Source organism: Orcinus orca, chromosome 13 (genome assembly GCF_937001465.1).
Source record: "Orcinus orca chromosome 13, mOrcOrc1.1, whole genome shotgun sequence".
NCBI classification, from domain to species: Eukaryota; Metazoa; Chordata; class Mammalia; order Artiodactyla; family Delphinidae; genus Orcinus; species Orcinus orca.
In genome coordinates this window covers 41526500-41598588 of record NC_064571.1, presented here as the reverse complement: position 1 = coordinate 41598588, position 72089 = coordinate 41526500, and positions in this window count along the sequence as shown.

Below are 72089 nucleotides of genomic sequence, written 5' to 3'. Positions count from 1 at the left end.
TTGTCAGCACACCGAGAACAGCCCACATCTTACTAGTAGAGTCAAGCAAGTCAAGCTCAAGAGAATTATAAAACCTGAGTGTTTATTTATTCACTTCTAATGAGAAATACTTCTCTCATTTAGACCAAAATCCTTGGGTCTGGCTGCCCAGGTAGTTTTCCTCCCAAGGCTAGAGCCTCATGGTGAGGGGAACTCTCATCAGAAGTTTGTATAAATCAGAACAAGAAGAATCAATTGTATGGCTGGCATGCAGATGGTGTTGCCTGACATACCTATCCTGCCCACAGCATCACATTAGCAAACTGAGGCTCCTTCTCCCCTGGATGGTGCTTGGATGAGCCATAGTTTACAGCTGGGATCCTCCTCTTTGTCTACTTTTATACCTGATTAGTCCCTCCTCTGGTAAACATACGAGTTGTGTAATTTTGCCACTTTAGTGACTTGGCTGGCAGCCAGGTATTTCTGAACTTGAAAGTCATTCCATCACTGTAAGGAGGTTTCTCTTATCTATGCTCTGACCCAGTGGATGTTGACTTCAGAGCTTAACCCTCAGGAAGAATTCTTTTGGTCCTTATTTATATGTTTCTGGATAGGCATCTGTAACTCCTAAGTAATGGCAATGGTATGTATCTCATAAAATTATGTTCCATAAATTAATTATTCCAAAAATTAAGTACTGAATTCTAAAGCATTGGAAATAAGTAACCATGTATACAGTACCTGTCATAACCCTCCAACAACCAAAATATTGTTTACCTGAGTCATTCAGGTATCTGACCCTGTTGGCAAAAGTCTTGTTCCCTACTGTGGGAAAAATGAGACCTTTACACTAGGTGGAGATTAATCTGCCTGGCCAGCAACAGGGCAGAGCTTCCTTCTTCACTGCAAATGCAAATCAGAATGAAGAGACTTCTACATCCTTGGTGAACATTCATAGAACACAATTGAGAACCTTGGGCCTGCTGGGATCAGTACTCAAAAACATTGCTTCAGAAACCTATGAAAATTAGGGACGCTTGTCTTCTCTGGCCTCGGTAGTTCTCTGATTCTTTAGATCACAATGAGTTAGATATTACAGGACTCAAGAGAATGAGTCCAGTCAAGGGGTTTCAGGCTCCCCTAATCCCCTATGCTAAGCAGTCAAGTTATGACCCACTCTTGGTGAGGGAGTCTTCAATGGATATAGCAACCTTGTACCCAGAGCTGCAGGCGTGGGGCTCAGCTGGAAGTGGGGTAGCAACAGAATGAAGACCAACCTCAGAACTTTCCAGCAAAGGGATGTAAAGAGAGAAATAATCTGATTCCTTTTAATACCTTCCCTGGGGCAGAGGCTAGGCCCTATGGTAACATCCAATCACAGTTTCTCTACTCCTTATCTGGAATATGAATTTCTCCCCAATTGATTTATCAAGATATACACAGCAAAAGCACTATCAGTCGGGATTTTATACAAAGAGACTTAAATAAGGCATTTGTAGCAGTCACTCATTCTTCTCTTTAATGCCTATATTTTGGAGAGGGGCGCACAGGCCTTCAAAACACCTTGGTTAAAAATGATAGGCAATCACCAATCTGCCAATCCCCTTGATTTTCTTGAGAAGTGTGAGGGGCCTCAGGTCCCATTTAAAGGATAGACCTGCGGTCTGGCATAGAAAATATTGTCATATGGACCTTGAGCCTGCCATTGTCCACAAAGGGAAGGGCCAGACCACATGCTGAAAGCTGGCACTTACACATATGCAAGACACTTAATTGCTTGGACAATTTGTTCTCCTTGGCTCTGGCCATCGAGTTGGGAATTAAGCAACCACAGCATCTGAGAGTCAGGGTACAGGGATCGTAATTATTAACAGAATGACCAGTTGAAAAATCCTGTAGCCAAAAGAGACATTGAGGAACCTCTAACCCAGTGGATTTGTAAGCCCTTTTTAATACTAACTTATTTTTCATCTTTAAACAAAATTTTACATAGAAACATTACGTAAAATTACATAATAATGGAACTGACTGGATGGAAGCAGATACCTAGGCCCTGAAGAAAAGCAGCTTGCAAACGGCTGGTTAGTAACATCCACCTCATTTCGCACAAGTAAGAACTGGGATGCCTCCTCCAGAGTCTCACGCGGGGTGAGTGGCAAAGAGAAAACTAGGAAATGGTCTTCGAAACCTTAATCGAGCCCTATCTCCTTCTCTGAAGCAAAGCTGTTCTTCCAGAAAAGACCATATGGAATTGAGGAGAACCAGTGCCTACTCTTTCCCTAGTCTCAGTAGCACCCTAGTAGTAATAACTGGGTGCACAGTATTCATTGTAGCAGTAGTAATGGTAGTGGTAGTAGCAGTAGTAGTAGCAGCAGCTGAAGTAACTCATATTCATAGACGATGTATAAGGTTTCGCATTATATCATCTGCTAGTCAGAGCAATTATGCAAGGTAGATAGGGAAGAAAATCATTACCTTCCGTTTACAGATGAGGAAACAGGCCCAGAAACGTTAAGTGACGTACCTCCTCGAGGTTATTTGTACTGAGTAGCAGAGCTGGGTCATCAGGTTCCGCATCTTGTGCTCTTGCTCTACTCTGTAACATTGTCCTTCTACTTCTAATACCAAACTTTTCCAGTTTCCTTCACTTCCTGAAAAACAGGAATAAAAATACACCTCATTGAAGAAAGTAAGCATTATGCTTGAATCGATTCGGAGCCTCTACAATGAGGACCTAGAGTGGGATAATGAATGGAAAAAGTCTGTTAAAGCATGAACTGCAAAAAATCATCTATATAGACTTTAAACATTTATTTTATCTTAAAGCTTATAAAAGTAGTTTATGGCCTTTGAATCAGCTGTTTGGAGCTGATTTCTTTCTTTCTTGCATAGACCACATCCATAGCTTCCATCCGCTACAATTTCAAGTTCCAGTTCCTTTAAAGCGGGGTGAGAACTAAAACACTTGCAAAGCAATGCGAATGTAAAGTGCTCTTAATTTTTATGCTCTTCCCCCAATCCTTTGCAGATGTCTCACACACGCCTAATCCAACAGCACACTTCTTTTCAGTGTCTTGCTTTCATCAAGTGGTCCCAAAGCATGCATTTCAATAACAGAGGAGCAACCCCCTTATTCTTGCAGTCGTATTTCATCAATTACTAAATATTTAACTAAATCACACAATAACAATAACAAGAAAAATATGTATAGACCCATTGGAAAACAAATGAACCAGACTACGTATTAGCATACGGTTCCACTGATGGTGACAGAAAGGCAATTGCATATGAAAGAGTATCCTTCCTAGCCACACACATACAGCAGGCTGTGGGCATCGTCCAGACCGTTTTCAGTTGACAGAGGGCACTGCTTAATCGCACAGGCTGTTAAGCAGAGGTCTGACCAGAGAGCTAGTTCTGAATTCTGAAATAATTGACCTTGGTTATGATGTTACTTTGCAGATGTGCTGGGAAGTTGTTTCATTGATCCAGCTTCTATTTCTCCAAGCTCTCAAAAAAAATGAAAACATTTCTTCATTTAAAAAAAAAAAATTAGGGAACTCCCTGGTGGCCCAGTAGTTGAGACTCCATGCTTCCACTGCTGAGGGCGCAGGTTCGATCCCTGGTCGGGGAACTAACAACCCGCAAGCTGCGCGGCGCAGCCGAACAAACAAACAGATTAAAAACTCTACCTCTTTTCACCCATTGCATCCATAATTAACACTTAATATGAGACCCTTCCCCTAACAGATCCTTCAACAAATGGCGCTGCCCAGAACACCGGGATGAGGAAAACAGACGCTGCCTCAGAAATGTAATGCGTGGTGGCTTTCCTAAGCACACGAGTCTGGTCAATTATGTGGTTCTGAAATTCTGGAATGCCTTATGGAGTATGTGAGTTGTAAATGTGAATGCACTTGGCAAAGAACTGTAAAATGGGCTAGGTTTTAAGTTGGGTACTCTTATTATCACTTCATCGTTTTCAGCAATGACCTTTCTCTCTCTGCACTGCACACCTCCCTCCTGAGAATCACTTCCAGCCCTGGGCCATCACCGTTCACAAGCTTAGATTTTCTAGGACTTCAGGGGCAGCGAGATCCACACTGATGCTGTGGTTAAGGTTCACAAGCCTTGTTGACCTTAGAATGTTCTGAAAGGGACCCCAAAATTGGAAGCTTTGGTAGGTCCCCAGCATCGGGAGCTGTAAAGGAAGGAGAAAATGTGTTCCAGTAGCTGCGTTCTACACAAATCTTCTATTACCCTCGAAATGGTCCACTTGAAGAATGGCAATATTTTTGTATGCTGGCCTCAAAGTCCCTGCTCAAAGAATGCTTGTAGCAAAGCTGTATTTCCACTTTGAGGGCTTTCTGAAGAATGCATTTAGGTAGGGAGCTAGCCTTTTCTTCCAGAAACAGCAAGGGCTATCCGTCAGTCTACCGGCAAGCCACTCATCAAGTTCACTCGACAAAGGGTTAGGGCAGAAAGTCCCCACAATAATGTGGAAACAGAAATACTGCGAAGTAAAGGCTTATAAAATAATAAAACTTCTACTTACTCCAGATACCTCCCGGTGCCTTTGGCAAAATACCTTAAGCATCCCACATGCGGCGGGCACTGTCTGTATAAGGTGGCCCCTCATAAAGTGGCATTAAATACCACCAATGGGGCTTCAGACTTCATCCAGCAGGGTTTAGGCCAGGCATGTTCTATATCACACATTATTAGAATGACATCTGCTTTGCAAGTTGTGTACCCAGGAGCCTACCCGGATCCCTCATTTCAGCATTCATTCTCGAGGCTTCTGTGCCTTCATAATGCCTAATATGTTTAACTCATTTTGAACAGAAGTCTAAAGCCTGCCACGGCCCTCTGGCCAAAACTGTAGCTGTCAGACAACGGAGCCAGCTATCAAACATTCCTCATTTATCATTAGTGGTGATGCAGTTGTACAGAAAAATGTGCGCACTGTACTGAGAGGCTGTCAATTGTTCCCCCCTATAAAACTCCTCTTCTCAGATAGGGACATTTCTCTGTGGAGGCCTTGCCATTACATTTCGCTCCTTTTCCCACAACACTGAAATGCAAAGAAAATGGGGAACATATATTCATCCAAATGGCCTCTCTGCTACGAGATGAATAAGGAGATCATCAATGGCAGCGTCAGTGCAGGGCTGTACGTGCCATTGAGGGAAATTAATAGAATCAGTCCAGAAAGAGTAAAAAGAAAAAAGAAAAGAAAGAGGGAAAAATCACCCACAGGTTTTGTGCTGAGGTTGAATCTTGAATAACAAAGGCATGCAGCTGAAAGTTGGAATTCTCTTTGGAATTACCGTTTTGCCACCAAAGTGGGATGTGTGGGCTACAAACCTGCCTTATGAGGCAAATTTCTCCAACTTTCTGTTCCTCATTTGACTCCTGACAATGGCTCCTTTTCCTCACCTGTAAATGGTGCCTCTGAAATCAGCTTCCAGCCCCAGAGGCCACCCAAATTTTTCATTGATGTTTACAGAATGCTCATGAAGGGTCTTTATATTTTAAGAAACAGTCAGGTGGTGCTCCTGAGTAACGTAATTATTATTGGGCTTCTGACTATAATAGGATTGTGAAAATCTTCCCTTACCATTTTATTCCTCCTCCACCCACATGGCTGTCTCTTCCCACTCAAATGTTTTCGTCCTCCTTCTTATAATTCTACTGGGTGAAAAATGGACTCAATTAAATGTGTCTGAGATGCCTCCAGGTTTACGCCTGTGTCTTCAAAGAGACAGAGTTAGGGTGGTTATAGTAATGATAACGCATCCTTGTTGACTTCAAAGGCAGAGGCATGGCACATAGATTTATTCCCATGATATCTCTGTCAGAGCAGTTATTATCCCATCTTAGAGATGGGGAAACAGAGGGTCTTGACCAAGGACATGGAGAGATATCAGTCCCAGAAAGAGAATGAAAGCATTGCTATAGGTTTCTGAGTCTTTCCCCAAGTTCAGACCATTTTCCCTCCAGCAGCAACAACAAATCTCATCCTCAGAAATGAGCAAACTTCAGGGCAGGTAGACACAGCCAAAAAGAAGTAATCTATTTGACACACTCTGTAGGGACACCAAGCTCTTGAATGCCTATGGAATGAGATGGGAATGGAGGGGTAAAGATTTGCTCTCCACGTGCCTTTTCTTTTCCAGAGCCCAATCTTGTCTTTATCCAAGGGATAATCTGCCCCACTGGGATGGATGCAGCCTTAACATGGGTTAGGGCAGCTGAAAATCAGCTCTTGGCTGAAATAAACTCCCAACAGTCTCCTTTCCTTCACATCCCACCCCTCGAGGTTTTCCACCTGTCAGTGGTTTTCCACCCCTCCTTCCTGAATGGGGAAAGTAGTCAAGACCCCCAATGGCCCGTGCATTCTCTGTGGGTAACTGTGCATAACGCTACTAGATAGTCTTCAAGATACACCTTGGCTGGCTCTGTACAATCTTTTACCCAAAGTATGCCCTATATTTTCTAGTCTCTAGGCCAGGAGTTTCCAATCCACTTTTTCTCATTTCCACAATGGTGTTTTTCCAGTTCAGAACTGTTCTTCTCTCCCAGTTATTTCCAGGAGCTCATACATCAACAGCTGAACAACCTGTTCTCTGTCCCAGTGTTTTTCCTCTAAAACCATCCTTTACTGCCAAACACTTGCCCTGGAAACACATGATGATTGACTGTCCTCTTGGTTATAGTCTCAAAATATAGTCTTCAGCTTCCCTGATCTTCTTTAATTTTCTCTTCCTTTCCTCTAAATCACCCCTCACCTTTTTTCACCCACTGGCTCACAGTGATCCAGGGTTACGTAGTCAAAGCATGTTCTCCATCTGACCTTCACGGGGAATTTATGGTTTCTAGTGGAGCTGTTCTACTGAAGACTTGATCAACTTTAATATTTTTTCTTTTGGCACTGTTCATTCCAACTCAAGGCTGGCAACTTAGCACTGCAGCTGAACTGGCGATAAATGGGTCAATTCAATTAAATTCAGAAAGTGCTACAGTGCTGTGTAATTCATTAAGCACTGGAGATATATAAGATACCATCCCTCTCCTTAAGGGGTTTATAGTTTAGTTAGAGAGATAACAAAGAATGCCTGTGAACTTGATACATAATACTGCAGAGTAATAAAATGATAAGAGTCTAAGGAGATGATAAGAGCAATAAAAGGTCAGAAGAATGAACTATGTAGACAAAAATGTAAAGGAAGTGCTTTATGGAGAACATGAGTCTTGTTCTACACCTGGAAGGCACCAGGGGATTTAAATGATTAGAAAAGATGAAGGAGGACATTTCAACTAGGAGTGACGGCAGGATGAAAGCCCATGAATTAGGTCATTGCCTTTAAGTCATTTGAAGAAATAGAAGCAAAGAACCCTGGGGTCACACAAGCTTTTTTGTTCATTACCTTAGTCATGGCTTGGAAGAACTTTTTATCTTTTTTTTTTTTTTTTTTTTCCTGCAGTCATCATCTTTCTCATTGGTTCAACCACAGAAAATTGCAGACCCAAGTAGTAAATGGATTTCCACTGGGCTGGTGGCTCTGGGGAAACAAGAACATACTTTTATGAAGGTAATCAGTTGGTCACAGCAATTGTTACTCTGTAGTTAACTCCACAGATATTCAGGGAGCAGTGGAGAATGAGACGGAGTGATCTGGGACCCTCCTGACTGCAGAAACAAACTGGCTTCTTCTTCATAGAGATCAATCACTCTCTAGCCTGTCAGGTTTTCTGAGTGAAGTTGTGCCCCTACAATACTGCCATGGTGTCTAAAGAAGATGCTCAATCCCAATACCGTGTGAAGGTCCAACCTCAACAAAACTGTGGACCATTTCATTTTTACTATCATTGCCTCCCCCACTGCATCACCCCCACTTCCTAGACGTCTGTACTGGGAAGAACAAGAAAGAAATACATGATGAAGAATGTGTGCATTTTACTAGGGGATTATTTCTAAATTCAAAATTCAGAACAGTAGTGCATCTCTAATAGTGGTATTTCAGACACTGTAACAAGTTGACAGAACAGTTTTTTTGGGGGGTGGGGGGGCAGACTTTGAGGTGTCCTTAAATTATCCTATGTGAGCAGCATTTTCTCTGCCTATTTCTAAGTCCAACCTTTACCTCAGAATCCATCTTGACATAGACAGGTAAAGGCCTAGAAAAGTATAAGTTTCATGAGGACAAGGATTTTATCAGATCATTACACGCTGAAATCCTAATGCTATCAGACAGTCTACATTTAGCAACTCAGTGACCGATCTCCCTAAGCATTTCAGGCTGGCTCTTTGGAGAGTGCTTCAAACTAGCCCCAAGAAATACAAAGTACAGATTTCCCTGGCCTCAGAAATCCCTCCATCTGTCGCAGAAGCTTTCTCCATGCCTTCCTGGCAGTCATTTCAATTTCCATGACAGAAATAAAGAAAAAAAAGAAGTTGTGGTCTGTGCCACAGCTTGAAGGTTCGTTTAATGTAGATTTTGACGTGTGAACTGTACAATAACCCCAAGTTGGAGGTGCATTTTTTATACTGAAGGTGAGAGACCAATTAGTAGCTCTAACTCCTTAAGCAGATGGCTATCATATGATAACGGAGGCGCCTGTCATGTCCTTTGCCATTACAGAGTCATCTTTTTCCTAATATCTTTCTCTACAAAGGAAAGATATTATGCAGACAGATTGCATGGCCTAGACACCTCTATGAAGTTGAGTTTTTAGCAGGACATGTGGAGCCTGGGAATCTTGTTCTTGAATTACGGGTCATATTCAACTCCTAAAAACTGTCTCCAAGATAAAACACAAGGGAAGAATTTGAGGGCAGGCAGAGAAATAAAGCTGATAAGATTCTTAGGTTCTGGGCTCCATCTCAAGCTGGAAATTGTAGACATGCTATAGTTGGCCCTCAAATACCTGCAAAGGATCTTTCCTTTCCATGGCTTGGAGACTCACACTATAAAGGAGGAAACATGGATTTGGAGTCAAAGGATCTGGTTTGAATATCAGCTCTGTCCTTTACAAGCTGGGTGACTTGAATCCACTTGCTTGAGCTCCCCAGCCTCAGTTTCCTGTTCTACAAAACAGGGCTTATAATAACATCTTCAGAGAGGGATGAAGATTAAGTGAAGTTTCAAATGAAAAATCATGACATCTGGCACTTTCACCTTCCCTCAAAATACCAGGCAGGGAGGACAGCACCACAGGGGTCAAAGTATAAGGTCATCTGGATACTCTCCTCTTGCAGTCAATGCAGCTGTTAGAGCACAAACTCAGGAACCTGATAAATATGGGGTTGATTCTTAGCCTCACCACTGGTTGGGTTGTGAGCTTGGGCAAGACATATAAGTATTCTGAACCTCAGTGCCTTGCTGTGCAAAGGTGGGCAATATCTACCGTGTACATAGGGCTGATACGATGACTGAAGGAGAAAATTCACTTCAAGAGCTTAGCAGAGGCTCTGGCCCATGATGCACATATCTATTCCTCCTTTCCTTCTTCTTTCCCTTCCTTCCCTTTCCTCTTGTTCTTTTCCCTCTTCATCCTCACTTACTCTTTGATGTACTCCAAGCTGCTGGCATTTTCAATGTCCAGAATGGACTGTACCAAGGCTTCTGTCCCTGGGGAGCCTCAAGCTTTCCTCTGTGCTCAGAGAGTGCAGTGCTCCATTCTTGAGAAAAAGAAGTAAAGGCAGAAGGAATCCTGATGACCTGGATAGTTTTCCAGGCTGCCTGTCCTGAATTCAAGTCCTTTCCCTCTTGCTGGCCCTAGTTTCCTCATTTATAACATGGGAGGACAAGCAAGAATCCTCTGGAGCTCCTAGTTGAGATCTCACCTGTCTACTCATGTAGCCCTCTTCTGAAGTTTCCCTTCCTCTCTTGCCATCAAACTCCTATCCAGGGGTCAAACTCTAGCTGAAACACCTGTACTACGTCCCAAAAGTTACCAGATGAATGCACAAATGCACATTGAGATTGGACCACTCAAAGAGGATTTACCAGGAGTGTGCTCTGGTCTCCATGACTTCGAAAAATCTGTGCTGATCCCTCAGTCTTCTGAATTTTGATGGTCTCACAGTGCATGCCACACAATTTAATATTTACTCTCTCCAACAGCTTCTTCAAGGCAAAAACTGTTTTATTTATTATTAAACCTTACCGCTTAGCCCAGTACCTGGCAATTTATGTGTTTCACAAATGGCTCCCCAAAACTTTCATGATTAAATGACTTAAGTATTTATCTTATAGGAAAATCTTGGCTAATGACGAGGTAGTAAATCAGTTGAGGCCAAAGATTCTGAACTTTTTTTGTATTCTGTACAGCATCTAGCACTGGGTACAGAAATGTAGTAGGCACTCAAAAACACATGGTGGTCCTTATATTATAAACTTTGCCTCTATATTTATGAGGAAATTCTTCTGGACAACTCAAGGACCAAGGAACGGTCTTCAACAAAAGCCCAGAGCTAGAACTGCTCTTAAGGCTCACGCAACTAGGACCATCAGTTTGAATGGCTCCTAGAGGGGCTGTGGAAAGAAAGAAAGTGGCTCTCCATAAGGTTATAAAAAATGACCTAAGACCTATATGCATATAAACAAGCAATCCAGAAACCCCTTTCCTCACCGCCACCAAGAAAGTCTCCTCCATCCTTAACACACATGCATATTCCACCCTTTGATGGTCTGTCTCCTATAAGGACTTCTCTGACATTCAGCATCCTTTTCCTTGTATAAAATGGTAGAGATTTGGGGGCTGTGGGGAGAAAGGGTGGCAATGTACTTTTTGCCATGAGCCCTGTACCTGATCAAAGGATAGTTCAATATCTCTAGGGATGACTCTGATTAAAGTGGTCATCATATAGTTGTCTCCTTCCCCTTCCCCTCCCCCACTTTCTCCTCTACTTCCTCCTCTTCCTCTTGCTGCACCTCCACATCCTCTTTCTCCTTCTTTACCTCTTCCATTGGTGCTCTTCCTCCACAAATAACTTGCACCAAAACAGATGCTACAAACAGGTTTCCTGCTCCTGGGTTTGAGCAATTAGCCCACTCAAAATATCCTGGCCCTTGCTGAAGTGGAAGGAGGAGTGGGCGGGGGCGTTGGGAGAGTAACATCTACCCTGCTTATTCTTGACCTGCAAGCACAGCCTGCTTTCTTGTCTTTGAAGGAGACCACAAAGACTCAGTAACTCTCTGGTGAAGACTGAGATGCTGTGACACTGAAACTCCTGCTGACTGATTAAATATTGAGGAAGAGAGTCCATGGATTGACTTGCCCTCCGTAAAATAAGGTTTGAAATAAACCCCCTGGAGGGTCACACCCCCTAGTCTGCCGAGGGCCATGTTCTTTAGGGCAGGACAATTATAATTAATTGAGTGATCCACAGAAAGCATACATGCAAGGAAAATCCCTGCAAGTACCATCCCTCTGCACATCTCCTGAAAACCAGCTGGGCCTTCAAAGGGTTAAGCCAGGATCAGCAGACCACGGAGGCCAATTCTGCCTGTGGCTACCACCAGTCAAGTCTGTTGCTGAGGGCTGTAGACACAGCCTGTACTTTCAACTCAGCACAGTTATTTTTAAGAAATAATTACTCCAAGTTTACAGTGGCGTCAAACTGATAATTCAGAAGTATGATTGCTTCCCCAGTTAACTAATCAATCCCTTATCTTTGAGGGTAGAGACAGAGAGAGAATACAGGAGCAGATCAATAATCAAGTGAGTTCCATTTCTTTTTTTTTTCTTTCTTATAGATTATAGCTGTTTTCTTGAATAAATTTTCAAATCGTACAAAATAATAAATGATGCCTGTGAGTTTTTTATTCTCCTTCCCAGGATTACTGTAAGAATTGATGGAAGCTATATTCCTTTGATACGTATGCACACAGGTACCTTTTCTGAATACCTACCAAGTGCCAGGTACTGAACTGAAAGCTTACAACACATTCTTCTATTTTATCAGGGATTATCTCATCTTCAGAGCAGGCTGCAGTAAAAGAGTCGACCTTGTAAGGCTGCTCCTGAGTTTCTTTCTTTTCTGCTATGAATAGGCCATTTCTCATAATCTCCACCCCAGGCTGACAAATTTTCAAACAATTGATTTGCCACATTTCTTCTTCTTCTTCTTAAGCCCGAAGTTCTGCCGAGAAAATTACATGAACTATAGCAGCACTTGTCATTTTTGGCCCTGCTTCATCCCGGCATCAAGCTAGGCACTCCTGGTGAGTCAGAGAGGTGCCAGCAGTGCCACCTGTTAGAACGTTGAGTTCGTAACACAGCAAGGAAGCTGACGCTCCAGGTGAAAATTCCTCAGTGGCACCCATGCCTTTTTCATTCTATCCATCCACCCGTGCAACCATCCATTCGACAACGGCAACTGAATGCCTACTACATGCCATCCCTGCCTTCAATGAGCTTCCTGTCTAGGGCAGGAAAAAGACATAATCAAAACAAATACAATACAAGTCACGATGAGGGGAGGTTCCAAAGGGAGCTCAGACAAGAACACCGTTGATTCTTACTGAAAAGACTGGGAAAGGCTTCCTGGAGACTGAACAGAGTCTTAACACTTCAAAACAGCACTTAGAGATTATGCTCCCCATGACAAAAGCATCACACGTTCAATATTCAATTGACAATATTTGAATATATAGAAAGGAGACAATATTTGAAAGTATAGAAAAGCACAAAATAGAAAAATCACCCTGAATCTGACCTTCATTCCTTCTTAGTCTACTGCAGTGTATAAAACAAAAAAGTGTTAAGTCTCTTCCTCCCTGCTCTCAGTCCCAGCTTACAAAGTGTTATCAGTGCAGTGCATAGGCTTTAACACTTGTAATTTGCTCTCCTGTAAATGTGCCACTCCACCTTCTCTCCCAACACAAGCACAGAGGTTAAGAAAACTAGCTCTGAAATCTAGCTGGCTGGCTTCAAGTCAGAGCTCAACCACCAGCTAGCTTTGTGACCTCAGGCTAGTTACTTAACTTCTCTCTGTGTTATTTTTCTAATATGTAAAGTGGTGTTTATAAAAGTATGTATTCTAAGTCTGTTTTCAGAAATAAATGAGAAAGTGAATATAAACCGTTCCTGGCATACAGTAAATACTCAATAAATATGGCACTAGTACCTCTACATATACACACATAATACTTTGTTTTAAAAAGTAAAATCAAGTTATATATCTTACACTATGTATGTTTTCCAATTAACAATGCATATACTTCTTTTCACATACTAGTCAATTTGATTCCATTTCGATGACTATATTACAGGATTATTCCAGAATTTATTTAACCAATCCAGATCATTACTGAGAAAGCCCTGTGCCTATACTTTTATGCAAACCTCCTAATATTTATGTAGGACAGATTCTTAGAAGTGTGATTTCTAGGTCACAGGGTGTGTGCATTTAAAATTTTGATTAGATAGTACCAAAATAGCTTTCAAAAAGTTTGCACAATTTTAGTCCACTGATTATATATGAGTGCCCATTTCTCCTACATCACCAATAGTAGCATTTGTTACTATTTTTATTTGTGTTTATTTAAGTGACTAGTCTATGGAAAGGGTTTTAAACGATATCTAGCACATCAGAACACCAAAATTTAAATAAAATGTTCTTACTGATAGAGCAGTGTTTCATGTTTGCTGATCATAACTTGCTATTCCTTGAATTTCTTGTTTTTATCTTTTGCCTACATTCCCATTGTATTTATTTCTTTTGATTACTAATTTATGGAAGTCCTTGTATGTTTGATGTATTAGTCCTAGAAGAAATAAGCAAATATGTTCTCCCCATCCTGTCTTATAACCTAGTTTAATGTTACGTAGAATTTAGATGGATGAAGGTTTGGTGGGATTTCAAGAAGAGGGAAAAGCATCTGCAAAGCCATGGCTTTTAAAGGGAGCTCAGATTCTGAGACCATGGAGCTTTTGCTGGTGGAACATACATGGATATGTACTAGAAAACAATTCACATATAATCGGCCTTAAATGCCATCCTGGAAAATGTGAACTTTATTCTAAAGGCAACAGTTAAGTCATCCAGGACTAAAGAAGAAAAGAGAGGTGGAACCACACTTAGACTCCTCGCCGTGGATGAGAGTTCTTAAACTGTTTGAGATCAAGGCACACCACCATGTTGCCCAGCTTCACTTCTATATGGTTCAGCCAGCATTCAATTCTATAGCAATAGTGGTCCCCTATAAATACACAATGCAGGTGTTGGTCAGGGATCCTCAGGAGATTCTGAAGAAACTTTCCAGTGGAGTTCACACACACTCAGAACTTTGCATTTAATTTTATAGTTTTCGGAGATACAGTGGCATCTACTCGCTGACTTGATTACATAAGAGAAACCCCTATTCTAGGGCTTTAATGTGACACTGGAATTTACTGCTTATAGAACTTGAAACTACGGTATTGTTCGGGTTAAGCCAAACTATGGAAAATTTAAAACTTTAGGCCAAATTCACTTTTAGGCCATGGAAATGTGCTCTGGAAGGCAAGGCTGTTCCTAGACAGCATTCTAAAGCAGCATCATACAATAGAAAAATAATGCAGATTCCAAATGTGAACCAAATATGTAAGTTTAAGTTTTCTAACAGCTACATCACAAAAGGAAAAAGAAATAAGTAAAATTAATTTTAGTACTATATTTTATCTAACCTAATATATTCAAAATATAATTATTTCAATATGCAATCAACATAAAATGTTATTCGATATTTTACGTTTTTTCATACCAAGTCTTAGGAATCTAGTATTTATTTTATGCTTACACTGTGTCTCAATTTAGATTAGTCACATTTCAAGGGTACAATAGCCACATGTGGCTAGCGGCCACCATACTGGACAGCACAGTTCTAAAATATCTCTTCGTATTTCCTTTTCTTTAAACCTGTTTTCCTGCCAGAACATCCATTTAAACAATCAAACTCTCCTCTTAGACTTTCTAACTATAGTCTAAGCATAAAGTTTTCTCTCCATGGGTCATCATATTTAAGCTTGGCATACCACTGCAGAACAGGAAATGTTAATAACTCAGTACGGAAAAGAAATCAAGTATCAGAGAAGAAGAGAGAAGCGCCTCTTTCAAAGCAGGTAGCGCTTCATCAATCACAGCATTTTGGGGGACATATGGGCCTAGAGCTGGATCTTCATGTGGTTGTTCTTTGTCACACTACCAGGGATTTCCACAGTTGGGTATTGCATAGATAGGCATTTTCTCCACTTCCGTTAGAAGTCTGAGACAACAGTGAAAGTTCCCAACATCCAGGACATCCTAAAATAACAGAATACCAGGCTAGCTCTGTCTATATGTCATCTTATAGCTGGGAAAAAAAGAGCCTCAGAAATTTTGTCTATGGACAAATATTATATTCCCAGAATAAAGTGTATTTGGGAGATAGTGAGCGATATAACATTACTTACCCATGTACCTAAAAAAACAATTTAAATATAAATATGACTCTACAAGTTTTATTAAATTGAGGGATAGATATTAACAGTTAAATATGAAGAAAAAGGAAAAATAAAACATCTCTTCAACTTTGTGGAAATAACAGCGCTACTTGCTACATCTAAAAACATTATTAAGCAGTGCAGAGGATCATCCCATGGTCACATGCCACTGAATGACATTGGATTTGCAGGGACTCAGAGACCAAGAGACTCAGGGAACCTGGCGCAAGTTCAAAACCCTAGGAACTCTCCATTCTTCCCTTCCAAATGAGAGAAAGACATACTTGGTAGTGTCACGATTTCAGCTATAAGCAGCAGCCTTCTAATTAAAAATAAACCGAGTCCGTTATTTGCATTTACAGTTTTTCCACAGCTTATCAGCAATGTGAAGATAGGGAGAGATGCTGGAAGCATATGTTTAAACATCCCAAATGCTTTTGAGAGCACCATTAGGAGTAAACATCCTGTGAATGTGTTTCTTTACCTTCGATGCCCATCTCCGAAGGGCTTCCTAAGCTGTGCGAGGGCGGTACTGGCAGCATAAACATATTTATCTTCTGAAGGAATGGGCCAGAGAAAACATGGCTACAATCAAATTAGTAACTAGAAGGAACCATGCTTTTGACGCCAGACATCCCCTCCTGCGGTATACTTTCATTATTCCCCCTACGGTTATCGGAAAACTGTGGAGAAAGGGAAGGGCAGGCAGCACAGGCAAAGGGGAGGTGGGGTAAAAGGAAAGAGAAAATGTCAGAGAGCTTTCTGGGTGGATGCCATGGTTGAATTTCAACATGAAAATGTTCAATAAATATTTGCTGAATGAATCTTCCAAAGTCCAAAGGCCATCTTCCAGACAAATGCGTGTGATACTGGGGGATGTATATGGTAGTTTCTCAGTCTCAGCACTATTGACATTTTGGGCCAAATAACTCTGCTATGGTGACTGTTCTGGGCATTGTAGGAGTTAGCAGCATCCTCTACCCATTAGATGCCAGTAGCATCCCCGCATTCCCTCCCCACCGTTCTAACACCCAAAAATGTCTCCAGACATTGCCATACGTCCCCTGGGTGCAAATCACCCCTGGTTGAGATTCACTAGTGAGTGACAAGCCTTCATCCATTCATGTATTCAACAAGTCTGACTCATGTATTTAGCCAATCTTCTATTTGGAACACTGATCGATGTACTTGTCTCTACCCTCAAGTAGGTCCCAGTTTGGTGTCAGAGAGAAAGTTTAAAGTGAGAAGACATGAGAGATTGTGGCTTGACTCCTTAAAAATGGGTGTGCACTCCTTTTTAAGGACATTTAGAAAACGTACCTTTAATTGCAACAAAGGTTATACACTTAGAAAAGTTCTCAGAGAAAAGCCCATTCAACTTAGTGAGGGTTTCTGCTCTGCTAGTAGGTTACATATTAAAGATGAATTTGAAGGCTCTCGGAGAAGCAGCAAGGCTGGCCCCTATACATCTTTGCTGACTTCATAAAAAACAAGGGTGCCGCTTTGTGACCTGGGCGGGTCTACAAGAAGATTGTGTAACATGCAGGATGCCTTTGATCCAAACAAACCCCCAGATTATTAAAAGGATGTTTTTTTCCCTCTCGAGGCCAAGGTAAGTCACCAGAGCTTTTTCCCTGTTATTAACCAAGCACTAGATGTACAAGGCTTAGATATTAAAAGGCATTCGCCAAGGCATCATGGTCGTCTAGTTTAGAGCAAGTGCAAAAATTGAGGGAGGAGCTGCATTACTTACAAAACAAGTAAATGGCCTGAAATATTAGGAGCTGCGCATACAAACCCATTCAATTTTCTGTGGCCAAGTGACAAGGAGGTAGAGCCAGTTTCCTAAGCACCTGAGGGCAGCCTCTCCCCAGTGTAATTCTAAATAGAAACAAAAATTGTAACTACTGACTTACCTTGACCCAGAACTGCCAACAAATCTCTCCATTCTTTCAATAATCTGGGTGTTTATTTCCACCAAGAAGCGTGGTGGTGTAGCGCAATGAAACAGGCCCTCTCCTGAGCTCTACGGCCGCCCCCGCCCCTCAGAAGCAAGGTAGCTCACGCTGCGCACTCGTAAAAAGGTTACCAGCCTTGGTGGAAACCAATCAGAATGTTAACAGCAAATCCAAGTTCAAGAAGTATGTAAACCTCATGAACCCATGAAAATGCCCCAAAGCTGGAATCAGACTCTCTCCATAGGTTTTGAATGACAATTCTAACACAGATCACACTGGCAAAAAGAGTATGAGGAAGGACAGAGATGACTGTTTCAGGCCGAAAGGAGCCCCAGTCTGACACCCTTGTTGATGGCCTTTTACTTCTGCCACCTGTAGAAGTTTTTCAGACCAAAGCCCACTTACTGCACTTTTCACATCGGATTTTTACACTTTTCCTACTAAGACAGCCCCTAAACACCCAGAGGAGGAGGAAGATGGTACTGGACAAACGATGCTGGAAAACTGGAAAACACTGCTGCCTCTAGAGGTTAAGAGACTCTGGGAAGTGCTTTAGAGGATTCTCTGACTGGAGCTACGCCAAGACAAACGTGCCGGCAGGGGTTTCCCTTGGAGTCTTCTACTGTTTTATTAGGAAGCATCCACCTGACAGGACTGGGAGGAATGTCATCTCTTGAATGGCTCCATCAGCTTACTGAGGACTCTTTTTGACTTACTTTCCACCTGGGGCCTAGACACTGAGAATGACCCTAGACAGATTGCTAAGGTCAGCCTCTTACTATTTATTTTCTTTGATGATGCAGCCAAGGGTCAGCATTCTTTGACTGTCTTCCTTAATGTGAACTACTTAAATGTGTTATTGCTGCCTCACATTTTTGAATTTTGAGTGGGGAGCTGTAAGAAGAATAAACTAAAAGGACAACTAATGGTGAAATTTGATCTGCGGCAGTGGGTAGGGAAGATCTGACGAGCTGAACCATATTATACTTGAAGCTGCCATTGCTTGACCACCTACCTATGTGTGCAAGATGGCTGTCTACCAAAAATCCCTGGTCCACTTCCACAGAGCACAATTTTCACTAGGAAGTTGGTGCCCCATCGGATAGCATATTTCCCAGCCCATCTTGCATCAGGAGGGGTCTGAAAAGGTTGTTACCAATGGAATGTGAGCAGTTCAGTTTTGGGCCTCTGAAACACTTTCTTCCCCTGTCTGCTGGCTGTTTATGGAGGACTCCAAAGCCATAAGGAATGACAAATCCATAAGATGGCAGAAACCTAATCCCATATGGAGGAAAGCTTTCTGACAACCAGGAATACCCACATAGGACTGTTACTTAGTGAGAAATAAACTTCTAGTGTGTTCAGCCACTGAAATTTGGCGAGCTATTTGTTATAGTACCTTACTCTTGTGTTAGCTTAATTCACACGTTGTGCCAATAGGAATGAAAGGAAGTGGGACAAGAAACCAAAATTTATGAGTATCTACTAATATTTACTGAGAATCTGGGTCTATAGTACTTAGTTACTCTGTCCCTGCACTTTCACGCAAGCACTCTAGTATCATATCAAATTCAATTCCATTTATCAAATTTCCTGAGGATGTCTAGAAGACTAGACCCGACAACCCTTGAAGACACTCCCGTTTCCTTTGAGTTCTGAACAACCTGATTCAATCATTATCTATTGAGCACCGATTATATGCCAGACACTATGCTAGACCCAGCAATACAAACATAGTCCCCTTCCTCAAGGAGCCCATTTGGCTTCCATTTCCAGTCTCATTCTACCACTCTTTCTACAAGAAAAGCCATGTTTTGACTCACACAGAAAGTAGAACAGCATATGCAAAATCTTCTGATGGTTGGGCAAATTTAGCGTCACGGATACTTACAGATATAGAGTTTGTGTCCTATTTGTATTTATGTATGCATCTCAGTTCTATTTCTTAGTGGTTGCTACTCTCCTAGTCATTTCTGTCCTTTTCTAGCCAAGTAATTTATTGCAAATCTCATTTTTAAATGTAGAATAAAGCTTTCATGCAGTACTAATCCATAGTCTAGTCAGGAGCCCCAGTGTTAGTTTATATTTACTTCTGTGGGTTCCTCCCACTGCACTGTTGCCCTGTAAAGAAAGATGCCACCATCTAATTCTATCTTCCACCCAGATGGCCCTGCTCTTTGGTAGGCCAGTTCCCAGTTACGTATTAGACAGCTTAGCCACGTGGTCCTTCTTCATGGTGAAACCTTAGCGAGTTTCACTCATGTAGCTACATGGCCCAGAAGAGTTCCAGGCAATTAACAGGCACTCACTGTATTTATGCGGAGTGAAGGAATGAATGAATGAGAGATGGGTATCTCATGTTGTTATCTTGACCGCTCAGAGGCTTGGTTTCCCCTTTAGGAGATTCATTGGCCAACTGCTATTCCCAGGGAGAACAGTTTGCTAGGGATACTGACACTGAATGACCTGGTAAGCCCAAGGATGACAAATAGGTCTATTCTGCCACGCCAACTTCGATCAATCAATAGGAGTTCCCTGAAAGGATTCTGAGGCTTGGTGGAGAATGACTAGTCTGTTGGTAACAGATACCATGGATATGGTAGGGAGGTGTGACGATGTAAGTGCCAGGTAATATTATTCCTGCCTCAGGTCCTTAGCGACAACCTGGTCCACAGGCCTGGATTGTTGGACCTGGATGTTCTCAGCTATGAGATCATTAGGTAAGCAAATGTGTTAATAAATGTAAGAGGTTTTTAAAAAGATGAAATAAAAGCTTTATAAGTTCAGAGCTGTTGGAATATAAGTATTTTCTTGCCTGAAGGAAGGACAATGGCCATAGTTGTTTCTCAATCTCACAAACATCTGGCAGGCATGGCCACCCAGCAGGCACCTATAACCAGTCCATTCCCCAGAGCTCATGGTACCCATCCCATGCTGGGAGTGTGAGTTGCAGTTAATAAGTTGGGATTTTTGGATCCTACAATGCATTCTGACATCTAAACAATGATTTTTTGATGACTTGGGTCCCCACACTTGCAGACTGGCCAATGAAAGCTGATTCGCAACAATGTTTCAATTAACCTAAATTCTGGGTCCTGGAAAAGGGCTAAGGAACATCTACTATAAGAGAAAGGAGAAAGAGGAAGAGAAAGTGTGCCTTCTTCCCATTTTCTGGTCAAAGGGCTACCTCATACGACATTTTGAAATGGGCTAAGTTATTTTAGCCCCAGTTCCACCTTCTCTCCTAGAAAAATCTTCTGCCATCTATTGCTCTTCTCCCCTAAAATCAATTCCTGCAGGGTGTTCTGAGCCCCACATTGTCCATACCCACCTAGACTTAGTCTCGACCCTTTCCCCACTTCAGTTTGCATGATGCAAAATATTCCACGTCCTATGACAAATCAAACGTTTTGCTAGATTTTAGAAGGAAAGTAAGTCTGATGCAGCTATTTCATACTAATGTGTCAATGATTTATAGTCTATCCTTCCCAGAGAAATCTGCGTTGCTAACGGGGTCCTATGGAGTCAAACTGAATCTCCAATCAGTAGGCCTTCCAGCAGCGTCAGAGAGCAAAAATGAACCTTTTCGCAGGAGCTGGGCAAGGGTATCTGGAGGCAGCAGGACCACCTCAAACTCAAATAACTACACCACAGTATCTGTTCTTCTTCTGTTTCTCCTCTCTCCCAGGCAGGTTTCGGAAGCTGCCACTTTCTTTTCTTTATAATTTCTTCCCTGCTTCTCTTTCTGACTTCATATATTCTGTATAAAATCCCCCAAATTTTAATAGCCTCCTATCTTAGCAGAAGCAGAGGATGATTCTGCTGTCTTTCTAGGGCAGACATACAGGAGTCAAGAAATGCATGTATTCATACACTACCTCCACACAGCCCCCATAAATTAAAAAACAAAACAAAACAAGATTCTAGAGATCAACGGTATAAGCCCATGCAGCAGAAGATGCATGTCAGAAAGCTGTCAAAACATTAAGGACAAGGGCCTGCATCCTTTCAACACATTAAAGTCTAAAGTTAGTCACTCTCTCTCTCTCTCATTTAGACTTTTTCAGCACCTCCTTCAGGATAAGAAGATAGGCCACTTTCTTACCTTGAAAACACACCAATATATGTTTTTATCAAAAACATTTTTGATAATTCATTTGCCAATGTCCGAATTGGAGTTGGAGTTCTAGCATATAATAAAAGATTAAAAGTGCTCTTCCTAAGTCAGACTGAAAAGATCTCACCAGAGGGAAACAGTTCTAGCAAGAAAATAGGTGGGTGGGGTTTTCTTAGTCCGCTTTTCAGATGGAAGAGGCCACACAATAAAGGCATTGACCTTCTGACCACTGGCTTTGAGAACTTTTCATTTATACCTTCTTTTTCCAGGTGCAATAGGAGGGGCACTTTTGTCACATTCCCTCTGACCCTTCCATTCTTTTCCTCTTGCCTCCTTTTCCCTTCTTCCAGAGGCCAGTTGGAGCTTTCACCCACCCTCCATTGTCTCCCATCATGCTGTGCAAAACAGCACCTGGGGCAGCCGGCAGAGCTCGAGAGTGGTCCAAAAAAAAAAAGAGGAGGGAAGGTGGCGATTGGCTGGAGAGGAGGTAATGATTTGTAATTGCAATACTTTCATTACTGTCTTTTAGCTCTTTGCAGAGTAATGTCAAGAGCTTCGTCTTTGTAGTGTTATTGGCATTTTTCATCATATTCATGAAGTGTGGGTCAATTTTCTTCAAAAGGCGCACTTCGCCAACTTGCTACAGAGACAGACAGTAATAAATTCTACTAGTGCACTGTGAAGGCTTCGTAGCTGCAAGCAACAATAAAAAGCAATGAGCTGGGTGTCACTAAGTAACTCCAGTTTACACTGCATTTTCTTCTTTTATTGAAAACACAATATGAATTTATTAATGAATACACTGGCATCCTTTGGAGGGGGGGTGGCAGTATGGGAGGAGGAGAGGTATGTGGGGGGGGGAGGTGTGTCAATTTATTTGGTATTCACACTGTGTGTGCCTATATTGTATTGTTCCATCATTTCATGGCCAGGCTTACCTTGTTAGGCTGTGGCCCTCCAGAAAAAACCCGAGCTCATATAGCAACACCTTGACGTGGATCTACAGCTGCTCTCGCTGTGCCTGTCTCACCTTTAGCCCCGGCTGTCTACTGCCGCCTTTCATTTTCCACATTCATACATCAATAAGCTTTGCATGCTGACACCTAATTTTGCAGGCTACTTTGGTTATGGAGGCCGTGTTTTGCATATCACTACCCACCCCCTTCTGACACCTACTGCCTTTAAAGGGAAATGAGGAGAAGAGAGGAAGAGGCAGAGGGAAGAGAGAGGAAGAGAGCGCAAGAAAGAGAAAGCTGCTTTTCTTCTCTGCCTAATCAGAGAGTTCTTTATATTTGTCAAAAGCAGATATGCCAAATCAACTTTAATTGATTCCTCGGCGGCGCTCACGGATGATTTTTGAAGGACCGGGCTTGTGTTCCCAGACACACTGTTGTGTTTCCAACAAAAAGGAGGTTTCTCCCACAAATCAAATTTTGATGCCAATTAGTTAGCATTTTCCATTCCAATTAAATTGGAGACTTGGAGACCTTTCTCATTTGGGAAGACTTTATATATATTTTATATTAAAAATGCCCTTCAGGGGCTAATAAGCAAAAAGGGGGTGTCCATGGGTGGCGACAGACTCTCGGGTGCGGTGGAGAGATGTGTGTTGTGGGCATTTGTCAGCTCCTTTCCCTTGCTTGTCTCACAAAGGTTTGTCAAGCCCATGGCAACCTGTTATATGACATCACAAAGCGTTTTACCTTGCAGTTAGGTGGCTAATGTCATTAGAGCCTTGACAACCCATAAAATGTTATAATCTAATAGTTTCTTTTCCTGCCATACCCCACCCTCCATACCCCCTGAGACCTCACTGTACAAAAAAGAGAACTGGGGATTGGGGAGGGAGGGGAAACAAGACTGATGTTAAACGGAAGAGGCTGTGGTTGCATTTTGAGATTAAACAATAAACAAAAGCACAAAATTTAAAAAACGCCAAATGCAACAGAGATGCTCTTATCGTACCTGTGAGCACTCAGTTGTAAGGACATGCCTGCTAATGATGTTTCATCAAGAATTTCTAAATCTACTAAATGAAGTATTTATCATGTGCACCAGAACACGTTAAGGGGTAGAAAGTGTCAGTTCACATCCAGTTGTAATTTTAATTTAATAGTAACTAAAATCAGTTGGAAATACCACTAGCAATGACAATGTTTCTTTTCTCCTTTCTTCTCCCTCACATTCCCAACCCTCCCTTATGTGTCTCCTTATTTTCCCCTTTTGTATGGCATCAGTCTTTTTTTAAAAAGTGCTGTTTGCTTCGTAAGGTCATTGTTTGGGAGGTAACCTTGGGGCAGATCTGGAGAACCTAAGTAGAGAGTTTGGACTCCAATCACCAACCTTTACCTTTGCTACTTCTCTTTCTTACTGTCAGTACAGGCAGGAGCTCAAATTCAAAGCCCTGTGCACACCTGGGTTCACACACATAATCTCAGTGCCCACATTTTGCACCCTGAAGACTTTTAAGGATATGAGATGCAATACACAATGCCTAGATTAAAATATGAATGACATGGATACAACACTTAAAACTTTCAAACACATTCTTCTGCTTTCACTCATTTATCCTCAAATCAACAGCGTGATGCTGGCAGAGTGGGTGCTCTTGGATGGAAGGGGCTCAGCTGGGGCCATCCTGGCAATGAGGAGTGGGGGCCTCTGTGTCATGGTCCATCCTCATAGGGTTGATGTGAATGAGGGTCAAATGAGATAACATACCTGCTATTTATTTTAAACTAGGATTTCAGTATTGTCTGGCTGACCCCAGTCCTCCTCTCACTTTCCAGATTCCTGCCAAGACAACTTAATGTTTCTTTCCTTTTTTTTTTTTGGTGCACCAAGCAGCACATGGGATCTTAGTTCCTTGACCAACGCGCTGTGCAGTGGAAGCTTGGAGTCTTAACCACTGGGCCACCAGAGAAGTCCCTTAATGTTTCTTATAAGAGTGTTCAACATATGCTAGGCACCTTGTAAAGTGCTCTGCCTGGATTATCTCACTGAATCATCACGACAACTCAAATTGTGTCCCATTTTACAGATGAGAAAAGTGATATTCGAAGTGAGTGAGTACATTCCTGAAGGTCACCCATGTAGCCATTAGGGCAGAGCCAGGGTTTAGACCCAAGTGGTCAGCCTGCAGTAACCAGCCTTCAGCCTTATCTCTCTTTGGACTCCCCAGAGACAGCATACAGTTCTTTAGGAGGGATTAGCATCCTGGTGAGTATAAACAGGATTCATTTAGGCTTTTTAAAAAAATTTGTCCTCGTGGATACCCCTCCAGCTCCCGGTAAGTGATTTTTGTACGGAAACTTAGTCCATTTCCACCATTGCTAGGGAACCAAATAACTTAAGGCCATTGACTCCTCTCTTGAGTATAATAATATTCCTTAACTACCCCAGGTGGGAATAACTAAATGGGGGAAGTAAAATAAAATAAAAACCATCACACAAACCAAGGGATAAGGCATCATGCATCTGGAGACTGAAACTCAAGTTGCAGGTACAATGAGCCAGATACTGGTCCAAACAGTATGAGTACACATATGGGGAATATAGGACAATATTCAGCTAGGAGAAAGCTTCCTGCATAAAAGGGCTGGGTACGACATCCTCTGGACAGGCTCACCACCGGCCATAAAAAGAGGAATTATGAGGACGAGTGAACACTGCTCACATTCACACAGTGCCGCACTGCATTGTCAATTAGCATGCATGTTTCCATAATTGTTATACAAGGGGGAAATTTACAGTGTTAAATGGCCCTCAAATTCACACTTCCGTGTGAGTTTTTGTTTGGTGGTGTGTCTAGTATTAGCATGGATGACTGCCTCTGACATCTCTTTGCCTCTGAAGACAGAAACGACTAACATAAACAATGGGACAGGCACATCAGAGGAGAATGCTACCTATTTGTTCCTCAGGCTAAGATAGATGCACAGATAGACAGATGACAGATAGATAGATAGATACATAGATAGAAAAGTACATAGGTACAGAGACTGACTTATTTTTATTTTTTCAAAGGGGAAGTTTTTGCTGTTCTTATGGTTACCTGATGTTCATGTTGGCCTCTGCTTAAAGAGGTATATTTTGGGTGCAAACTCACATTTTCAAGTTTGGTATTTCACATTGTGTGTGTCTATCTATGTCCAAGGAGAACAAGGGTGACTGTGACTAGAGGACTACAAGAGAGATTTATTTTAATCTCGAGAAGAATTTCTTAAAAACAAAATTGAAAACAAAAAACTCCAAGAGTTGTTGTGAGTTTCAAAATAGTTTAGTCCTCTATCAGTTTAGGTAATTTTGGATATGCTTTGGTTTGAAGACAGGGACTGGAGGAGACGGTATCTCAAAGCCATAGTCTTTGATTGGCACGTGTATAACCCTCAGCTGTCATACACACATATATACTAATGGGCACCACACACAGACCCACACTTATGTTCATCTACCAAAGAGAGAAATACACAAATAACAATACGGGATCAATAAAAATCTTTAAGCTATCAGATAACCAAACGGTCCTCTATACTATAGAATATAAGAGAAAACCCTTGATGATTGGAAAATACTACCCTTTTATTTTACAAATCAGTAAAAATGGTTCAGGGAGGTTAAGTAACCTGTCCAAGGTCACACAGAAAGTTAAACTGGTAATTAAGTGTCACTATTTCATTATTTCCAAATTTACATTCACCCTCAAAGAAACAATATTTACTATTTCTAATGTTATTCAAAAGAATAGGTCATAAGTATAAAGAGGTACTTATTTATTATTTATATCCCCACCTTGTTCCATAAATCACTTAAGATAGTCAGGCATTTGCAAAATAACTGCAAAATGAAGATGATGGTAAAATTTTGAGCAATATCATATGATTTAGACCAAATCCTTGTGTATTAAAGTCAGTTACAAGATTTTATCATCACACCTTAATTTAAAAAAATAAATAAAATAAAATATAAAATAAATAAAGAATAAATATATCAAGATAGGTAATGTCCCTGGACAGAATTGGAGCAAATATAATGGCTCTAGTCCTGGCCTCTAGACAAGAGGAAGCTGCTCTTTTTGCCTCAGTATTTTGTGTTTTAAGGAAATGCTGCAAAGTCACCCCAAGCATGCGAGAGTCTCAGACATCAATACAGAACATAGTCTCATACCAAGGAGGCTTGAGAGTGAGAGTGACTTCAAGGACCAGAAATGGGGTTAGGTGATAGGACGATGGACACGGAGTAAATAGTGCAGTACACTTCCCTTTCATCAGAGGGAAGAAAAATACAAATCTGACGACATATGCTTTGCCAATGATGTGAAACAAAGGGGACTCTCATATCTACTGGTGAGAATAAATTGAATCTATGATGCTACGTATAAGGGGAGAGGCTGGGGGTTAAGATGTAAATTCAGAAGTTCAGTGTCCAGATGGTATTTAAATTCAAAAGATCATCTTAAAAGAATGAGGAGGCAGACAGAAACAAGAAATTCAAAGGACTAAAACATGGGGGCTTCCAATATGTAGAGAGGTTAAAGATTTGAGGAAGATCTATTAAAAGAGACTGAGAAAAGAAGAAACCAGAGAGAGTGATGTCTCAGGAGTCAAGTAGAGAAAGTGTTTCATGACACTTTATCAACTATGTAAAAGCTACAGGCAATTCAAGGAAGGTGAGGATTGAAACTGACCTGGCTTGTGAGCTGATGTTGGCTTACAGGATCACCCTTCTCAGGAGCTGCTGCCTATTAATAAAGGATCTTGGGAACTAGATGTTAATTATAGTAATAATAATTATTGTGTTATTATCACATATAACATAAGGCTGCGGCAGCCTCTACGTGCCAAATGTCTTATATACACTAACCTAATTTTGTCCATACAACAACTGTGCAGGTAGATATAATTACCCAAAATCACAGATGAGAAAAGTTAGGTGCTGAAAGGTTAAGTGACTTATCTGAAGTCACCCAGCTAGCAAGTCTGAAACCAGGATTCTATATCTAAAATATAATGCAGGCTTGCCAACAGACCCCAAAGGCTGAACGTCTAACATCTGGGGTGTCGTGGAGGCTATTGAGAGCAGCAGGCTTTACCCCATTGCCTCAGCTTCTACTTGGTCCCATTCACCCAGTTTAGATAACCAACCATCCCTGGTTAGCCAGGGACAGAGGAGTTGCTGGGATGTAGGACTCTTGGTGCTAAAACTGGGAAGATCTTGGTCACCCTCCATCCAGTGAAACCTCCCCAGTGCCTTTCAAGGAGAAAGCAGCCGTAGTTGCTTGCTGCAGGCTTTGCATTCCGTGTGAGCTTCCCTGGGGGGGGGTCCCAAGCCTCTGCAGAACTGTGACCTGGCTCTCCCATCTCCCTCCACCACTCCCGCTAAGTGGGACTCTGGAGCTAGGAACGAGGAGCAAGGTCACTTTCCCAGGCCTCTTTCATTGATGAACCTGTTCACTAGGCTCCCCTCGGCTTCCTGCTGCAGCCCTTTGGGAAACCCAAATGTGCACCCCCAGTGGTGCCAAGCCCCCAGCTCCCCTGGAAACTAAGCGAGGCTTCCTGGGCATACTGGGGCCTGTTTGTCAAATTCCCTCTGATCTCCCCAGCTAATGAGGTCAAAATAGCTATGTCCATAAGGGATACATTTTCTCAATGGGAACATATGCCTCAGAAAACACATTGAAAATATATATCTTTTCTCGGAGTACAGGCAGAGCAATATAGAATACTAGCTTGTAAAAATGCTCTTTGAAAAGCAGAATAAAAAAATCATAAAACATAGGAAATGAAAAGGGAATCCTCCCAAACCATGCTGCCAGTTGCCATCCGGGAGATTTTCTCATTCCATTTGCAAAGCTTTGTTACAAGCTCAGTTGATAATATACTGAAGGAAACACACATGCCTCAGAGATCCTGGGCCTCTCTTGGGCTTGAGAGAGACCTCACTGCCCCTGCCGTGGGATGCTGGGAGGGAAGCCTTGCTTGGTCCTCACTGTGGCTCTCCTGAATCCCTCTGTCCACTCATACGTCCCCCAGGTCTTCGCCCCTTTCATCCTCTCCGAAGCCCAGAATACAGATCACAGGAGGGTTCATCAAAATGTGGGCTGAGATCCCGGAGACAGCTTCCATGGGGACTGTACTGAGTTGCTAACTTCTGGAAGTCTGAGCCTTGCAGGAGAACTGAAGTGCCCTGATTACACAGGGTTCTTCACAGAATTTAGGCCATTCAGACTCATGAACACCTCCAATTCCCTCTAGACCAGTGGTTCTCAACCAGGGATGGTTTTGCTCTGCCTCCCTCAACAGTTGGCAATGTCTGCAGACATGAGGACACGATGACCTTATGGGCTGTCATAACCGGCAGAGGCTGGAGGGGCACATCCAGCGGGTGGAGGCCTTCTACTAAACATCCTGCAGTGCACAGGACTGCTGCCCACGCAACAAAGAAGTATTGGGCCCAAAATATCAACAGTACCAAGGTTGAGAAATCCTTGTCTAGATACTTCCTTTTGTACCATTACCTCAAATCCACCACAAATAGAATACATTTCATCATCATTTTTCCCAGACCTATCTCATCTCCTGATATCTTAATTTATGTCAATGGCACTACCGTACTTAGTCACTCGACTAGAAATCACAGGCATCAATCACACGCGCGCACACACACACACACACACACACACATACACACAGAGTCCCCATCTAAATAGTCACTAAGCCATGTGAATCTGCCCAAGGGAATACTTTTCACTTATTCTCACTTCAATCTCTACCAAATCCTATCTCTATCATTTCATATCTGAATCCTTGCACCAGCCTCCAGATTCTCTGCTGGTCTCTCTCTATCCCAACCTGTATTAGTCGGTATAAGTTAACTGCTGTCGCAAACAATCCCAAACTCTCAGTAACTTAACACAGTAGATGTTTATTTCTTACCCACATAAAGTCTAATAGGCCCCAAAGAGAGAGGGGCTCTGAGCCACACATTCAGTGACCCAGGCCCCTTGCAACTTGTGGCAGTGTCATTCCCAGAATTTTGAAGTTTTCTGTCAGATCTTCAGCTTCTGGCTAGAAGATGAGAAAGTGAATGTGTAGGATCATACACTATGGGCCAGGCCTGACAGCGGTGCATATCTCTTCCGTTAATTCTTAACTGGCCAGGACTCTGTCACCCAGCCTCTCTTTGCCACAAGGCGGACTGGGAAATGTAGTCCAATTTTATGCTCAGAAGGAAAAGCAGGGCTTCCCTGGTGGCGCACTGGTTGAGAGTCCGCCTGCCGATGCAGGGTACATGGGTTCATGCCCTGGTCTGGGAAGATCCCACATGCCGCGGAGCGGCTGGGCCCGTGAGCCATGGCCGCTGAGCCTGCACATCCGGAGCCTTTGCTCCGCAACGGGAGAGGCCACAACAGTGAGAGGCCCGTGTACCGCAAAAAAAAAAGAAGGAAAAGCAAAATGGCCTTGGTGAATTCATGACAGTCTCTGCCATATATCTTTTCTGTACACTCCTGTCCAATCTTTCTCAAATACCATTTAATAACAGTTTACCACATTTCCATTCAGTTCAGAAACTTTATGAATCAATTCTCAATTATTTACTTAATAAAGACCATCATTCATGTAATAAAGACCTCAACTGCATCACCAATTAAAACACCTCCATCTGTTATTCCCGTCACACCTGGCCCTGCTGCCCAATGAACCCATCACTGCAGGAACCTCTATCCCCGGCATACCATCTCCCACACCACCTATGTGCCTTTGCCTCTGGTTTTTCCCTATTCTGGAATCCTGTCCTTCACCTCTGAATATCCAGACCTACAAATCCCATCCTGAACTCTCCGGCCTGCACTGACCTCTCGTTCTCTGCACCTCAATAATGAATAGCAATGTTGGACTCAGTGCTGACAACATCTCAGGAATGGTGCTAAGCATGGATACGCCACCATCTTTTCATCTGCATGATCTCGTTCACTCTTTCCAACAACCTATAGAGTAACTATTATTCGTCTTACTTTTTCTTTTAAAGAAATGGAAATTGAGGCTCAGAGAAGTAAAGCAACTTGCCATCACACCTCTGGCAAGTGGTGGGACCCCATCCTCCTAACACACCCACAATGCCCCCGAAACGAACAGCCCCGCTGTCTTCTCCTGAACTTCCTCTTACTGACATCTCCTTATGGTTCCCGAAAGAGGAAGAAAAATCTAATACAAATTAGGCAGTATCAGAAAGATGTCCTCTTACGCTAAGGTCTTATGAAGGGAAGAAACCACCACCCTCCCTCTGGCCGAGCCTGAGCAGAAGGGTGAGCCAGGCTGCAAACCTGCTTCTGCATGACATTCCAAACTGGGAGTCAGCAGGTCCAAGCAGGGACTCTGGCAGGCAGCAAAGAGTGTGCTCTTGCTAGATTATTTGGGCCCGGGACCTGGCAGGCCAAGCCACCAGGGATGCAGCCATGGGTAGGAAGGTCAGAGAGAGGAAAGGGGAGCTGTGTGCTCTTGAAAGGCACATTCATATGTGAGAATGGGCTGCTGTGTGGGTGGGAATGTGTGCCCAGCCTGGCACCACAGAGGCAGAGGAGGGACCTGGCTTCCCTGGGAGAAGAGCTGGCTTTGCCCAGGACCCGTGCAAGAAGCCCTTTCCATGCCAACCGCCGGTCCAGCCATATGAAAGGAGGCTTTTTTCCTTAGTGGAGTAAACTTGAACAAGTTACCTTCCTCCCTGTGCCTCTGTTCCTTACACTGTAAAGGGGAATTAACTCATGACTTACTTCATAAAGTGGCTATGAGAATTACATGAGTTAATACAAGGTGCTTGGAACCAAAGCTATTACTATTGTTTCTACATCTTGCAGGAAGGTGAAGATATTCCATACCCAGCTGGAACACATATTTAGTTTTAGCTTTGCCATCACAGACCACAGACCCAGAGAGTTAGATGAGCTCCTTGTTTACTACGAAGCGTCATGCCCTTTGGTGACTTGGGCATCCTATCGCCCATTCCTGCCTTACCTGCAGGGCAGTGCGAGTGAGATTCTCCACGAAGGGCAGTGAGGAGCACCTAGCTCACAGTACCTTCTACACCCACCCACCATGGCACCCGAAATCTAACCACTAGGGCAAGGTTCTTTGGGCTTCAGAAATCTTAATCTTGTGGACATCACAGATTTCCTGAGAATTTGATCAAGTTATGGACCCACCCACACCCACTCACACAAACTCAGATAGGCACATAGAAACATTCTCTTCTATGTGGCATATAATTTCAGGACATTCAGAGGCTTTCTAAAGTCTAGCCCAGTTTAGCAAATGCTGGCTTACGGGCATTAACTGCATAGCAATGGAACTAAACTTGGGAGTTTTCTTCAATAGCGCTTTTATGTTGAGGGAAGAAATGGGCGTTAAAGGTTGCAGATTACCTCATAAGGATGAGAACCTCGAGTGGAGACTTGCTTTCAGCTGAGCCCCATCCCTCACCCAGAAGGGACCACTGGTAAATCCCATACCTCTCCCCTCTGTGCTCACAAAACTCTGCCACCACACCTTCAGCAGGACCTTACTGGTTTATTACCCTCCCCTGCCAGCATCCCCAAGAGTCACCCGGGAATCACCTGTGACTCTGCTGATGTGTCCACCTGTGCCAAGAAGGCTCTTCTTCCTCTCCCACCCAGTAAAGGGACACAGCGAGTGCTGCTAGGACACTGCTATGCCCCTGCCCCAGCCCACCACTTCAATCCCAGGACACTCCATCCTTCAAGACCGTCACCATGCCCTACTACTTTCTTGCAGCCTTTTAGATTCTTCATTCCTGGGGTGGCCAGGAGATCGGGGACAAAACCCTTGAATGAATTCCAGAATAAAAACCACTCAGCTCTGTCCACTGTGCTTCCTCTTCACCTGCAGAACCCACGGGAGACATCAAGCAGGCTCTCATGGCAACTTGTATTTCCTACCCTAAGTAAACTGTAAAATGGGTTTGGAAACAGAATGAGCACCTTGGACCCTGAAGCTTGCCCCAGTCCTTCCCTTTGAAAAGGGACACAATGTAGATAGTCCACAGAAGTAGAAAACCTTGTGCTGGAGTCTAAAAGTCCATCTCCTCTGCAGCTCTGAGCCCACAGAAGGAAGGTTCTCCACGCTGGGACCTCAGCCTTGTGCACAGAGGGTGAAGTGAAAAAGCTGCTGCTTCTTGGCCATTACTCAGGGCAGCCTGCCGGCAAGGGGGGAGAGGGAGAAGAGCAGGGTGAAAATGGAAAGGAATTTGTACCTTTTTATACAGAACCGTGCTACTGCTGGTGTCACTATTCAGGTATCTTAGCAGCAAGAATAGGTGACAAAGGAAACCAGGTAAAGAGTGTGGGTATCTGAGGCCTTTCTAAGCATAGTTGTGATTGTAAAGAGGTCGTTGAAATACCCAATATGGGAATCGTGTCAGAGGGATTCTGAGAGTTTTTGGTGCAGATGCTCATGTCCACCCAGATGTGTTTGGGAACACACATCTGGCATTGTACAAGCCTTTGTATATCTGTGTGTGCATCTGTGTTTGCACTCATGGGTTTGGAATTGATGTCAGGGTCTACTTATGTAGGTACATGTTCAATTAATATAGCGAGAGAAGAAAATAATTTTGTACAAAGCAGTAGGAGCGTTTTACAAAACAACAGTGCTATTCTTTAACAATCCTACCTTCTCTTTTCCGCGCCTTTAAATTCACCTGGAAAAAATACTGGTGTCCCCGTTCAATGACGGAGAGGGTACTGCTTTTGAATGGAAATCAGGGCATTACCTCAACCTGACAGTATAAACCAAGAGTCAGAAAACTATGGCCCTGCGTCAAATCCAGCTCACCAGTTTCCCCTACAACAGCAGAGCTGAGTAGCGGCAACAGCGACCACGTGGATCATTCTGTCCAGCCCGTTAACTGTAAAGTTTGTACCCTCCTACTATCAGTCTTGCCTTTTCAGGATACTCCACCCCCAGGGTCACTAGTCATTTCACTAAGGCTGAAACTGAAAACAGAGCAGACTCCTGTGTGCTCAACTTTAACCTAGAATTCAAGTTCAATAGCACAAGTTCTCTGGGAAGCCACCGGGATGTTCTTTCTTCTGTGGCTCATATTTCGGGTGGAGGAACTCTGAGTTCCTCCCTCAACCAGTGGAAATGCTGAAGGCAGGGCACCGAGTCCCAGAGCAGGTGCAGAAACCAGGTGACCATGAAACACTGGACCGGCTCCTTAACATCTCTGGGCCTTTGTATGTCAGCACAATCACCCAGCTTGTAGTCACTGCATTTAGATCTTGGATAAGGGTAGTACTGTCTTTAAGGGTGTGCTTCCTCTGAATCAGTTAAACAATCCTCCTTCCTCCAACCTTATTGGGGACACAACTGAGGCCCCCTTAGAATCCTGGACACTCATGGAGTAACCCTGAAAGAAATGCTGAGTTCTATGAAGAAATGTAGTTTAAATACATAGATCACTATGACTATGATATGTTAGACCATTTTTGTCTATGATGTTGACAGACCTCTCCAATCATCAAATTCTTCTCAGGGAAGCAAATCCAGAGAGATGGATACAGGCATATTGGGCCCTTAGTGCTACTGATTACGCAGAGTCAGAAGATAGAATCTTTGGGAATGGTGAGCAAATATATATTGATATAGAGTACAGCCTCCTCTCACGGGAAACCCAGTCTTTTCTTCTGAGCAGACCAAGATTCAGAAATCAGAGTTTGCTAGTCACTTAGCTGAGAACCTGAACTATGTCACAGAATCCCTGTGTTCGGCTTCCTCGAAGCTAAAACATGGCATGTGATCAGCTTTCCTGCTGGCCATCAGGGGACTGCAGTCCATAACCTGTGTAAGCCTTGACCTTCTCACCCTAGAGATGCTGAAAAACAGATCAAGGCCTGGCAATATCTTCCCCATCCGGCCCTGTTCCAAAGTTGCAATCAATATGCAACTCAATCTCCCTTAACTCTGACATTAAGAAATAATGAGCCCAGTGTCATGCTGTGTGCCATGCTTCCTAGAGGATGGAGGGAAGAGATTTGAGGGCTTGAGCTGGAGGTGACCTCATCCTCTGGCCATGCTCTGCTTTTGCAATGGTGATTCCTCACATTCCTTTGCAGAGCTGCAGCCTGTGCATCTGACTCTGCACACGTTGTTTTTCCTAAAGAGCCATTTATTATGACACACAGTGTACATAAAGGTTGGAACCATCCACTGTACTTTGATTTGCTATAACTGTCACTTGTAATGCTTGCTTCTCATTTATACCCAAAATGGAATTCTCCAGCATGGCACCAATACCACCAAGTACCCTTCCAGAAGGGAAGGATTTGTTTTCAGCTGCTTCCCTGCTCAGCTCTGATAGGAGGCTGCCTGGAAGCAGGGGCGCCAGACCCTGTCCTGGGGCTGTGTTGGAAAGCAGACAATGAGCGTGGTGGTCATCCTCAAGGGGCACTGTGTCCTTGTAATGAAGGGCGGAGCTCTTGCTAGGAGCCTGGCGATGACTGGGGAGGGGCAGACACCCGCCATCACTGATGTCCTCAAAACAACTGACAGGCTGAGATAAATCAGTCTGTGTACCTCCCCCCCACCCCGACCTTTCCACCACCCCTGTGGGAAGGAGGGAGACCTTGTTGTCTCTGAGAAGGTGAGCAAAGGAAGAGGCGGAGGGAGATGGATGTTTCCCAGGCACACTGATCCTTCAGTGTAAAATCAAGAAAACAGAGGCCGGAGGGAAATGGGATGAGGCAAGCACTTCGTCAGAAAAAAGGTTTCCTGCAGCATGAAACTGTATTTAGGGGAATACACCTTAAGAAGAGGCACACTCTCTAATCCAACTGCATTAGCCCCTCCACAGGCTGATTTCCCAGAAGGTACCACATCTGCTAAGGCTCAGTTTACTGAGCCAGAATTTGATTTCTGCATCTATCTAGGTACCCTGATACGAGGAAGAGGGGCATCCTTGGTCACAGAATGATATGGGGCCCAGGAGCCATCAAAAGAGGGAACACGTGAGGGTCTCTGGCCAGAGCAGGGTTAGTTGTCTGGAACTGGCCAAGAGCAAAGGCAGCGCCATCCAGGCCGGAAGTTGGGACAGTGGCACAGTAACACACGCGGGCTAAGCTGTGTTTGGTCAGGCCTGGTTTTGAGACAAGAGTCCTGGACCTGAGCCCTTATTCTGCCATTCTATGTGAGTCTGAGAAATCACCGGCTGTCTCTGCTCTTCCATTTCTCACTCTGTCCAATGATGGACAGAAATTCTACCCTTCAAGTTCCTTCTCTGGGGATGCTGATGAGAATATTCTTCAGACTGCCCTGTGAAGATGGTCTCATGCTTAGAAAGACTGTTTCTTCCTGAGTTACAACAAAAGTTTCCCAGTTAGTATTTCCTCTCAAGCTTAAGAATAGGCCATGTAATTTCACAAATGTGGCCCCAAAGAAAGCACCACCCAAGGCCATTTGTGGGCAATTTCTCTCTCGCACATTTGGAGGATAATAGCTTTGGGTTCTAATCCAAAACATGTATACGTCCCTGTGTGCAAGAGGGGATGAAGAGGGAGGATATAGTGGAGTGGAGGGGAAAGGCACAAAAAAAGTAAGAAGAAGGGGCTGCGGAAAATGGAGATAGAGAAAAGAGCCAGCTGGAGATTAAGCAACTACAACGCAAGTGGGACTAAACTCACGAAACCGGTGGAGGAACTCACTTGGAAAAGCACTGTGATTTCTCCTGGAGAAGCCACCAGTGAGTCTGGTGTGATAATTTTTAAGAACCTGGAGACAAGTGCTGCCACGAAAGGTGATAACTGTTAAAACACAATCATACTTATAGCCTTCTGGTCATCTGCTAAATGTTCTCCTGATTATATTTCAATCCTGGTTTCTTTGCGATGCCCTGTCTCCCATAAGCCAGGTTGAGCCTTCCATGATTATGTCATCTCATTTGGACTTGGACTATTTGGACACTCTTCCTCTCACGCATGCTTTCCATGGGATGGCCATTGGAGGAGCTGTCAGGAATAAAGGCTGATGCTATCCAGGCTCACTGCCTGCTGATGACCTCCACATGATGTCTGTAACACGTGTCCTTAACGTGCTGGATTGAGGGCCTCACTATAGTTCCCATGCATGTTTCTATTTAATGAAGAGAGCCAAGTGATTCTGGAGATGAAAGGAATTCAGGAGATGAAAAATACACACTTAGCACTTAAAAAAAAAAAAAATTCCATTCCAAAGAGGGAGATGTCAAAGGAAGGACATAGGGCAATATGATGGGTGGGGTTCACTGTAGCAGGCTTCAGACCAGAAGTGAGAGTGGCAGTGGGTGCCTCTAGCAAAGGCAAACACCAGATCTGAGGGTCAGACTATCTTATCAAACTGGGGCTGCAACACATATATGGGAAGTGAGGAAACGTATTCAGTAGAATTGAAATCTGTAACACCTAGAGCTCCAGGCAGGAAAGCTTCTGGGCTCACAGTGGTCCACAGGCTGGAACAGAGGGAATTAAAGTGGAGGTGAGAGCAGCCCAGGGCCTGATGTCCTGAGATGTCTCTTCCATTAAGCCCTGGGCCACTGATTAAGCCCCGAGTGCTCAGTAGGCTGCTCTTAAGGTAGCTTTAAACAGAAACACGCATAACAAGATTATGTGTTTATCAGTTGACAAAAATGGTAGGACCAGAGGCTCACAGGAACCTAACCCTGAATTTCCCCTAGGAGCAATGGTTCAGTGTTCACTAATTCAGTATTCTGGTGACTTTAGAGAACATGGTTACTGCAAATAATGAGAGTCATGGGAGGCCGATGGCAGAAGCGAGGGGGTGGGTACTAGCATGGGGGACTTCTGTGTTTGACTAGGTAAAGAATAGAAGACAGAGTTGGAAAGTAGCGGACCTGGTCATGGAGAGCTGGGAAGCCAGCAGGAAACGTGGGACTAAATATGCCAGCTTGCTCAGGATGGTCCCTATCCCTGCATGCCAGAGGGGGAAACAGCTTCTCCCAGAACCCCGTGCAAGTTGCTGCTACCTAGTAACAGTGCGGTGATCATTAATTAATAAGCACATTGAAAACTTAAGCAGACAGACCCACAGTTAAGGGGCCGCAGAGACCCAGAGAGGGTATCTGAAGGGGCTGCCTCTTTGCAGTCCGGTTTATGACTCTTCAGGGAAGGCTAAGCTACAGACTTATTATTTTCCTTCTGGGACTAAAAAGAGAACCGTAGTTTCCTGCCCTATTAAGCCTCTGCCTTTCATGATCATTAAAACACCTTTAAATACTTCATTTCTCCCCCTTAAAGTGTTCCAGGCATAAGGGAAGCTATTAGTGAATTAATAGGAAGTAACCTTGTTCCAAAATAACAAACACATGATGCCATTTGAATTTGGCTTCTCTCTTCTTCCCTTTTGGGTGTTCAGAAATAGCCACTTACAAACACATGAAGGCATTTGCCTCAGTGGTAAATATGTCTTTCGTGTCGATTTCAGCAGGCAACTCGCTGCAGACGTGCACATGTGTGCTCATTTCCTGCCCTCCAAAATTATTTTTTTTGGTTGTGGACATATGGTGAGCGATAGTTGGAATAGTTATTCAGGGCGCAGACTCTCCTCTGGGATCCGTGGGACAAATCTTGCTCCTTCTGTCAAGTCAGAGTCAGCGAGGATGTACTGAGCACTGCAGTGGGCAAGGGGTTTTAATCGGGTGTGCGCACTCACCACCAATCTCATAATAAAATCATTCTCAGTCCTCTATGGCATGTTAATGGTCAAACGGATAATAACTAGTGAAGCAGCTCACAATTTGTAAGAGCTTAACTATCATCCAGGTACTGTTCTATGTAACTTGCAGGTATTAAGTAATTTAATTCTTAAACAACCCTAGGAAGTAATTATTAATATTATTGCCATTTTATAGATAAGAAACTTGGGCAGGGAGAGTTAGTCTAGGCAGGTAACTTGCCTAAATCTGGAATTCAAAAGATGGATAGGAGTGTGATCCAGACAACTTATTGACATTTAATTGGAGTTTGAGTTTCATTCTCTGCATATTCTCCTCTCTCTTGCAAACTGCCACCTCTCCTGAGAAGGGAGCCAAGCCCTGGGTGCCCCCTGGGCTCTGGAAGATTTGTGTAGCAGGTTGGAAACTGAAGATTCTGAAGTGCCCCCTCTTCTTGTCTTCCATGAAAGCCTAAATTCATAAATAAGGGGTTACTGCAAACTCCTGGGACACAGAAAGAAGTGAGTAGTTCTGAGGGAGCTAGAGAGAGGAGAGATGGCTCCCAGACTGGGCCAAAGAGGATGCTAGCAAGTCCTGGGAAGGCAGAGACCCATGCCCCACTCCCAGGAGTGCAGGACCTCAGAGAAGAACAGCTGTGTGGTCTCCCCAGGAAGGTTGGACCCTGGGCAGTGGGACCCCCACACCCCCACCAGTCTAGGTCCTGTAGGCTCTGCAAAGCCTGAGAGTGACAGAGTCACCCACCTTCCAGGAGGACATGGGCTTGGAGAGAGAACAGATCTGAAATAAGCATGGTGGATTGAAAACCAGAGGCTCCTCCTCCTTTTTCCAGCTACAGGGAGACTTAGAACCCCCAGGAAGGAGGAGGAATAATCACTGAGATGGAATTTATCATTATTCTGGGCAGACAGCAGCTTAGAGTTTGATTTAAAGAAAATTATGAAATGGGCAGTTTTTGTAGACCACGTTGGTGGTGTGAGAGTCTCCTACCCAATATGAAGTGTTTAGAGAAGATTCCACAGAGGAGGAGGGAGGACTTGGACTCTTAAAGGAAGAGTCAAGGCTAGGGAGGCAGAAGGAAGGACAGAACCATCTGGCCAGATGCAAGAGAGGGGCCACTAGTGAGGACAGAACGAAAGCACAAGGTCAGAGCAGAGGCCAAGAGCAGCCCGGGCTGGAATGGGGGGCTGAGGCCTGTGGGGAGATATGCCTAAGAGACCAGACGGGGGTGTGGGCTTGCCTTTAGGCTCGCTCCACTAAGGCCTGCTTTGCCGGCACACTGTGTCAATCCACTGGCAAGAGTCACTTTGAGACAAGCCTACTGGGCATCATTCTGTCCTACCAAGCAGTCTTATGTCTTCCTGACTCTTGACTCCGTCCATGCTGTCTTATGCCTGCAATACCTGTCCCTTCGTACCCACCCCAACCCTTCCTCAGCATCCCCAAACCCCACAGATAAGTCACCATATCCTCGCTGTCATTTAAGGCTTAATCCAGCCACCACCTCAAATACAAAGCTCGCTCTGACCCCTCAGGGGACCAGCCCTGTGGTTACACTACTCTCCGCTGGACTGCGGTTCAGTATCTTTTCATGCTGTCCTGTTCTTCTGTGCACTTCATAATGGCAGGAACCACATCATTTTCACATCGGGACCCTCACAGTGCCTGGCACATCTGAGAAGGGCTGATACTCCCTGGGTGAGCGTTGCAGAGCTGTGGTTAGCTGCACACAGAGGGAAACGTCTGGGTGTTTTATGAACAATCCTCACCTCTGCACCCTCTGTCCATGGTGCACCCAACCCCCAGGATGGTGGTCACTCCTCTGGGTCATTGCTGGAGGGGCTGCTCAAGGGCAAGTACATGACCTGGGCAGGTGACAACACATCATCCATCGTCTCTAGTGTCACAACAGAGCACAACCCCAGGGAATGAGATGGAGAAGGGAGAAGTCTTGACATAGAACTCAGAGTAACGAGGGCAGTTGTGGGTCACAGGCACTCTGGAAGGCCTCTGAGCGTGTGCGGTAGCATAGAGCTCAGGGTTTCAGGACAGAGGAGGGCAATGCTGTCAAAAAAGGAGGGGCAGATGTGGAAAATCTACCCCTCCCTGGAGCAGAGGACTGGAGAAGCAGTTGGGCATGGCCTGGGGTAATGCTAGGAGAATCAGGCCTTCGGGTGACTCCAAGTAAGAGATCGGTCCTTCCCACTGCAGCAGCGACACGCAAGAGAAGCAGTCCACTTTGATACAGAAACGGCGGAGGATTTCAATTCAGGGGAACTGGGCTTGCATTTTGACTCAGCCACTAATTAGCTGTGTGACCCTGGTAGAGTCATTTGACTCTACCTCTCTGAGCCTCCATTTCCTCATTTATAAAATGAATGGGTTGAACTCCAGGGAGATGATTACTATAGCCCTTTTTAGCTATAACAGGCTAGGACGTTATTTAAACCCATCACAGCTGTAATGTGACAGCCTTCTGAGGCTTTCCTTCTTCCATACGGTCCTACATCTACATGAAGAGGGAAAACACATGCATTGTAACCCAGAAGCATTTGGGGAAATGGTATAAGCAAAGCATCTAAGACATTTATCAAGAAAATCTGAATATCCAGCCCCAGGCCTGAGAGGAGCTGGGAATATTTCAGGGCACATTAACCACTGTTGTGGTAACTAATTATGCACATTGACTCTGAGTCTGTTTCAACAGTCACATCTCAGAGTGTAATTCCTACACTGTTTCCAGGGAGGGAGGGACCTGAGCAAACGCTAGTGAGTCTTCCTAGAGTCTGAACTGCGGACTGGTAATAGCTGGCATTTCAAAAATGTAGCCTTTTGTTTCTTGAAAAACTGCTTAAAAGCATTCAACTCCCCCATCTCTGATCCTCCTCTGAAAAAGAAAACCGTAAATATGATTTCAATCCATTGTGTTAATATCAGGATGCACACACACAAGTCTCTGGGATCCAGTGTCGAGCAAAAACCCATCTGTGATGCCAACGACTTCCAAGAGAAAGAAGGGCAGTAACGCTTTCAGGTGTCTCGAGAAGTGAGAGTTCAGTGGTCACTTGCTCTAAATACAGAAGGTAAAAAAAAAGAACTCATGTATCAGTGTGATGTTATTTGAAAATAAAAACTGATAAAAATGTATTGGAATAGTTTGACAGATTTGAATGTGTATCTTCCCCTAAAATAATTTATCTCTGCAGAGACATCCGTCATTGAAACCACTGGCTTAACTGATCTAAATTCCCACTGTTTGCCATTTGCTCAAAGCCTTATCCATGTCCCAATTAAAATCTCTGCTGGCAAACACTATGAGAGATGTCAGAGCAATTTTCATAAAAGAGTAAAAGAAGGAAAGCACACAGAATTTTTAACAATGTATTAGTTGGCATGAAGGCAAAGAGTGATACGCGTGGGTCATGTTGGGGAGTGGGCCCTTGAAGGATTTTCTTATCAACAAAACTTGGCCGTCTTAGGTTGAAGGGTATATCCAATCAATCAATCAATCAATCAATCATTATTTACCTAAAATATAATAGGGGAAATAGCTAATATCACAATATTTTGGAGGTAGAGGCTAGGCATATGATATAAGGCCTTGCCATTCAGGGTGGCCTTGTACCAGAGCATCTCAGTGTCACCTCGAAGCCTCAGGTCCACCCAGGCCTACTGAATCAGAATCTGCATCTTAACAATATCCCCAGATCAATGGGATTCATATCTTTATTAAGGTCTGACAAGTGTAAGTAGTAGGCATGAATTCAAGAAACTAAAAGTAGGTGTGTGTGTGGGGGGGTGCATGTGTGTGAGGGGGCGTGTGTTGGGAAAAAATGTGTGAGTACAGACCGTAAATGTGGAGTTGGAATTTTGAACCCATCCAGTGTATTCCAGAGCCCATGTTCTTTGCCACCAAGCTGTTCTGCCTAAGAGACATTTGTATGTGAAGCCTATATCCACAGTCTCCACTTGAATATCTCCAGTGACAGGCATCTCACTCATTCTCAGGTGGCAACCTATTCCATTTTCAGTAGTTACATAGCTCATTTTTCAAAGACCTGGAATGATTTGGCTATGGTGATAAACTGACACCTTGCAGGGGTCCTGGATCTCTCTGAAAAACATATGAATATCTCATCCCTTTTCTCCATTCAATCCTTGAAGTATCTGGTGATGGCTCCTGTGACTGCTCTTAGACTGGACTGTCCTTTGCAAGGATATGGTTGTCAACTCCAGGCCATGACTGCCAAAGGGAAATCCTAGGGTGAGAACAGTACCTGCCTCGAATGTGTTTTGTGAAGAGCGGATAAAATAATCCACATGATGCCCCCAGTCAATGATCAACAGCACGTAGTGAGTGCGCAGCGAAGGCCAGCTATTATTATTCCCAGCTTAAACACTTGTTCAAGAAAGGCCTTAGAGAAAAGGCAGAGTTTAATTGTATCTTTAAAAGATGGAATGTTAAGTACAGAACGTAAGTCAGCCAAAAGGGCATCCTGGAGGGGCAGGGACTTGAAAGCACCAAGCATCAGAGTTGGAGATGGTGGATTAAAAAACAAAAGCAAAAAAAAGTGATTAAGTCTGATGAGAGTAAAAGGTTTGTAGACCAGTGAGAGAGACAGCTAGAAAGGTAAGTGAAGGACAGATGATGCTTTTCAAAAGTGTGACTCTGAGAAGGGCGGGTTGAGAGCTAAGCAACATGAGACCACCAGAGGCACCTTTTAACTGAATCTGGAGCCTAAGCAGTGGCTCAGAGGAAGGTATGGGGTCTGACGTCACAAGGCACACACCTGCCCTTCGTATTTGGTTGACCCATATGGTATCGCCGATACTACCTTGCTTTTGACCTAGAAAACCAGCAATTTCGTTTTGTTCAAGCAAATACAAGTCCCTTCCCTGCCTTTAATGCATAAGGGAGGTGTGGCTTGTCAGGAAGACAAATCTACCTTTGTGCCCCTGCCCCACCCATGACTTCCTCAGAGGCTGAGGGAGCCTATGGAAAAGGGATTTGGAAGCAAAGGCGTGACATGCTGAATCATCAAAAGGCATGTTACTTTCTGGGTGTCCCAGGGCTCCGGTACCACGGTGACCAGAAGAGCTTTGTCTCATGGATCCACTTTCCAGAAGCATCCACAGTTTACTGCTGATGTAGGCACCCCAAGAACCTTCTTGCCTTCTACCCAACTCCAAGACTCTTGCCCAGGCTTTAAAATGTTAGCTTTGCATAGAGCATTCGCAATCATTTGGGTAAAAACTAAATTCAGAACAAAACAAAACCCTGGGCTCCTTCTGACGGCCTGAAAGGACAGTTTAGGAAAAAAGTAAGAGGGAAGCAATTTATTGAGAAGGGAAAAAAAATGCTAACAAGATATTTCAAAATAACGGCAGCTGCGTGCACTTCCAGCGTGAGGGCCTCGCCTGGGCCCATTTTGGTAACGACGGGAACTGCTGCTTTTTCTTTCCCAGGCATATGTTTAAAGCGCCCTGCAAATGATTTCATGTTGGATCGAGCTCCACTACTCACAATTCATATTTGGTCTAAATTACACTAAATGTTATTTCAAGGTTTACAAGTTAATTATTACAGTATAGTATTTACTCCATTATATAGAAATTACTGCAGTATCTAACGCCTAAAGGGTTTTCCCCCTCGCATATGAAGGACAGAGAATATTTTAGAGTTTTTTCAAGCAGAACAGGGCTCACTGGGGTGTGTGTGTGAGTGTGCGTATGGGATGGGGGCTGGGAAGACGGTACACGGAGATTTGCCGGCACAGGCCCACGTTCTTTAGGATGTAGGTTACAGGGAGCACTGGTAGATAAGCCTATTTTAGCCGAAGTCCCAGGAAATAGCACATCCTATCTGTAGGGGCTAAGGAGATCGTGCTGATGCCCGCAGATATGCAAGAGGTCCACGTCACCTCCCGCGTGCCCTCGATGAACAGTGCAGAACAAAAAACCCTTTTGACCTACAGATGAACGAAGATTGGGTTTACTCAGCTCTGGGAGGCAGACGCCTGAGAGACCTCAACTGCAATCTGGCTCACCCTCTTCGGGCTTGTTGTGGAGGTTTAAGTGGTCTCCTTACATACACCCTCCCACCAAACACCCCACCCCTTGCCGCAGAAGGGTCAGCAATGAGACACCTGGGAGCCCCCTGCTCTGGGCTACATTCACACCTCTTTGCTCCATTCCGACTGAGTTCTTTGTTCTGGCGCCAAACCCAAAATGGATTCCACGAGCATCCTGCTTCCCAAATGTTGGTCCAAACGGCAGCCTGTAGGTCTGGGAACCCCAGGGGCCTGACAGGAAGTTGAGCTGAAGGACAGGCTTGGGATCCAACTCCACATTTTGCTCCTCTGGCTGCAGCCCAGCATCTTGGGCTAGTCAGCCGCAGCTTCCTCTTGAAGTGGCCCATCCTCCACAGAAGCCCAAGCGCCATTACCTTGATGGAAGGTGAGCAGACAGAAAAGGAGAATGTGGCAGTCACAGAAACGTCGTGTCCCCAGACCCTGGCCCCTCTTCAGGAGGACAGAAAATGGTGATCAGTGTGACCAGGTGAGTCGGTGTACACTGAGTGAACACCCTCTGCGTGTCTAGGCCTGAGGTTGGCGCAGTTGGAAGGAAAGGTGGTCGGTACTTCTCGTGCATGCTTTCTCCAAATGCAAAGGGTTCCATGGCTCAGCCTTCTCACTGTCACGGAGGCAGAGACAGAGGGGGTGAAGGGAGAGAAAGTGCTAGTGTGTTTTCTCCTAAAGTGCTCTTGACACCACTTCCTCTTGGCAGGTGGAGGAGGAACCTAACGCTGGAGAGTTGAAGTGCAAACGCTCTTGGAGCTGGTTCCTAGGGCTCACAGGTGGGCTTCCAGTTTTAGGAAGGCTCCTGTTACGCTGGAGCACAGGACCTGCCTTCCTTCGACCCTAGCAATTGTTCAACAGACCACTGTTTGGCCGATGGACACTGGAGGATAATTTATCCCAGAGCTTGCTCATTCCCCGGCCTCTCACCTTAATCACAATCATAATCGCTGGCTTCTTACCATCCAGGTACACCCCTCTCCCCTCTGCCTCTCACCCTTCCAGTCTAGTAATCTTTGCAAAATGTACATCTCATCACACCTAACTGCCCTGCTTTAAATCCAGTAGTTTCCCATGGCTCTCAGCATAAATCCCACTTCCTTGAATGGCTAACCACACCTCACGTGGCTGAGCTCTGCCAGCCCCTCCTGCCCTCCCTCTACCATTTTATTTCCTGCAGTTCTTAAGGTCCAGCCACTCTGGCCTTCTTTAACCCCTAGACCCTACGCCTTCCCCTTCCTACCTCTGGGAGTTTACTTACGCTGCTTTTGCCAGCCTCCCCATGCCACTCCTCCCTGACCTCCTTCTGGTGGCTCTCTGTAACCTGTCCTTCAGATCCCAACTCAGGGATCTCCCCTGACATCTGGACTCAGGCAGTTCCTGCCCTGGCCTTTCCCACGATTCATATAAACCCTCACGCTGAGCACTCATCTTACTCTATTGTATTCAGTCGTTAACTATCTTTCTGCTCTGCTGGACCATAAGCTCTGTGAGGGCAGCTGTCTCATTTGTCCTGATCATTCCCGGCAACTAGTAAAGTGATTGGCAATGGTAATACATATTTATTGAAAAAAAGATGTTCTTGAGTGAATTCCAAGAATACTTAGAGAAAAAAGTAGGCAGTTTAGTGTATCAACTGGGTGGAGAAACGTGGCAGCAATACTAAAGAGAGCTAATATGTACTGGGCACTTACTACGTGCCAAGCACTGTACAGCTGTTTAAGTTTCCCACAATCCAATATGAGACAGGTGCTCTTATTGTACCTCTTTTGAAGAAGGAAAAACTGAGATGCAGGGACAGTAAGTAATACGACCCTGGGTACCTGGCTCATAAGAGGCAGAGCCAGGAAGTAATCCCAAGCAGTTGGGTGCAGAGTTAACACACTTGTAACCATTCTGCTAGGCTGACTCCCACTGAGCTCGATGTGGGAGAGAATAACAGGCATCAACACACTTCAGTCCTTTCTCTCCTGCTTCCAGCTCCCACTGTCTCTCTGCAAACAAGCCCTTGTTTAATGAACATATATTTAATGTGAGGAGAGAATAAAACTTACCAGCTCCACGATTGCTTCATACACACTCTTTTACTACCTGTCACATCTTTACAATGTAGTCAAAGCATTCTCAGCAGCAGAGATAATTAAAACAAAACAAAAAAGGTAACAAGTTTGGGCAGAATAAATGGTTATCAGAGAGAAGGACTTGCCTTATTAGTCCTGACCAGCCCTACACAAGTGCTGAACTCAAGCCTTCTGGAAAGAAGGTGCCTCCTGACCCTTCCCTGCTCCTCCCACTTCCCTCCCCCAAAATGTACCTTCATATCACACACACACACACACACACACACACACACACACACATTTGGACTAGAAAGCAAGGTGAGGGCTGTGGCAGCTCCTAAGACTCAATAGAAATTCTATCAGAAAGCAAAATCCCCAGCAGAGTTTTAACATCAGCTGTGCCCAGCCATCAGATTTCAAAGAGGGGATGGGGAGTTGAGAGAAGAATACACGAGAAGCCTCCATTCCTTGCTGTCTCTAAAGTTACCACCTTGGATTCCCCCCAGCACAGACCTCACCCAGTCTGGTCCCCATTTATCTGTTCCACTCCTCTTTCTGTGCATGTGACCATTCTAGCAAACTCTGGAAGAGTTCTCTCAATAAGACTATTCCATGGGACTTCCCTGGTACTGCAGTGGTTAAGAATCTGCCTGCCAATGCAGGGGACACAGGTTCAAGCCCTGATCCGGGAAGATCCCATATGCCTTGCAGCAACTAAGCCTGTGCGCCACAACTACTGAGCCTGCATGCCACAACTACTGAAGCCCACACACCTAGAGCCCGTGCTCTGCAACAAGAGAAGCCACCGCAATGAGAAGCCTGCGCTCCGCAACGAAGAGTAGCCCCTGCTCCCCGCACCTAGAGAAAGCCCGTGCAAATAGAGAAAGCCTGCATGCAGCAACGAAGACCCAAAGCAGTCAAAAACTTAATTAATTAATTAATTAATTTTAAAAAAGACTGTATTCCATAAAGAGTTTTCACTCATAAAATAAATGTTAAATACAAATAAATATTTTATGTTCCAAAGCACTTTACTGACCTGCCAATTAATCAAGTATCTTTCCATATCTCATTTTCTTTTATCTGTGTGGCAGCTAATAATCATTTCTACTGTCGAAGGCAATTATGTACTTCATGGAGTTGGCCCAGCCACTGCCTATCTTAAAAGGGAGCACAGTGTGTCCCTCTTTCCACAGTGCCTGTTGCTTCTTCTTGACTCCAGACGGAGCTACTTCCAGTCTACAACACCCTTGAGTGATCCTGACCTTGAAAGACCAAGGGAAAGAGATTACACTTCAGAGTTACTGTCCCCCCAGGTGTGACGCCTTGCCTCACCATTTCCAGCTGCGTGACCCTGGGCATGTCCCAGAGTCCCTCTGGGGTTCAATTCACTGGAGTAGGGATTTCTGGAATAGGAATTTAAATCTATACTTTACAGAACTGGCATAAGATAGAATACAGAATGTGTTTTCCATCATTTCTGGTATCGAATAAGCACTCACGTGACAGTCACTATCATTATTTACAATGGCTCTTACTTGTGGTACAATGAAGCAAGTTCATATGACGATTCTGCTGTCCAAAGCCTACTAGTTACCGGGTTTGACCATCCTTTAGCACACAGAGGGTGAGCTGATACATAAATGTTTTTCCTTATCATCACTGGAGCCAAAGACCATTAAAGGATGGTTTGGAAGAGAAAATCAGCATATGTGTTGCCCCCAATCCCAGCAACAAAACCCATGAAGTCTGACTCTCTTCTCCAGGCTTCATTAGGCTACATCAAAGGAGTTCTTCCCAGCCACTCCACTGCGGGGATAAGTTCCATCAGTGACCCTGCTAGAGCAGATGTCCTTGGGAACGCTGCCTCCTGACACAACCCTCGTCCTATATCCGACATGTGCCCCGGTGAGACACTGCATGTTCCTGAAGCTGCAGCATCTCCCTAGAGGACGGGGGAGATCTGACTTATGGCCACCAGCATACAGTTGAACTAGGCTTTTATTCTTATGTTATTCCATAATCTGTTTAGTCTTTCACAAGTGAAATGGAAAAAATAAGATATAATACTAATGCTTGTGGTATTTTAACTTTTTAAAACTATGAATCCTCTGGAAACAAGAAAAGGAGGAAATTGGCACGAGTTATTTTTATCTTCCAGTTCAACTTCTTTTGTTCAAGTGCAGAGACAGGACATGAACACTTTTCTGTCTTGTGGGTGGTAGATTTTTTTTTTCCCTCTTTACCAGTTTCGAAATTATCTCTAAGTCTTTAGATCCATTAGCCTAATTAATATTAAGAACATATGCATATGCAAATAAGGTCGTCTTTGCCATATATTTCACTTTATAAGACAGGTTGAAGGGTGGTTGGGTGAGTCAATCAAATGTCATAAATTGGCTATGCATAAGATCTCATTAATATTAATTGGGGTGTGGGCATTGTGCCGTAGTCCATGCCTCCATTAGAGGTGGGCCCCTTGCTTTAATTGTTCCAAAGATTCCGAAAACCAAAGGCTCTGATCTGATTTAAATATGTAATCTCCAACCACCGCCCCCCCCACACCCCGCCCCCAGGTAGTCTACTGAGCAGTATCAGAAAGGTATTAAAAAATACAGAGCAGACCTTTTCTAAGACAGATGGCACACAATGAGGTTAGAAAAAGTATCTTGAGATCCAACCTGCAAGAACAAAAAAAAATTGCTTGCATTGTTGTTTTCATTATCTTGCTTCTGTCATTTCATGAGCTTTGTATCTTGCAAGGAAAGAAAGAAGGGAGAAAAACTGTGAAATTAATCTTTTGTGCATGGCCTGATAAAGAAGAGACATGCTCAGACAAAAGATAGACTGAGAGAAGGTACCGTGATTGATGACTAAAGTAAAGGTGTCAGAAGAGTATTATGTAAATTACTGGAGGCACACACCATTTCAGAGAGAAGGAGGGAGAGCAGGCAGGGGGGCGAGGGAGAGGGAGAAGGCGAGAGAGGGAATGAGGCGCTGAGAGTGAAAAGAGGATTGCAGAGTCGATGTCACCAAAGAACTGGTCCCCAAACACCCATTTCTTGCCATCTTTCATCCCCTCCGACAAGCTCACCTCGCATTCTCTCTGGGTTGCACGATGTAACACGGGATGGGGGGTGGGGATGAACTGTCAACATCAGCGTGATTCCAGGCGAGGAAAGGTTTAGGGAAAGCCACCTCTCAAGTGAAATCATCAAGGAGGGAAGTTTCAGTTAAAGGGGAAAAGGAGCGGGCTGGCAACTGCTTGTGTCCCTGTGTGAAGTGTGTCACCAGAGGTGGGGACAGGCGGCAGGCTACTCTCATTCTTCATGTAAGAAACGGGCTCTGAAGGGGCCCGCGTCCTTCCCCCAAGCCTCTGGCTGTTTCCACACATCTGTGTCGGGTACCTGACCTGACCACTCTACGAGCCCGGTGGAGAGACACTCAAAAGGCCTGGGGCCGGGAGCCACATTGCAAAAATCTCTGCTCTGTTTTTCTTCCTCTTAGGCTACATGTTATTTCCTAAGTAATGAAATGACACCAAGTGTTGAAAACTGCCTCCATTTTCTTGACTGAGAGAGACGCAAAGTAACGGTAGGATTATTTTCAATCATGGGAATGGGCTTTGCCACAGTGACCCTTGCATGAGGCTGGTGTGCACCTCCCGGTATATGTGGTACACTTGCAAGGTTCAGATATTTCAGGCATAGAAGTCCAGCACTGGGATCTAAAAGAAAGGAAACTCCTTCCAAATCCTTGGAAACCAAATCAGAGACAGCAAGCCTGGCGTTCAGCGAGAACTCACTGGACAGCTAGCTTGTCACCAGCCCCGTTCTGACGGGAGCAACATTTGTCCCCATTTGTTGGGGCTTGCGCGGCATGGGTGGCTAAATATTTTAAATATCACCTCCTTGAAAAGTCTAGGGAGAATGAAGGCTAATGTCTAGGTCAAGATTTTCTCCACACCTGCCCTCCTTCCTGAGCAGGATGCGAAGGTAAGGGAATAAGAGGAATCTCTCGTCCACAAACGCTTAGACGGTCCTCCAGCACTATACACATTTGAATAAAACCCAACCTGCCATGAAATCCAAAATGCCATTAATGAATTAACTTTACAATGAATAATAAAATACAATCTAACGTAAATATATTTATGTGCAAGTCCTGGTTTTCCCATTTTGATTATTTTGGAGAGTTTTGAAATAACAAATGACTGGGAGAGTCAAGGAGGTCTAGGAATGGGGATAAAAATGGGCCGATTTACACTCCAAAAGTTGTTCCCCAAGACACTGCCATCAGGGAGTGTTAACACCCAAGGATGTAGTCACCAGTCCCCACCCCCAGCCCCCGGGGCTGTCTCTTCCTTCTCTGACTTCCTATGTCCTTACCACCTGGCCATGTAGCCAGTCACAGGCTGCTTCCTCTATGTGTTCCACAATTAATATTCCTTCAGCCCTTCTGGGTGCCAGGTCCTCTGCTAGGTGATGGGGATACAAAATTGAACAAGGCACACTTTCCAGGAGGTAATCAGCTCCTTGTGGCCACATCTTACAGCGTGTAGACTCACCTCAAGGGCCAGGGCAGCAAGTGCTGCTCTGGGATCAGGCCTTGTGATTTAAATTAAATTACCCAAATGGGGATTAGTCAGAGATCCACCTGAGCCAAGCCAGGACACTGCCCTCGGGAAGGCAGTGCTTTCACCCCTGAGTGATTTAACTTTGTCCTTCTTCGGGAATCCTTCTGTCACATGGAACAAACCCTCATTCAAAGAAACTCAAGGGAGAAGTTTTCTTATAGCAGGAGCTCCGAGGACCCAAGAGAGAGAAGTATACTTAGGCCTCAAGAGATAACAGAACTGTAGCCTGAAGAGGCATCAGACTCCAAACTCTTATTCTCTCCACATGTGTATTTCTGTCTTACTCAGGTAATACACAAGATTTTGACCACGCTTCTCTCTTTATATCTGTGTGTCACCATCTCCCTCACTGCAGTTTCATTGCCTTTGCTGGTTTTCCTCACAGAGCATCTCAAAGGCACCATAATGACGGTGGTACTATTACTGCTGTTACTAATATCAATAGTAATAATAGCAAGCATGCGCATGGCTACCAGCACTGTTCTGTGCACGTATATGGAACATATTAACTCATTTAACACAACAATCTTCTTATTTTTTTATCATTTAATTTACTTTTCATTCATTTGCTTATATTATTCATTCTTTATTTATTACTATATATAAACTTCTCTAATTTTCAATGGTGGAAAAGGAGGCAGTGAGGTGACATGCCCAAGGGTGCATGGCTAGGAAGTGATGGAGTCCACATGTGAGCCCTGGCCGACAAGCCCCCGGGAGCTGTGCTCTCAGCAACTAAGTTAGACTGCCCAGAACCTGCTAGTTCCCACGGCCTTCCAGATCCAGCTAAGGAGAACCGCTGTGTCCCAGGTGCAGATTTCTGAAAGGGAATAAATGGGGCAGCTTGAGAGCTGGCTGCATCCCTGACACCCTCAGCCATGGTCAGGGGCAGCAGGTCGGGTAGCAGGTATTGCTGCAGAGGTGGTGACCGGAAGACAGCAGTGTGAGTAAAAGCAGCCCAAAGAGGTAAACGTTATTTACATAAACACTTTCATAGAAAAACATCTTTCAGAACATGATTCTACCAATGTAACAGAAAGGGCCCAATGAGGACAGTTTGGGTAGTGTGGGACTAGAGACAACCCATAACTGGGCAATAATTGTACATATGCTTCTTTTAGGAGAATCACATGTCAGCCTCTTGAACTCCAAAAGGCCATCTGAAATTTGCTCTTCAGGTCAATGAAACAAAGAGTAAAAGCTGGGAGTGAGCGAGGTGAGTGGGCCAAAAGAGTAAAAGAACAGAAAAGATGTTGGAATGGATGGGATTCCTCTTGCTCCGCCCCCTGCAGTCACGCCCACTGGCAGTGGTCGGGGACCTGCCTTTGGTGCAGTGGTGAGGTGGACCAGCTCTGGCCAGGAAGCCAGGGGCTTGTGGTTCTACTGCTGAACCCACTGCTACTTAGCCCCCTAGCCTCAGCGCCCACCACTGTGAAGTTGGGGTGTTAGAAAATACCTCTTCTCCCTCTCAGCTCTAAATATCTGTGCGTTTCTGTAGAGCCCACACTTGGGTCCTGCAGCTACTTCCCTCAGGGACCAATGGTTTCCAGCAGACACACTGGCATTCTGACTTCCTAAGGCCCTGTCTTCCTTCTCCCTGACCGTGGCTTCTCTGGAGGAAACAAAGCAATGACTATAGACGTGGTGGAAGTAGCTTTCTGGGGAGGCTATAAACAGTTGGAAGAGGCAGCTCTCTTTCTTCTCACTGAGTGTTTTCAGACATGTTGGAAACGGCAAGAAGTTCCCCAGGCAGGTCTCTCCTGGAGGCTCACCACCGTCGTTGCCACTTTGTTTTCTAACAGCCCCTTGCAGCCTTAGCCCCAAAGTCTTCTTGAGAAAGATTTTCCCTTTCATATGTCTGACCTTATGATTCACCTGGCTCCTGTTTTAAAACCAATTATTACGTATTATCTTTTGAATTCCACCCCTGACACCACTTTGCCCTGACTTAATTCTATGAGTGGCTTTTATTCAAAACTTTCGAGAAAGGTGTAAGAGCTGCAAATGGGCTTCTTCTAGAAGCCTTGAGTAAAACGGCAGCTCTGGTGATCAAAAATAGATCGCTGGCATTGGATGCATGCTGTTAAACAAGACGTGTGCTGGTTTCAAGTGCCGTGGATAAAAGGAAAACCGAAACAGAGGCCTAAAGGATGAGAGAGAGGGGTTCTGGATGGTGACTTCTGCGTATCAGGCTGAATCTTGCCCCGGAGCTCTGACCCAGTACTACCATTTGTCCGTTAGCCCTTTCTATATGGTAGCCCCGCCTACACCACTGTCTCTTTTAGAACCTGCTGCTCCTTTTGTATTCCCTCTGGATCTTCACTGACTGCACCCTGGTCTTCAACCTCGATACACAATTATCCAACAAATCTATTCAAGGCTGGCTCATAAACGTCTCCCAAATCCACTCTCCTCTCTACACTCTCATCCAAACTGGTCTAGTGCAGATTTTCCTCCTTCCTCACCTAGTCTATTGGAAGCCACGGCTTCCAAATTGGTTTCCTCTGCTCCAGTTTTCCCTATCTCCAATTCATTCTTCACGATGCATCCATGTTTTCTGAAAACAAAGGGTTCCAAACCTCCACTGGTTCCCCAGCACGTGAAGAATGAATCCAGACTTTCAGGAGACACATCTTAGTTCCTCCACAATCTGACCCCAATCCCCTGTTTCGGCCCCTTCTCTTTCTGTACTAACACGGCAGATGGTGGAGTCACCCCAGGCTTTGACTTTAGGCACTTTACAATTGTCATTTGGATTAATTTCTCACCTCAGCGAGTCTTAGGTGACCATACTGGGCACATTCCTGCCTCTGTCCTTGCCCTTGGTGACCCCTCTCCTGAGAATGTCATTTTCTCCACATCCGGCCTCCATCTAACCCTGCCTAAATCCCACCCATCCTTCAGGCTCCAACCTTCCCTCCTCTGAACAGCCTTGGCTTGCTCCCTACATGCAGCTCATTGCTCTCCCCTCTGAGTGTCCCTAGAAGGTGCTTCTCAAAGCTGGGGCACTTTTTTTTTTTTTTTTTTTTTTTGTGGTACGCGGGCCTCTCACTCTTACGGCCTCTCCCGCCGCGGAGCACAGGCTCCAGACGCGCAGGCTCAGCGGCCATGGCTCACGGTCCCAGCTGCTCTGCGGCATGTGGGATCTTCCCAGACCGGGGCACGAACCCGCATCCCCTGCATCAGCAGGCGGACTCTCAACCACTGCGCCACCAGGGAAGCCCCTGGGGCACTTTTTAAAATGCTGACTTCCTGTCCTAATTAACTCAAAAACCCTGGGAATGAAGCGCTGGGGCGTCAGCATTTTTTAAGAGCCCCCCAGGTTATTTTCATATTGCCTGACTTTGAGAAGCCCTGCTCAAGTACTTGGTTTGTATCCCTTCTACTTTTCATATTTAATTAATATTTATTTACTGAGCAAATACACAATTGTGCTCCATGTGGGAATATTACAATGAGTCAAGCCCAATACAAAAGGTAATATTAACATAGAATTTGTATTATATATTTTATTGTTTTATAATATATCATAAAAACACATAATAAAATATGGTATCTTATACTCTAGCCATTTGTGCACGTCTTTCTACTGCTATCCCTTGAAAATGACTATTTCTCATTTATCTTTGTATCTTTTAGCACCTAACACATGGCTCAGATTCAATAAATAGATGGTGATTTAATTAATTAATATATTTATGAATGTGCTAACTTTTGGATTAATTGATGAAATGACCTTTTTACTTCAAACTCATCTGGCCTGAAAGACACAGGAAGTTGTCCCTGCGTTGCTCACTCTGAAGCAGTGTCTCCTGCCATCATCTGAGGGGCAAAGCCTGGTGAGCCCCATCACGGGCCTGTGCCACGGCCTGGACACAGGAGAGCCTGCTGGCCTCCGAATCAAGCCTGCACAGGCCCCCCATGAGCTTGCTGACTTTTGACAGAGACGGGAACGCAAGCTAATCTCTCCTTATGCTTTAAGGAAGCACAAACAGTTCAGCAAGTTAAGTGGTTTCCATTTTCCAAACACGAGCCTCAGCCCCACCAGCTCCAAGGGAGAGGTAGGATGAGGTCTCTTTCACATGCAGACAAGGAGAAGGAGGCCCAGGTGGAGGACTTCTGTGGGAGGTCAGGGTAGCTGTTGGCCCAATGCCGTGGCTCTGTGTGCCTGGGAGAGAAAATGAAGAATCTGTGGAGCCCTCTGGGAAGTTTCAGCTCATGCCTTGACAGAGACACTGGATAAATTGAATGCTTCGCTCACCACAACTATAAGGGTTTCAACTTTCAAGAGGAATCAACATCCCTCTGAAGAAGTTCAGAGAAGTGAATTGCTTTTTTCATGTTCAAGTTTCCATTTAAAGCTATTCCCCCTTTAAGAAATCTAAGGACCCACAAACATTTTCCAAATGGCACAGTCACAGTCACATATGGCAACATGACAGTCATGTTTCTTATAAAGGTAAGTATTTGAAACGGTCACCTAAGACTCGCTGAGGTGAGAAATTAATCCAAATGACAATTGTAAAGTGCCTAAATTTTACATCATTTATCTCCCCTTTCCCTTTGTTGTAAATAAACCTTTGAAAGGGAAACATTATTTTCATTTTGTTAGATTTGTTCCCTTCCTTTTTCTTTTGCATCATTGAAACTCCCGACCCAAAGATGAAATAAGGAAAATCAACCTTAAAGCTGAACCTATCGATTCTATCTTCCTTTCAATTTTCCCCTTAAAATGCTTCAGATGAATAATATTTCACTTCTCAGAAAAGAGAAAATTGATGTCCTGCGCAAGCCATAATGCAAATGAACACTGAAAGTATCAGAGAATCCACCTTTTTGTAATGATTAGGTTAACTGGGGGAGGGGATCAATGCTCAGTAAAATCTTGACACACACAAAGTCAGTGTTATGCCCCTGCCCACTCCCTACTCTAAGGCCACCTGGAATATTCTCCGCCACGGCCTTAGCAACCAGGAGACCCCATGCTGTATGCCCAGGCCCATACTTAGCATCCCCTCCTCACCAACATAATGTTTGTGAGTCTTCAGTTCCCCAGGGCCACGCTCTTCACTGATACATTAGTCTCATTAATCTCATCAATATGAGAAATTAGCATTTAAACAGAGGTCTTCTGGAAATACTTTTATCTGAAATTGAACTGTAATCGTGATGAGATGTCAAGCCATAGCGGAGATGTTTGGGGGTAACACGCTCTCCAGGTGTCTTCCAGAGCACCCTAGAAAGCTGGCTGCCTCCTTCATATCCCCACAGTGCTGGCCCTCTTTGAAAGACTGAATGTCTCTTTACACAGACTCTCTCAAAGGAAGTTGTCACTTTAGGCTGCACAAACAAAAACTCATCCAAAATCAGGTGCTTGGGGGAAAAAAAAATTGAAGTACTGTTAATAATTTAAATGGCTTTTCTCTGCACATGCCCAGAACCCAAATCCCTTTTCTAACTGAAGTGCTTATATAAAAATTTGACAGCTCTTATAATTTTAAATTGCTCTACACTGAGTATGCCTAGAACCTTGATCACTTCCAAATTCAAGGGCTTATAAAAATTTGAAGCACTCCAATAATTTTAAATTGCAATGCACAGTGTAGAGTGATTTAAAATTATTAGACTGCTTCAATTTTTTTAAAAGGTCTTCAATTTGGAAGTGAGTCAAGCAGCATTCTAATACAGTGGTTTAAGACACAGAGTGCTAATCTAAAACTTAACAACTAAAAATAATGAAAATTAAATCACATGAGTTTTTTTTTCTTTCTTTCTTTTTTTTAAAAATAGGGAAAGGACACTTAGAGTGCGCCTAAAAACTTGAGAAGTGTCTAGAAAATAAAGTTAAGGCTCAGGCTGTAGAGGAGAAAAGATGGGAGGCAAAAGTAAACGCAGGAGGGCTGGGCAGAAATGGGAATCACATCACAGAGGTCTTGCCCAGTCCTAGAGGTTTTAGATGTGGTACAGAAAAAATAATAGCAAGTGGGAAGGGCCAGAACTGAGCAAAGGAGAACTTGAATATGACTTGGAACATTGCATTCTGTAAACTTTTCAATATCTAGGGTTGCAAGTTGGACAGCAGCTGCCTCTAAAAAGTTCTCCTTTTGTTGCTGTTGTGTCGCTGTTGTTTGTTTGATGAAGCTCTTAAATAGAATTCCCGGCTGTGCTGATTCGGGGTTTCCTCCCATGATTTTGGCTGACTTGGCTTTCAGGGGGCTGGCTAACAATCCAAATATCCCCAGTCATGGTCACTTACAAGCGAAGAGCACATTTTTGTATGAATTTCCCATGGAGGTCTGCACCTCTTTTTAGCTCACAATAGTTGCCTACATGGGTTTTCTTTATTTGAAAAATATCAACGTTCTTTTCTCTTAATCTTCTTTTCTTCGTGCCTAATATCTAATTTCCTTTCTGCCTTTCTTTCCCCTCCATCACTATATCTTACTTTAACTACCAAAAACTTCACAAAGTTAACGATCATAGTGACTTTTACTCAATGGTCCTTTCTATCTAACCCAAAGAGCAAAGCCACAGGTCATGGAAAACAATCGCAGTAACAAGGTAAAGACCCTCAATAACGTCCCCTTGATAAACAGCATCTGTCTCAAAGGCTCCCTCACCATTCACCACAAAACAAGCTGTGCTTTTAAACACCATCTAAATGTGCCTTATTCCATTTATTTGTTGTGAGCTGTTTTGCTCTATTGACTAGATAATGTGTCTTAAAATATTGTGTAAGTACATATTTAAATGAAAGCTTGCAATATTTCCCAGGGACCCATTGCAATCAGGGCTGAAAGTGAAAAGAAGTTGACAGAAGCTGAATTTTGGCACCTTTCTTGACATACGGGACTAAGCAAGTGATGCTGTCTCCTGAATGGGGAAAAAAACGAGCACAACATAGTTAAGAAAAGGTGGGGGAAGCACATTAAAACAAAAATGTTATTCACCTGGAAAAGTGAGGTTCTTAGGAAGAGGCTAAGACGGAATGCAGACCTCGGCAAAATTCAATGTAGGAAACATTTTAACGAATTAAAATTTGTAAGGAAGTTAATGAAGGAGAGTAGGGAATTAAGAGCACGTTAGGATGGAAATAGGTCTGTATACTTTTTGCTAAGCTAAGTGATGTTCTCCTGTGCCCTGGACACAGAGTGGATACATGAACAGCACACTAACCTGGGCCAGAGACTGGCAGGACAGCTTGAAATATGCCATGGGCATCGATTCTACTGGCTTCTTCACAAGTCTACATAAGACTTATTGTAGATAAACCTGGACCCTGAAGTTAAACTGTAATTTCTTATACTTTCCAATTATTCCCAATTTGGATGATAACTTTTATTATCTCTTGTAATAGTGAATGAATAAATGAATAAAAGCCTATTGGCAGCAAAGGATATTAAGCAGTAAAATTTCAAAACAGCCGTGATTAAAACTAACTGTTGACGTCGTGGGTAATAGGGAGCCTTTAAAATAGGCTGGAGGGTGGCACTGAGTGGGAAGAAGGAAATAGTTATGGAGGGAGAAGATGCTTCAAAACAGAGTTTTCTTAATAGAAATGTGAATAAATAGTAAACATCCTGAGCCAGTGTCTAGACCTTGACTAGTATTCGAAGTAGGTTATCTGGGGAAGGGCAGGTTTGAGGTGGGCAGCCAAATGCAGAGGCGTTCAAACAAACAGAAGTGTCAAGGTTTTAGAGCTGAGGAGTTCACCCATGGGGTGTGGGGATAAATCCAGTCCTGATGCTGAAACATACCAGCAAATGACTAAGAATACTCTGCTAAGGAGCAAACAGATTTTTAGGTCACGTGTCTGTAGAGATGTCACCATTTAATAAAATGACAAAATCTATCTGTCACAAAGGCGTGAACACAGAACAATATAAAGAGGTTAACAGAAATTGATGGCATCCAAGGTTTAATTTTACACTGAATCGGAGTCTTTGGTGATTGAAATAGACAAAGATGTATAGGGTTATCTTGTTGAAGAGGCTGTGCTAATTACTGGCACTTGTCATTTCTCCATAGCTTTATCTAAGTCAAGAAGGCTAACTAGCTTCTTTTTCCCCAGTGTGCATTGTTTGTTCAGGAGCTTTTGCTGAGGAAGCCTTTTTTTCATAACTGCACCTCATTATTAACAGGTTCATAAATAAATGAGTCCTAATATTTTTCTCCGTTAGCATTTATGATAGGGACATTTGGTCTACAAAAGATTACACTTGTCTTTAATAAAAATAGGCACTTACACATGAAACCTATTAGGCCCTTGTTACTCTGGAGGAGAAGGAAAGGGGAGGAACTGGAGTTTAAATATAAAACAATAATAATAACCTGGTGTGCTGGCAGCACTGCAAATAGAGAATATTTAATGGAGCTTCATGACTTCCCCTCGCAACAAACTCTTCAACCTTCTCTTCTAACTTCCAGCTCTCTGAGATGTGAAGACAACGTCAAGAAGTATTAAGCGAGTACTTTCCAATGACTGGCACTCTGCTAAGTATTGCAAAGGACATAAAATTATAAAGCATAAAGACCATCCTCAAGGACATGCCAGTCTCGAGCAAGACCTGTAAAAAGAATTCAAGGAAATCTTGATCTATGTAGAGCCACTGGTGTAAGGCTCTCGGTGCTCTATGATGCAGATTTGGCAAAACTCGTCTTGGGCTAGGATCATTTAAAGTAGCTTTTTTAAAGAGCTGAGGTTGGCAGAGATCTCAAAGGTTGTTTTGGGGGTTTGCATAAATATGAGAAGGGGAAAAAGATTGCAGGTTGGGAAATCCACATGGAAAAAGGCAGAGGCAGGTAGGAGAGAGGCATATGGCAGCAAATGAAAAGTCTGGAGTGAAAATATATTTTAAGGAATTTCCCACTATTGTTGTGGGAAGTAATGTTGAATATGTGCCTTGAAGGCCATGATGGGTAGCTGGAACTTGATCTGATAATATGGAATCTCTTTAGCTCATAATGAGATGAATGCCGTTTTAAGCAGAGCATTTAATGAAACAATTGTCAAGCAAAGAGGTACCTCAGACAGTAAACACCACCATTCGGTCATAAGGGGATCAGATGGTGATCACTGTAGTAAAGAGAAAGGCTTAGAACCGGAGAGGGGTTCCAAAAGGAGTCTCAACAAGACCTGATGGCCCTTGGAATGAGTAGAAAAGAAAGGTGTAAATGAGGATGAAGAGGGCGGGAGAGAAGAGAAGCTTGGGACAGCAAGTCAAATGCTAGGAGGAGGAAACTAAGAAGGGCAAACAAGATCTGGTTGTAGGCAGGTTAAATTAGAGATAATGACAACACAATAAATCTGGACAAAAAATAGGTTGGTGGTATAGATCAGACTACAGGTGAGAGTGGAAGTTGCCTGAGTGTGCCTGAGCTCAGAAAAACTAAGAATGCTCAGAGGAAGAAGTGGAGAGCCAGGGACAAAGCCCTGACTGAGACCCATAGTCGTTCAGCAGAAGTTCATGTATGAACCATCTCTTGGCCACAGGTCAGGATGTCCTAGAAGCCGATTCCACAGAGCTTCACAGGCACTGCCAAAACAGAGATAGAAGTGGAGCCACAACTGACGAGGAAAGCCAGAGTCCTAAAGAGCCAAGATGAGGTCTTGCAAGTTGCCAGCAGCAGACGGGATCAGAGGAAGATATGGACTCTGTTATGGAACCAGAGATTAGAGGCACAAGAGGCAGATAGATACAAGTCAGTGACTGGCAAAAGAGGGCATGGTCCTGGACCATAGTCTAGTACCCCTTAGGTGGGTGCTCATAACACCCTTTGTTGAGCCCCTATGGATATGATAAGATTTGAGTGAGAAGCACAGTGTCCTTAAAAGGACAAGGGCAGACAGAAGAGACAAAGAAACCTAAGAATGAGCTGGAACACATGGGGCACCTCAACATTCTGCATCCATTCCTTGTACGAGGGCCACCATTATTTTTTTCTGGGCCATTCCCATTAGTTACAAAAATCTACGGTTCCAAATGTTCCCACGGGTTTGAGTGTGTAACTTTAACACTGAACAGAACAATGCACCTCAAAACAGGTGTATGGCACTCATTATAAAATGCCAAACACTCTAAGGGTATAAAAACTCCTCACACTTCATTAAAGTATTAACATTTATTAACTGATTCCATAATACCTTAGATAAGTCCTTTACTAGGGTGAAAAGCCCCTGGATGTCCCTCTGCCTAGTTGGGAAAAAAACAGCCCTCCCTCAAAAAGTAACAAATGAACTATGAACTGCATTCTATCAGGAATTTCCCCGAATGGGGAGAAAATATAAAATATATTCATGAACACACCTATTTTCGTGGCACTCCTCAAATTTCCAGCAGGTTTCTGAAAAGATATATATGTTTTTAAAGGCCCCCTCCTTCTTGAGGACATCCATTTTGCACTTGTATCCACCACATTTGCACATGAAAAAAATCCATCACTGTGTATACAAATGCCAAATTGCAATGCAAATAGGCATTTGTGTGCCCAATTACCCATTTTGTGTGTTTGCAAAACGGATGTGCCGGCAAATTCTGCAGGTGTGAGTTGGTAGCCTGCTGGCAACCTGGCTCCCACTGAGTCAGCACCAAATAAGGTGCTGTCTCCTCACAGGGGGGCTGCAGGGAGAAAGTCCATCTCAGGGACAGCCCTTAAACTTGATACCAGATGTGGACGGCAAACAGACAGACAGTTCGTGCAGAGAGGAGGATAAAAACAAATAACTCTAAAAAGTAAAAGAACTTCAGACATACAGTTGATGATTGGGGGTATCCTGGAAGTACTAAAGGTTTCCATTGCATGACCCTAAATGCCTTCAGTGCACACTTTTTATTTGGAAAGTGTATTTTTTTCCCCATTTATTTTATTGCTGTAAGAACACTTTACATGAGATCTACCTTCTTAACAAACCTTAAGTGTACGATACTGAATTGTTAACTACAGGTACAATGTCGTACAGCAGATCTCTAAAGATTACCTTGCTTAACTGAACCTTTGTTCCTTGACTGGCAACTCCCCATTTCCCCCTCTCCCCAGCCCCTGGCACCACGATTCCTCTCTTTGATTCTATGAATTTGACAATTTTAGATGCCTCATATAATCTCAATCATGCAGTATTTGTCCTTCCGTGACTGGTTTATTTCACTTAGTATAATGTCCTCAAGATTCACCCATGTCGTCAAATATTGCAGAATTTCCTTCTTTTTCAAGGCTGAACAATATTTCACTGTCTGTATGTACCCCATTTTCTTTATCTATTCATCCATCAGTGGACATTTAGGTTGCTTCCACATCTTGGCTATTGTGTTTAGTGTTTCAATGAACATGGGAGTGCTGATAGCTCTTTGAGATCCTGATTTCAATTCTTTTGGATAAATACCCAGAAGTGGGATTGCTGGACATATGATACTTTTATTTTTAATTTTTTGAGGAACCTCCATGCTGTTTTCCATAGCAGTTATACCGTTTTGCATTCCCACCAACAGTGTACTGGGAAAACCTATTCTTCAAAGCATATTTTATATCGTTTTGAAGTGTGACTCTAATATGCCACACTTCATATCTAAGTGTGACATAGATATCCCAACCATCACTCAGAATATACTGATAAATCCCAAAGCTTTCCCTGGTTGATCTGCAAGCATGTTGCCACCAGCCAATCACTAGGACCTCCTTCCTTTCTCTGTCAGAATTCTCAGGAACTTGGAAGAGCCAACAACTCTCTTGACTTACGCAAGAATTCCCCTTCAGCCAACTGCTACCCAAGTAAGCCACCACTATTTCCTCCCAACATCCATGATGATCACAACAAAAATTCTGGCCCAAAAAGTAATGGGTAAGTTACAAGGATGGTGCAAATTGTAACGATGGATGATCTTTCATTGGCTTGTGTGTTTGTTTGTTGCTTCTGATATAAGTCAAGCTCAAATATGGCACACCCAAGAATTCACTGTTTTATTGGCAAATCTATAGTCTGGTCCACAAATTCTTCACTTCACTTGATGTTTTTAACATGGTGATTGGTGAAAATTAAAATTAGATAAGGTTCTACTTTCTTTGGGTTCCTAACTACATGAAGTCATTTAAAAACCATTGTTGTCATCATACAAATTTCATTTTTAATCCTCTTTTTTGTATCTAACTCTAGTTTTTTTTAAATTCAGAGCAAAATACAGGCAACCAGCTTAATCATAAATGTACCACTTCCTTTAGGATGTCAGCAATTCTCAAAATTGTCGTAGATATTTGCTAGATACCAGAAATGGGTAATGTATTTTAAGTGGCAGAAATGCATTAGTACTATGTAAGTACATGATCCTTAATGTACTAATCTCAGCAATATGTGTAATGAGGACTTTCAGTAACACTTATTTTAAGTGTCCTCTGAGAAATGCTAATTTACAATGAAACACCTATGGAAGTACATGTGACATCTACATGAATACCAAATGAATTCATTTTGATCAATGCTATTACAATGAATATAAAATGAATTCACAATGATAGGATATTTAAAGTATTACCAAATTTTCTTTTAATATTACATGTGCTATGGAGATTAGAATATATTAAGAATCAGACTGAATATATATATACATAAACACTTTTACACACACACACATACATATACCAAAAAATATATCCCTACTAATTACTTAATTAGCAAGTACCCTTTTAAAAAGAAACATTTTACTCACACACACACGTACACACACACACAGTCTTAAATGCACAAAATGCTTATGTCAGGTTTACAAAATTGTATACTGGATATTAATAAACACAAGATTTGCATTACGAGAGCAAGGAAACAGACAGGTTTTGTGGATCTTAGATTTGACAAAAGATGTTTCCAGATCTACATCTTGAATTTTCCTGACTCTTTCAGGATGGCAATGGTTGGTAAATTGATTCATACTACCTGTTAAAACTCACAGGTAGTTTTTGTGTCTAGTCAAAGATAATCAATGATAAATGGACAGATGTATATATGGATAAATGAACAGATGGATGGTGAATAGTATGATATTTAAATACAATCTCTGAGAGATTAAAGCTTCTCTCAGAGTTTTTAAGAAGCCAGAATTTGTAGGGAAAGTGTGAATTGCCCATTTTTGTCAATAGGTTGTTTCTTTTTGTTGATAAACTAAGATCCACAGACTGTGGGCACTCAACCTTGACTTAGACTGACCCACTGCAAGACATACAACCACGTAATCAGACAACAAGAACTGACCTTGGAGGACTGAGTCTCTGGTCCTATTTAGAGTTTTACTGAGCTAATATGAGCAGGCCAACAATGGTCTCCCAGACAAAGCCAGCAAGAGTCCATACGGTCTAGATCCCACCTCAGATCACAGGAGATCTCAAACACATACATCAAACTTCTCACCTGCACCCCTAAACCAGACTTCACTCAAATAATAATCAACTGGTTATCAGTTCCTACCTCCTCAGCATCATTCACATGCCTTTCCTCCTCTTCTTCACTGTCACAACCCTCAGTCAGAACTTCATCATCTCTTGCCTGGGTATTTCCAATATCTCACAACTCATCTATCTCCCTGACTCCTTGTCTCCAGTTATTCCTACACATTGCCAACCCGATTAACCTTCTAACAAGCATACTGGATCTGGTCAAAATTTCTCCATGGCTCCTACCACTCCTACAGGACTGAAATAGAATGCCTTTTGGGGCATACAGGGCTCAGCCAACCTGTTCAGCTTTATCTCCCTCCACATATGTGCTTTATGTTCCAGCACTGCTGAACTACTACAGTGTCTTTCTACATGGTTCCTTCTGCCTGGCATGTCTTCCCCTCACCTGCCGGCTTGAAAAACAACTGCTGCTCCTTTGAATTTTAGCTCAAAACCTTCTATGAGGCCTTTCTTGTCCCCTTGCTGCCATCTGAATCCCATAGACTCTGATATGGCAGTTTTCACACAGAATTCTAACCTTCTGTTAACATGTCCACAGAGCAACTAGACCATAAAATCTTGAGCCAAGAACAGTATTGGTCTTTGTCTCCCAAGCCATTGCCCAGTGTCTAACGTATGGTGCTTATTCAATGGATGATGAGTAAATAGACTTGTCTCCTAAAGATTCTATTGTCCTTTCTGCTGCCCACTCTTCAAGCAGACATTCAGAAATGTGTGCTCACAAATTGCTCAGTAAGCACCATTCTGATTTTAATTGACTCAGTGAGCACATTCGAAATGTATATGGACAACAGTGTGAACCTTAAAGTCCAAGTCATCCTCTAATACCCTCAAACCTCCTAGGAAATGAAATTACTGTAACATTAAACTGAAAATTAAAATAGTTAAAATGTATTAGTCGCCTGCTATGTGTCAGGCATGGTACTAACTGCTTTACGTATATTACTTCATGAAAATTTCACATCGCTATTACTAGCCCCATTTTACAGATGAAGAAACCAGGGTTTAGGGAAGTTAGGTAACCTGATCAAGGCCACAGGCTAAGGAATGGAGAAGAGGGATTCAAGCACAAGTTTGGTCGGCTCGATTCCTAGGCTCACAACCTGACAACATTACCTTTCCTAGTTGTGTCAGAAGCATCTAGAGTTTCTGGAGTAGAGAACCTAACATCCTTCCAGAGTCTTATTAAATAAGTCTAAAAGTCAAAGTAAGCCAGGTCACTGAATGTTCACTCCACATTCAATAAAGGGAAGTTCCTTTTGCCTTAGAAATTTTGGATTAAAATCCTCTCACACAGGAACTGACATCTTAATAACTGGAAGATGAAGTGTGATGTTTTCACCCATTCTGTTGGATTTTATTTTCATTTTTTGGCAAAGGCTTGCTACCCAATTTTTTAAAAACTCATTTTCAAATGACTTCAAACATTCTTCTACTATTTCCTTTTTTCTAGAGAGCAAACTGATACCAATTCTACTTTCTGCTCTGATAAAAAGACAATTATAAATCTGAATTTGGCTTCTGGTCCGCGCTTGATTTTTGTCATTGGGTTTTTTGTCTTTGTTTGGCCTGGAAAGTATCCTACGTCAGTTCTTGAAATGAACTGCCCATTTTGAGTTTGAACACATTTTTAGAAGAAAAAAGTAAAACCATAACGTTTGTTTGTTTCTGGAATGAACTTAGCTTCCAGCCAAGGTCAAAGTGGGGCAATGGGGAGGGGCTCACGGCCAAAACCTCAGCAACACCTCTCTTTTACAGCAAATACTGCTCGAACCCTAAGGTTGCTTCTGTCTGTGAACTTGTAAGAGTCCCCCCTCGTGTGGTGTCAACTGACTCTATTTGCAATTATCGGACAAACAGAGACATGTTCTTCTATTTTTCAAGACAAAATCAGTGGCATCTTGCAAACATCCCGGGAGTTCTGGGACAGTTTGGCCAATCAAGATGTCCTGCCACTCCCCGCCATCAGAAGCCTGATGCTTCATCAATGCAGTAGGCTCCAAAATCCAAGAGTAAAATCAGATTCCACAAAGCCACCCGTGTCTGGAGATGTTTCTAAGCAGAATATTGAGAAATAACTCAGTAATAACTGGTCGGAAAAAATGTATATCCTCCAAAGAAGGAATTGTAACGTTGGATTGGGTATTTTGTGGGGACTGAAATAAGATACTCAAAGCAGCAGGATTCAAGTCCTGATTCTTCTTCTCCATTTTCAAACTGCTAGGAAACCCCCAACTCAAATATTACCTTTGCTGAGATATCATCCTCTAGTCCCACTTCTTAAATACATAATGCTTGTCCCCTGGTTCCCACAATAATTCATTCAGAAGCCCGTCATCCTACCCTCTACAACATGGTACGACTGGATACTCACGTAACTCTGAAGCCACTGAAGGTAGGGACTGTGTCGTATTTGTGACCGTGTCCCCAGTGCCTGGCACATAGAATAGGGGTCAGCATACTTTCTTCTATAGAGAGCCAGACAGTAAACATTTTAGGCTTTGTGGACAATATGGTCTCTGTGTATCTGTGCAGCAGCCATTACGGTGCAAAAGCACCTAGAGACAACATGAAGATGAATGAGCCTGGTTGCGCTCCAAAACTTTATCTACAAAAACAGTTGGTGGGGGGCTTCCCTGGTGGCTCAGTGGTTAAGAATCTGCCTGCCAATGCAGGGGACACGGGTTTGAGCCCTGAGGGTCCAGGAAGACCCCACATGCCACGGAGCAACTAAGCCCATGCGCCACAACTACTAAGCCCTTGTGCCACAACTACTGAAGCCCGCGCGTCTAGAGCCCATGCTCCGCAACGAGAGAAGCCACCACAATGAGAAGTCCGGGCACTGCAACGAAGAGTAGCCCCTGCTCTCCACAACTGAAGAAAGCCCGCGCGCAGCAACGAAGACCCAATGCAGCCAAAAATAAATCAATTTTTAAAAAATTCAAAGAAACTAAAAGAAAATTCAATTGAGTAAAATGAAAAAAAAAAAAAAAACAGCTGGTGGGCCAGATTTGCCCAGCACGCCGTAGTTTGCCACCTCCTGACATAGAGTATCTGATGAAGAATGTAAAGGAGGGAGAGCAGAAGAGAAGGAGGGAGGGAACAAGAAAGGAAGGGAGAGAGGGGGAGAAGGAGAGTTTGAAGAGGTGGAGAGGGAGAATAAGCCCAGAAATAAAGTAAGAATGAGACAAAATTTGATATGCTTCCCAGATGGTAAAGAGCTATTCCTAGTGAGTTTCTCTTCAGCAAAGCATTTAGACCATGAGAAACAATTCTAATTAGAATCCTCCTATTATTCTTCACATCGCATTCTCTACATGTAAATCTTCCCAACAGTTTCTCTCTTTTGGCAAATCATTATTTCCCATTTATTAAGATAAAGTACTGTTGAAGGGCTCCGTTGCTGGCTAATAACTACAGTCCGCCTACAGGTGTCATATTTTATGCACTGAAAAGAGAGTATTGTTTTGCCACTTTCTATGCAGGAACTACAAATGCCTGGAAATAAATGACTTTTGACTGCTGATCAGAAGCACACTTTAATCAGTTACTGGTCTATGATCAATAATTAATCACGCTATTCTGTCTGGGTAATAAATAATAGGGAAAATATCAATGAATATATAGTTGGCCAGATTCTCCCTGGGGCAAAACAGAAAAGGATCAGCATGAATGTCTGCCTGGAGCACCCTGTGAATTCTCAATATAGGGCTTTGGGGGCCATTCCAGGAGGGTTGGGGCTATTAGTAGGAGAAGGAGACCTGTCACCATCAGCACCTCCCCCCAGGTCCCTCAGAACTAATAATCCCTACTTGGATCAAATGTGTCTATGCTATTTGACAAAGGGGTCTGCAATAGCAGGGGTGCCATGGGATGGGCCAGTGTTTCACAGGTACTGTGATGGGGCTCCCCTCTTGAAGCCGGAAGCAGTGGGTGGCAGCAGGAGTAGAGACGCACCTCACTTTACATTGTAAAACTTATATGTCAGAAACTGTGTCAACTGCAGTTTTATACATTGGATCCTATAAGAGTACTCAGTAACTTTGCTATCTAAAAGCTTTATAATGGAATATTTTATGAAGGGAATAATGGTATGGATTTTCTATTGGTGCGTAACAAATTACCCCAAATTTAGTGACCTAAAACACATTCATTATCTCAGAGTTTCTGTTAGGTCAAGGGTCTGGACACAGCTTAGCTGGGCTCTCTACTCACGGGCTCACAAGGCTGCAATCCCAGTGCTGGTCAGGGCTGTGTTCCTTTCTGGAGCGCAGGGTCCTCTTCCAGGCTCACATGGCAGTTGGCAGAATTCAGTTCCTTTCGGTTGTATGACAGAGTCTGGGCCTCTTACTGGCTGTCACCATAAGAACGGTGCCCCAATTGATCTTTTTAGCGAACTTCCAAGCAGAGGCATAGGGAATGAGAGCACACACATGGGAGGGAGATCTAGAGTGAATTGCTATCACAGTTCATGTAGCTTGTGTTCTTCAGTGCTAGTAGACATTTAAGAAGATCCTGCCTTCTTTTAGCTGCTTGGGAGCTCTTCCTGGGCAAAAAGTCTAGGCAGAAGTGTCCGTTATGGAGTGCCACGCTACCATCATGCTAGATTTATAGATCCATGGCCTTTCTTATGCTAACGTAGATGGAACCATCCTGCACTTAGGTGACAACAATATTTTTGATACAAAAGTTATGATACTTTTTATGACACAATCTCAGTTGTCTTTATTCTAACTGGGTTAGCATAAGAAAAGCATCATTTGGACTGTGGTATTAGCAAATTGCCTAATCTAGTTAAGTAACCTGCTCTGGGTCAGGTGCTCTCTTTTTATTAACTTATCTCCCCCAAGACTTCAGCCTTCCTATGTTACAAGGACATGGAGCCAAACTCATAAGCAGCCTTCCTAATAAAGCACGACACCTGCCAATACCGTGGTCTGTCTCTCTTGGCCTCCAAGGAGCCTTGCCAGAATGGCCCACATCAGCCTGAGGGAGCATCTGGGCCTGTGAAGCACCAGTGTCACTGCCACTCTTCACAGCTCCGAAGGATGGGAAGGGCCCCAGATTCACTGAGCAAAGACGATGAAGAAAAACTCCTTAGCCTATCTGAGTAACTCCCTAGCTATCCTGGGAGCAAATCCATAAAGGAAACCAGTACTTTAAGTGTCTGATAATTATCTAACTATCTGCTTCTTTACTCTTCCATCTATGTGTTTCCCAGCTTCTTTTCTGTCAGTTACAGGGCTCACTCTCAAGATTTGAGAATAGACATCTGAACCCTCTTTAAAACTGCAGCATTGGGTGTCAGTCGAACCGCACACCTAAAAACTGTACCTTTCAAAGAACGGCTTTAATCAGCTGTTCTCTTTCAACGTTGTCCTTGAATAAAGGAGGTTGGTCTACGTGTAGGTTCCCTCCAAGCTTGCCTTAAGTGCCTCATGATGGCACTACCCTACTCTGCCATATGTGATGCGTGGCTTTCAAAAACCAGGGAAGCAGGAAGAGACCTCAGAGCAGTGTTAACTACGTTTAAACAGACAAGTGGGTTCAACTGCTAAAATGCTCAGCACTCCAACCTCTCCCAAGGGCCAGGGAGCTTCTGCACGGTCGGGATGCCTTTCCAAAACCTCTTGGAAACAGGCAGCATTCAGCTCTTGTAAAAGAAAAATGACTCTGGATAAGACAGTATCAGGTCACTCTTAACCTAAGAAAAGTGAAAGGTTAACGGGAAGCCATATGTTATCCAGAAACTCAGATGACTAAGTACCTACCAGGTACCACCTTCACCTGATGGGGAACTGGAGGGGAGGAGGGTAGGCATGCATGCACGTGTGCACCCAAGCTCCATCCTCCACAGAAGCACCAACATGGGAGAAACCTCCTTGGCTTACTGGCCGCCCTGACTGGCTGCCTTAGCTGAACTGGAGAGGACTTGCAGCCACTTCAGAGGAGGGTACACAGCCAATGCAAACCAAACACAATCTGCTTCTTTGTGAATTGCAAGCAATTCCCAACTGCCTGAGCTAATGGTACGGAGCAGTAGAGCAGATAACCCAATACGGTGGATAATCTCAAAATCATTTTCCATTTGGCTTGTGGAATGAATTAAATGATTTGTTTCAGCTTCAGCAGATTTACCTTCCTAATTATGTTTTTTGTTAGGCTAGAAACATTCAACATCGCAGGATGTTGCCAGGAATTCAAAAAGTGGGGCAGATGATAGATATGTGAGAGATCAGCCCAGAGGTCACCTGGGGTCATCAACATCTACTGAGTGCCCACTGTGTGCATGTTGCTGAATGGGACAAAAAGTGATGAAAGACATGTCTCCGGCAGTCAGGACTGTAACACAGTAAACAAGACCAGATCTAAGCTTTAAATATATACCTTAGAGATAGTCGGTTATAAAAACGCATATAAAGCATGGATGCTCCTATATTTGGGATCTCCCTAGGTGTTCTACAAATATTCGTCAAATAAATGAATAAATGGATGAACAAGGCATATTTGGAAAGAAGTCAAATAAATCATTTCAACAATAAGCCTTCCTGGGCTGCCAGGACAAAGAGCTCACTGTTCACTAGGGTGGTCAGGGAAGGTGCTCCCCTAAGTCAGAAGGTCCTAGAAAGCAGGCTGCATGCTCCTGAAGCCTTTGCACAGGTGGAGAACACGCGAGATTCTCTCCCCACCTTGCCTGACCCTCATCACCTTTTAGATCTTAACCCAATCTCTCTTCCTCAAGGAAATCTTTCCAAACTCAGACTACATCAGTCCCCAGGGATACGTGTTCTTAATATCCTGTACTTCATCTTGTAAGCACTTCATCCAACCCGAAGTAGACATCTGTCTTTGCGATATTTGTTGAAAGGCTGCTTCCTCTGATAGAACATAAGCTCCATGGTGGCAGGGACCATAACCTCTCCCACTTTCACCACTGTCTTTGCAGCACTTAACACAGTGACTTGCATGCAGTGAGGCTAAATAAATATTTGTGGAGCAATGTATTGAACTGAAGTGCTGAAGTCAGGAAAAAGGCTGCTAACTGAGCCCTAAGGACTGGGAAGGAAAAACTTAACTGAAGAAGATGGAAGTTTCCTAGAATCCCAGGAAAGGGAATTTGCCTACACGGCTACATAGAGATAAAAATGAACAGGAGGATTTCATGGGATCATTAGAGGACTGCTTCATAAAGTTGTAATAAGAATTAGAAATTATTTTAAAAAACAACAAAAATAACAGCTACCAGTTATTGTTTCCTATCAGCTGGTTTAGTGGATTATCTCATCGACTCTCATGGCTATTATCTTTATTTTACAAGGAGGGAACTGAAGCTTACAGAATTTAAGGTCATCTAGCAAATATATGGCGGAGCCACTATGTGAAGCCAGGCCTACTCATCTAGGTGACTCCAAAGCCTGTGATTTCCGCCACTAAAAGCACACAAGGTACTGTATTCAAAAAGACTGTGTTACTTGTAAAGCACCTGGCAGCTGACATTTGTGTGGGTTCAGGTAAACATAGTCAAACAGCCAAGTAACAGAGTGATTGATTAGCTACCTAGCTAACTAACTTACTAGCTAACTTAGGAATCCAGAATTTCTCAATAACTAAATA